Consider the following 72,089-nt stretch of genomic DNA (forward strand, 5'->3'; position numbering starts at 1 on the left):
TACACAATACAACATTATTAACATAGGAATTGCAGTCTTACATTTTTCTTCCATCAAGTATGGCTGAATTTCAAGTGCCGACTCATTCTCAGAGTCTTCATCATCACTAAGAGATAAATCAAGAAAATACAAAGTATTAATAGAAACTAGCGAGATCTCCAACAATCAATGCGATATCACATACCATAGAAATATCATAGAAGTCTGTCATGAATACACAACAGCTGAATAAAGCTTTTGATGACAGTATAGGGATGCAAAACTTGAATTGATAAATGGAATATAAGTAAAGGAAAACAATCAAGGCCAGTTAAATGCATACCTAACAACCATATACTTCACACTAGTTAAAACAGAACATTTCACAAATGACAAATAGGAATAGAATATAGAAATAAGTTGAGACAACTGTAGTTATATAAATATATATAGAGAGAGAGAAAGAGACCTTTTCTGAACTATGAGGCCTTGAAAGTGAGTATCAAAATCTGAAATTCCAGAGCTTAACTGGTCAGAATCCAAAGCTCCTCAAATTGTTTGATGATCTCTGGATGGTCAAACTCTGCTCCAAGTACTGCCAATGGAACCTTAACCTCTGAAAGTATTTGAATCATGGATTAATATTTTTGAGTTGAGAAAGAATGTGTCAAAGTTTAACATAAAATGCAAAAATTGGAGTTTTGGTGAAGTGAAATACACAAGAGTTTGAACTAAAAGTTATCTTATAATTTGTAGTTGTTTCAAAGTATCATATCACTATGTATATCACTATGTAGTACCTTTGATGTCATCCACAGTGACGTAAGATCGATGTAAGAGGGCAGCAGCCTTAATAGAGTCGCACTTTGCGAGTTGAATTGCAGCCTTGGCTGAGAACATAACAAATCTTGATCAACTTAGCGTAAGTAACAACTAGATATATGGTTTGAAGACCAGAGAAAAATCAGTCTTTACAACACAAAAGCTACAGAAATTCAAGATCATAAAAGTATTTGATTAAATTGCAATGTAATAAATCCAATTTGTTAATAATACTCCATAACTTAACTCTTTTATTTAGGAAAGAGAGCTAAGCAAAACATCCATGTTCAGATTTTTTTTATAATCAAAGACCGAAACAGAGTGTAAGTGCCACCAGACAAACAAGACAACATATATACACAGAGCGCACTAGCACAATTTTGACTAATTATATATAAATGTATCTTGCATTATACCCAAAGCCATGTTTGTTGACAAAAAATCTTTTAGAAACATTAGTGTCATTGATCAAAGTTTTATCCACTACTAAATATGAGGTAATATATTTTTTTAACTTAAAATAAAAAAATAAAAATGCATATTGTTCTAACATAGCATATCTCAATATATGGAGCTAATCTAGACAACAAGGAAAATTACGAAAACATTAATGGGGATCCTATCTAGAGATTTGAAGGCCAAGTAGGTAGCACATCAAGCATACAACAAACAAAGCTCGTTTGGCTACAAATATCAATCTATTGCATATCCAAAGCACACCAAAACAGCAAATTCTATAAAAGAAAATATATCCATCCAATACACCATAATACAAAAGCATAAAAAGCTCAATTCAAAAGTCCTTTAAAGCTTTAACCTCAATCTATGGAGCTAATCTATAGTTAATTGACAATAAAATATATACAAATCAATAATCTTAGCTTAGAAAATTACAAACTCTTGAAATAAGAACAAGATTAGAACTTGAATACATAGAAAATAAAAAACAAAAAAGAAAAGTTAGGAACTTGAAAGTACCTGCAAAGAGATTTCATTTCTTCTTTCCTCCCAAATTTTATAAGCCTTTCTCTCTTAGAAGCTACAATAGTCTTTCTTATTCACAACTCCCAATCAACTGCCATAAAAAAACACCACAACTTTAGATAGTCAAGAGCAATTTCTTATTAAAAGAGGGTACTCATTAATTATGAAAATAAAAAACCTTCCTTTGTGTTTAGAAGTTCTTGAAGTGTAGGAGGCACTTTTTCTGTAAAGAACTGCAGCTTCGAGGCTCTATTCTGTAAAGAACTGTAGCTTCAACCTTGCAGAATTCTGCAATCCTTTCTATCAATATCTGCAGCTTTCACAAATAGGCTTTGTTTCTGGTTTCTGTTGAGTCCACTGGTCATAGGGAATGACTTCTGGTGGAAAAGAGCCTGGCTGAATAGTACTGCAAGAAAAGAAGCTCGGCGAAATTAAAGGGAAGACAAACTAAATGTCACAGATGTTACTATCTACAACAACTACAATGTGAAACAAACCTACAAAATCACTGAGATAGGCATGTGCAGTGGTTTAGTGTCTAACTTAAAATGGCCGCATTATAACCCTTTAATTCACTTCGAATACAAAATAATTATGTTTTCATTGTGGCAATGTACTTTCTAAATTATGCTAGTCTTGCTAGATATCATTCTGATTGACCCCATGTAGGGATCCTCAATTCAATAGCCATAACAATAGGTAGAGAAACATAGAGACATTGAGGGTCAAAGAAAATGGAAAATAGGCCAATCTGATAAGTGTTGTTTAATTGAACATATTGATGAGAACATACTAGTACAAAAGAACCATGAGGTATTTGCATGACCTCAACTCTCCCTAAGGCAATAGTTAAATTATTTATCATGATGCTCCCTCATTTTTCTAACTTGCCTATGTATACTACTCAATTACTTTATTCTTGCTCATCCACTACCCTTCACTACAACAACCTATATACTATCAATATCACATTCACTGTTGCAATCTCCTGCTTTGTGCCAGGATAAATAATCAAGTCCGTTTGTACTTTGAGATAAGAGCTCAATTGAACAAATTTAACATTGTTTGAAGGTTGTGTTGTGGGGACTTGGCTTCTGAAGTGAGTGTGGCAATCCTAACAAATCAAATATCTTGGGGCCAGTAGTTCAAAAAGTGTAAAAACTTAGATGGGCGGGAACCAGTGGGTCATCATAGAGGGGGAGACTTACCTTGATACAGTTTGTACTAACTTCTATCCCCATTTATTTCTTCTCTAAAGACCAAGGTTAATTCCTTTCTGTAAAGTTCAATACAAACATAGCATTGATGGGTAAATAGCTTTGGCAAAATTCTCTCTGTTACAGGTAACCAACAGGGCATTAAGCATGGCATCCAAATTAACAAGTAGAATGTGAATATGGCTGTTAGAGGTCCTTTATTAAGCCCATGCTATTCCTCTTATTCTCCCAAAGTTTCTCTTTCTTTCTAAGTTGGAAGTGGGAAATGTGTTTAGAGTTAGGTTATGGGAAGTTTAATGGAGGGGCTTTTCTCCTTTTAAAATCTCTTTCCATGGTATTTTCTTATCTTGGGGTGATAATATTTCTAAACTTTCTATGTAACACTACTGAGTTTTCCTCATTGTTAAATCTTCTTGAAGGGTTTCAGTTGAGAGTTAAATTAGATGGTAAAAGGGTATGGTCATTGACTCGTCACCTATTGTCTGGATTTTTAAGCCTTCTCTGGGAATTTGGAAGTCTGTGGCACTCAGTAAGGTCAAAACATATTGCTCATGTGATAAGTTTTTTTTTTTTTTGCTGGAGACTCGTGTGATAAGGTTTAAACCTGGGATAGGTTGCAAAAGAAATGTCCTCTTCTGGCTTTAAGTTAAAATTTCAGCATCCTATGTGAAAGGTTAATACATAGATCAATCGTTCATGCATTGTTCTATGGCTCTGAGACTTTGGTTCCAGTTAGTCAAAGGAGCTACCAGAGAAGGGTGTTGCAGGGATTCCTGGTTTTGGCCATTTACTAGGAGCTTTGTTGGAGTTGGCAAAAAGATCTTGTGTTTTTGTAGTCAAGGTTTTCTGAGAAAGAGAGAGAGAGAGAGAGAGAGAACATTTACAGTTGTCTCTCTGTTTTTTTTTTAATACCAAATGTAGTGTAATTAAAACAATTTGGTTTAAGTTTTTTTATTTTATTTTCTTGTAGCTAGGTGAAAATCCATAGTCCTCAGCCAAGTTCTTTGCCTCTTTTCTAAAAAAGATTTTTAGCTCCTAATAAACATAGGTACATAAGAACGAACATGTGCACGCATATACATACATAAAAGTAACATTTAAGTTTAAGAAATTTAAACACCATAACAAAAGCTACAGATTTATCTGTGAAATAAAGATACTAAAGGTCAAATCACGAAACATTCAAATCAATCGCATACCAACATTTCGGATTGGGAAGTATAACTTTGCAAGACAAGTATCCTTCAGGCAAAGCAACTCCTCTTTGTTCAAGATATGATTCAAGAATTGAAGCTTGTTTTCTAGTCTCCACCTAAAAATAAACAATATGAAAGAAACAAGTTGCAGACCAAAATCCAGACAAAAATACTTGGAATCTGTAGATTCGGTTATGCATGCATATCCATGACATTACTTGATATGTATACATCATTTATTTCCCCATTTGAATCATTACTTTTGCTTTTGCTGTCAAATACCATGAGTATCACATAAACAACCAAGTAAAGTGAACAGCAAACTAAACTAAACCAAAGACAGCAAACTAAATCATATCTGAATTTCACATAGATTATTTTTAATAGTTACATTATGAAGGTAAACCATGAATTAAAGTTAAAATGACGTTCAGAAAATGTAATAATGAAAGAAAGAAAAGTTCCGCTAGTAGAGAAGATAATTGAGTTTATCTCTCTCTCTCTATATATATATATATACACACACACACACACATATATAAATAAATAATCATGTTTAAAGTAGTGAAGTTATTTGAACATTAATAAAATGCAAATGCAAAGAATTACCAATTGTATATATCTGTCACATCTCCATATTCTGCAGCATTCCATACAAAATGTAAACCAGCAAAAAATTAGTCAATGTTAACACAAAGTGAGATTATTTCACAATTTATTTATACAATGGCAAAATCAATGCACCTTCGATTTGTCATTTAATAAAAGCTGCTCAAAGTTCAACGAACAAAGGATCAGAAGGAGCAAGAAGGTAAGTACAACACCATCGCTTATCGCCATTTACAGTGTTCGTAATGAGAACAAGAGATAAAATTCTTAGCATTGCTTTGCTTTGACACAAAACACATGAAAAAAGAAAAAGGTTCAAATAAGACATATCTAATGCATTGCATGAAGTTACAAGCTAGCATTATGAGAACATATGGAATCAATGACATGATTGCTCAATATTTATGGAAAAGGAACTGTAAAATACCAATCCCCAAGTCTAGTAATGTTAGCTGAAGGACATATCTTCTGTAATGTTGCTGGAACATTTCTAGAGAATGATGGCAGAACTGAAAAAGATGAAGAGATCAAATGAATCAAGCCATGTCATCATAGTGAAAATTTGACTGGAACCTTCTTAATATTATAGAAATATATAAAGTAAAACTTCTATAAACATAGCATAATAGCCATTACAGAACTCAGCATCACCTGGAGTCACGCCTAGCTCTAGAATCCAGGAAAGTATTTGTTTCTGCTGTGGGATAAGGCAGCCAAGTTCTACCTAGAAATTACCAAGGATATAGAGGAACCGGTGTAAGAATTGATTTGGCAGAAATTTTTTGACATAAATTAATAGCCACTTATCATACCATGAAAACTTTTTGCCAAATGGCTTCTTGACCTGTAAATGCTAAAGGCAGATTAATCCCCTGAAGAGCCATCCAATCTATTTCTTTCTCCCATCTTTCCCAATCCCACCAAACAAAGGAATCTGTAAAAGAAATATTACAACTTATAAAAATTATAGAAGAATCAAAAGAAGTGATAATGTGAAGTAATTCATATCAACCAAAGTTGAGAGCAACAACATTTTCATGCCAAGCTTTTGCAAGTGCACAATGAGTGGACTTTTCTCACTTCATAAGAACCTTGTCATCTTATGATAGACACGGAAACAACTTGAATCTACAAACCCCAAATCGTATCTAATTTTGGGATGTAGAATTTGGATTAGACTACTAAAGTATTGTAACAACCTGTAAATAATTAAAAAATAATGTACAAACTTGCAAAACAACCCAAGAATTTTCTTGAGAAACAAAAGGAAATACAGAGATGGAAGATTGAGACCTGATGGAAGATAGACCAATCGAGCCATGTCGTAGACCCACCGCCGCAAGCACCGTCGCACCCACGAGCGAGCCACGCCATAGACCCACGAGTCGAGCCTCCCTGTCATACGACCCAAGTCGCGGCGCCCATCACCTTGTTACACACCTGCAACAAACAGAGAGAAGGAAAGAAGGATTGAACGAGAGAGAAGCTAAGAGAGAAAGATAGAACGAGAGAGAGTTACTGAGTGTGAGAGAGGAGGCGTAAAGGGTTATTAGGATTCAACCTTAGAGATTAGGGTAAGGGATGAGTTGGAGATTAGAGAGAGTTACTGAGTTGGAGATTAGGAAGCTCCACTCTGGAGCGTGACTTTGTGAGGTGGAGAAAGAGCTCCACTTTGGAGCGTGTCTTCGTGAGGCTGAGAGACGAAGACTTCGTGAGAGACGGAGACGGAGACTTCGTGAGAGATGGAGGCTGAGAGAAATTTTTCGGGATTAAAATTTGGGACTCAAAAAAAAAATTTCATTAGGTGCCTGAGTTTTATTCATATGGCGCCAAAATAAATATTTCGTGTGTTTTTAATCACCCCATTATTAATAGCACTTCTAAATATATGCTATTTTTTAATGTAATATATACTAAAAATTGTTGTAGTGGAAATTGGCTTACTGCTTCATACTAGCGTCTCAAAAATTGTAACCCTACTTTCAAGCTCACCCCATAATAGTACTTACCGACCAGCCACTACGGCAAGTCTTGTAGAAACCAGAAGCTGCTAGTTGACTATTAAAATGGGCAGTTGAGCTGCTAGTTTGAAATTTCATCTGCACCTCGAGCAGCCATAAAGGGACAAGCCTTATCGGATTTATTTGCTTAATTCACCAGAATCCCTACCAGTGAGCTGATGATAAAGATAGATAATCAAAACAAAACACCCGCCCGGAGAATGCTCATAGACGAGTCATCTAACGAGCACAATGCGGGAGCAGGGCTGATCTTAATCACCCCCGAGGCTCATCGATTTCACTGTGCGATCAGATTCAACTTTACAACCTCTAACAATGAAGTCGAGTATGAGGCCCTGCTTGCAGGTTTGAGACTAGCCAAGGATATCAACATAAATTTACTAGAAATATACAGTGACTCCCGGCTAGTAGTTAATAAGATTATTGGAGAATATCAGGCTAGGGGTCTTAAGATGGTTGCTTATCTAAACAAGGCGAAGGACTTACTAGAACAGTTCGAGAAGTATACTCTCCAGCAGGTACCTTGCGACCAGAACTTAAATGGCGATGCCTTAGCCAAGTTACCAAGTGCAAAAGATGCCCACGCTTTGAGCATAGTACCAGTCAAACGTTTATCTACACCAAGCATTAAAGTAAAAGAATCCTCCCTAGAAATACAAGTGTCTGACACAGGGATGACTCCCATCATACAATATCTCGAACAAGGAGTGTTACCAATAGATAGGAATAAGGCAAGGACGCTTCAAAGGAAATCGGCTTGATTTATCTTGTTTGATGGAATCTTATATAGACGGGGATACTCAATGCCTTTATTACGATGTATCTCCAAGGAAAAGGCTAAGGAATTGATGCAAGAAAGACATGAAGGATTCTATGTAGATCATGTAGGGGGCAAAGTTTGTCAAAGAAGATTCTCCGAGAGGGGTATTTCTGGGCGACAATGATCAAAGATTCCATGGAATTCGTCAAGAAGTGTGATAAATGCCAACGATTCTCCAAGATAGCTCGAGCAGCCCCAAATGAGCTTAAACAGATGCAAAGCCCATGGCCATTCTAAGTTTGGGGAATTAACCTAATTGAATCTTTGCCCACAGGAAAAGGGAATGTCAAGTATGCAGTAGCTATTGTCGACTACTTTACTAAAGTGGGCTGAAGCTAAGCCACTCGTAACAATCACGACCAAGAATGTATTTCATTTTGTTGTCAAAAATAGTTTATGGAAATATGGTTTGCCGAAAAAAATTGTATCAAATAATGGCACACAATTTTACAGCGGCCATTTCACCAATTTCTGCGAGTGGCATGGTATCACGAAGAGCTTTTCATCAGTCGCCCACCCACAAGCCAACAGACAAGTTGAAGCTGTTAACAAAACTTTGAAGGACAAACTGAAGAAAAGGCTCGAAGAAGAAAAAGGAGCGTGCCCAAAAAAATTCCCAGAAGTTCTTTGGTCATATTAGACATCTCACTGAACAATAACAGGGCATACGACATTTTTCTTAGCCTATGGGTATGAAGCCATGTTACCCGTTGAGTTAGATCCACCATCGCATAGAAGGCTGACAACCAGAGCAAAAATAACAAATTATTAATGGAGTTTTTGGACTTGGTCAATGAAAGGCGCGAGCAGGATCAATTACGAGTTGCAGCTTACCAACAAAAGGTCGCTCGATATTTTAACTCTAAAGTGCACAAGATAAAGTTTTATGTGGGAGATTTGGTACTTAGAAGAGTTTTTCTTAACACTCTCGATCATGCTACTGGAGTACTCATACCAAACTAGGAAGGGCTATATCAGATTGAAGAAATCCTTCAACTAGGCACATACAAACTTGCTCGCTTAAATGGAGATCTCATTCCTCGCTATTGGAATGGAGAACACCTGCGGTAGTATTATCAATGAACAATTCTTTTTAAAGATTTGGCTTGTATTAATTTTACTTTATACAAGTTTTTGAACAAGGGTTGGTCAGTTCGATGGCTGGTCGCTTATAAGTATAGATCAATTTTAGATCACTCATACAGACACGAATCTTGTCCATTTTATTATGAGAAATAAAAGAAATTGTGTGTAGCTAGTTATTCTTGCTAATTATTGTATTTATTACAAGTATTTGCTCATTGGATGTGTTGTTTTGCTATATTATTGTCAATTGTTCATAGATACATGAGCAGTAATGTTCGAACAGGTATTGGTCAATGGCAAGTGATCGAGAACCTTATACTCCTTGATCACTTGGGGGGCATATAAGATACTAAGCAAGAAAAGCATATGCATATTATAAACATATGTAAACACACGAGCAAAATAAGGGAAAGCATACTACGACACTTAGAGTATTTTTCAAAAAAATTAGTAATTTTGTGAAATCATAATAAAGTGTTATGCTAAGTTTGGTCATACGAGCAGATGTTATAATGGCAATAATAATGTGCACTTGTTATAATATCAAAATGAAATGTCTTTACACCACGAGCAATTGCAGCTCCGGTGTAATTAAAAATATTAAAAGATAAATAAAACTACCTTAGGCAGAAAATTGTCTCAACACCACAAACAAGTTGTTCAGGTGTTTTAGTTACATAAATAAACATATTTATTATGCAGCTGAAGGGGAGTCCTGTTGAGGCTATTGGTCGACTGAAGGACCGACTTCTTCTTCAGCACCATCTATGGTCGTCGCCAAGGAGATTTCAAGAGATTCTTGGGCACTTTTCTCCTCTTCCAGGCGAGCAACGAACTTGGCAAGTTCAGCCTATTTTACCTGCTCAGAAAGGTAATCAAAATTCGCATCTTGATTATTCTTCCAAAACATGTAAAATCAGTTGAAGGTGACTCCTCGGAACCTCTCCAAGTTTTGGGAGTTTTTCTCTTCAAGCAAGTTGACTCGCTCCTCTAAACTAGTGGCTTCCTTCATGCTAGCCTCCTGATCTTCTTGCAGCTTGGCTACCTCTTTATAGTTGGTCTCGGAGGATTCCTTTAATTTTTCTTTAGCCGCAATAGCCTTAGCTAGATCTTCTTGGCTTTTCTTCAACTCCTCAGTTAAAACAACAGCTTTGTCTTCAGCTGTCTTAACCTTAGAATCCCATGCATTTATCTCTTCAGCATGCTTTAAATCAACCTCCTCAATGCAGTGCTAGCCGTTGTTCATGGTCAGAATACCCTGCGAACAATGGAAAAATGAAGTTCTCGGAGCAAAACAAATGAAATGTTGTTCAACTAAAATACAATGCAGAAGAAACTTACACTAAGGACTTCATTGAACCCACGAGCAAGGACCTGGCTGGGTTTCAGCGAAGGGAGCTAGGCAAAGGCCTCCTGGATGCGGCGGTGCTTGGCTAGTTTCTACAGTTTGTCATTTGTTGAGCTATAAGCATTGCTCAGCAATTTTGCTACCAAAGATCCCCCCGTTTGGTTGATGGAAGCCCCAGTGCGAGGAGGAAGGGGAGGTTTAGTTGCGGAGTAGGAGCTGGAGGATACTCTAGTGAAGACTTTTTACTTTGAAGGTTCCCTGCTGGCTTCTCTAGAATTTCTTCTACTCAACTTCTTTGTGCTCGCTGGTGTGCCTGCATAAGCGTAAATGTCGAATGCATCATCAGATTGCATGACTACAAAAATAAAAACAAAGAAGCAGATATGTTAAGAAATAGTTTTACCTGATAAAAAAACAAACTAAAAAGAAATTCTAAGTAGTATACCTGAACTACAATTACAGGTCGCTACATTATTTAAAGAACTACTGCTACACTCACTATCTACCTCGAAGAAGTCCAAGCTAAAACTATTGGTCATAAATTTAAAGTTTTTGTCCCTATCAAATAAGGAATGGGCGGTTTATCTAAGAGTGAATAATCTATACTATTCTGGTCAGAGGATTCGAGTATAGGACCAACATTTTCTGGTAGTTTTTGTTTTCCCCTCCCATGTTGGGAAGGGGTGCTGGCTGGTCGAGTATTGGGATTGGGCTCTCAAATGGTCACTCCCATTGATCGGCGCCTTTGGGGATGTGACACATCCTACTGTTGCTCGGGTTTTTCTTGTGCTTTAGTGCCATCGCTAGTGGCACTCCCCGCAGTTGATTCCCTCACTTCCTGGTGAGGTTCTGAAAGGTCGACCAGCCTTAGGTTGCTCTCCGTGACCAGCTCTTTGATGCTCTTTTCTATGTTTGTCATGTTGTCCAGCACTGTGGCTCTTATCTCCATTTCTGGAGTGGTTCTGGTCAATACCATGGACCTAAGTACAATGCAACCTAACTAAGAACAAGGGAAAAATTCAAAGCGACTAGATAAATGTCGAACAAAGATTAAAACATTTACCTCCTCATGTGAAGGTCATGTTTTCTATGACCAAGTCAGTCGTAAGGAAGTACTCTTAGAAGTACTTTCCTACATCGGACTTGCAGGTTATGTCACTCAGGAATGTGCGAGCGGATTCCTGGTGGTAGATATAGAAAAACCCCGTGTTGCTTTGATTGGGGTTGGACATGAGATCGAACAGATAGTTGATCTCATAAGGGGTAGGCACATGCCATATTTTGTTGTTGTGTAGGATATAGTGTTGAGAGTACTCTATATCCATTGGGAGTTATTTAGAAAGGGGCGACCTTGAAATAATTGGCCACCCCCCAGAAAAAGTCGTGCACCTCGACTAAGCACCGAAGGCGCCTCTAGGCACGTTTGCCCTCTGGTTGGGTGTAGGTTTGTATGAAGTAATCCTAGGAAGCTCGTACTTCTTGGGATACTTGGCCACCATCCTGGTCGATATGACGCTTGGAGGGGCGATGAACCGGGCTACCTCTGCTCAAGGGCCCTCACATGGACGAGCTTCGGGCTGGATATCTAGTGGTGAAAAATTTATGGGTTGAGGATCATTTGAGGGACCCTTGGCATTGGCTGTCGGTTGACTGGTAGGAGAGGCTGCAAGCTGGTTGGTAGAAGAGTTTGTGGGTTTTCTTTTTCTATGAGCGATGTGTTTGACACGACCCATATTTGTTTGGTTCTGTGAGGGATTACGAGGAGGAATGGTCGTAGGGTTTGGATGTAAGGCCGGAGGCTCTAAAAATGGCAGAGAAGGCTGTTCTTGATCCTCAAATAGCAAAGTGAGAAGATCGTCGTCTATTGGTCTCTTACCTCTCCATGGATCATGCATGAATATCTTAGAAGAGCAAATGGGAAATGAGAATCTACGACCAATAGATTGAAGAAAAAGAAAAGCAAGGATAATGCTGCTTGTGTATAGAAGTTAAGCTTTTATATGACCAACAGCATCCTGATAAAAACACAATCAACATGCGATCAGGGTGGACAAACGAATCAAAAAGTGAATATGAAAAGTTTTTTTGGAAAATCTTTTCAACTCTGAAAACAGGCAGGAAAAACCCAGTTTTTCTAAAATACATAAAATTGAATTTTCACTTCGATTTTGGACCTGAAATTAGTGTAAGAATGTTTCTTGCAATATGTATCTTTATCTTAATGTTCCTATGTATTTTTGCCTAAACACGATTGCCCAACGATTTCTCAAGAGCAGTATAAACTAGTAGTGAAAACATGTAAATCAAAGGAAAAATACATGAAATCTACTTCAAAAATAGGAGGATGGGATCAATAACTTACTTGGAATGTGGATTGTAGAAGAAATCAAGAAAGTTTTGCTCGGAGTTGCTTGAAGAAGTCTCGGATCGTACTGAAATGTTTAAGGTTCTTGGAAGTTTTTTTTTAGTGTTCTTGAAGAGAGAGAATAATCGTGTAAAAATGGAATAAAGGAAGGAGAGGAGTATTTCTATTGGCCAGAGGTATTTGTTGTGTAATGATGAGATTTGAGGGTTTTTGCATGGGAAATAGCAATAACCATCGAACCATTTCTGGGAAACTGTAAAGGTCATGATTACTTGCCTTTTCGAGAAAGTAAGTAGTTGGATGTGACAGGTCAACTGAAAAGTTGGTCGAATAAGTTTATCAAATGTTGATTGCATTAAAATAAACTTGGGGGCAAATGTTTACCCAAAATATTTGTATGATGATGTGGCATGGTCGAGGCACACGTGGATAGAACATGACTTATTATTGCTAGAGAACTGGTCAACTAATGATCAGGTAGGAAAAGGAAAATTAAGCTACTCGATGGGCACAAGGAATATGTTGAACAGTAAGGAAGAAGATATACGAACATATGCGACCTGATATGATCGTAGGAATGAAGCTAGAATTCAAATACAGTTATGAGTCAGATATTTCCAAGATATTTGATGCTCTTTATATGTAAAAATCATTATTTCTGTTATTATTCAAATATGCTTGTAACAAAACTTGAACATGGCCCATAGGCCTATATGTACATCTTGGAGCCTATAAATAGGATTCATGAGATTCATTGAAAGATACGCAATAATTTTCATTCAGAGAGAACAAGTGTTTTTATACACGACTTTTGTATTCCACTCTAGAGCTTGTAAAACTTAGTGAACCCTAGTTTGCTGATCGCAGGTTTCAGAGGTTTACATCAATAAAATCACTAAGTGGATGTTGGTTATTACCATTATCTGGGGCCAAACCACTATAAAATATTTGTGTTGTTTTAGTTCTTGCATTCAACTTATTAATTCTTATCATTTTTAGTGAGTCCGTGTCGTTAACTAAATCGCTAGTCAACAACAATAATAATAAATATAGTTACACATTAGTTTAAATTTAAATACGATATTTACAAGATATTATTATTTAAATTAGTAATAATATATATAAATATCTCTTTGTCATTTTATATATATTCTGTATTAATCTCATATTTTTTTCTCTTCTTCTCTCTAAACTCTTTCAATTTAAATTCCCATAATGGTATATTCTTTTCTTTGTGACATAAAAAATGATAGAGATGATTGGATGATTGATAGGATAGATTTTAAATACTTTTTTTAGTCTTATTTTTTTTAGTTTTATTATTATTATTTTATATTTTTAGTTCTTTTTATGTGTGGTTGTTGTATTTTTAAGGTTGTCATTTGTTATATGGATATTTGAGAAATATTTCAAAATTTATTTGAAATATTATCTTCAATCAAAATAAAAATGATAGAAGATAATTATTTGAATTGATTTGATAGAATAAAGGAGAATTGAAACTTAGATAGTTGGAAAAAATCTGAGATATTTTGAATCTGAGACAGTTTCAGTCATTGACCCATATCTCCTTATTCACATATTTGCTTTATGTGTTCTTGGTGGCGTTGGAAATCTTATTCAAAGACCTATGAAAACTTGTTTCACAAGAAAAGGCAAATTCAGACGTTTACTAAGTGATATTTAAGCAACAAGATTACACAAGCTAGAGTTATGGGATTTGAAATTCAAATGAATATATTTTAGAGCATTATGAAGTAACAAGTGGAAACATCTAGAAAATTCTTTTCACAACCTTATCACTATAATAAGAATGTTTTAGATTATTTTAGATCTCTCTCTCTTCTTCTCTCACCTCTCACTCTTTCCTCTTTCTTTCTCTCTTTCTTCTCTTTCGATTACTTTCCATGAACTAATTTTCTTTTTAGGGAGTTAATTGTTGTGGTTTTATGCCCTAATTGAAACTAAATTTCTTTGTAATCTCATTTTATTATCAATAAAAGAATAGAAATCATTTTTGACTTGGTCAATCACTTTGTTCACATGTTTTATTTTCATGATTATTTGTTAAATATAAACTTCTATTAAATCCCTAGCATATAGCAAATCATATTTATAGTAATGTAATCACAGTGGAATATAAATATGATTATATGTTCAAAAATAAGTTATACCTACGATTAGTCAGTGCACATGATTGACACTGACTTGCCAATCTTCGATATAATCTGTTTTAGTCATATCATATAGTTGACGACAGGATAATTCAATCTCAATTCTGAGTGGTTAGTATTCTAAATGGTTGTATTATTTGAGTTCTTTGACTTGTTCGTCACCAATATACCCTACGAACTAGCCCATACTTGCATCTTGCTGTAACACCCCGTGTTTAAGGCCCTGGGGGTAAACCTTAGTTTCAGGTAATTTAGTTCCCTATATTATGTATTATTTCAGGGGAACATTTTATGTTACAATAAGTTCGTGATGTTTTAATGCTAGCCATATTGTGATAAGTGCATTTCTTTTAGAAACCGAGACCTTTGGTCGTGGACCGAGTCAAAAACCCTAATCGGGTAAAAATCTTGAATTAATTAAATAGGAATACTATGGCATAAAAATATTAAGTTTTTCTAACAACTGGGACTTTATAGTCGAGCCAATAATTTTAAGAAAAATTGAATGATGTTTGAAATCCAATCAATCGGACTTAAGAATGAGAATTTCTTGCTCGGGCCTCTAAGGGCATTTTGGTCAATTTGATAAAATTACCAAAATTATGTGATATGTGACAAATTTTATTTTTGGGTCACATTTAATTTAATTAATTAAGCTTGGTGATATTTAAAAACTATAGGGTAAAATTTTAGGGAATTTTAGATAAGTATAATTATCAAAGGGCCCTTGAGTGTCTACGGAGAGATGTAAAAATGAGCAAGGGCATAAATATCTTTTCCAAGGGAGGAGAGAGGGTGTAGTGAGCGACAAAACTATGCCTAGGGCTCTCAAGAGCCTAGAACATCTAACCTAGGGAAATGTAAGAGCCTTACCCACTCATTGGCATAGCCCTAATCATTTCTCTCTTACACTTCCAATTATTTTTTATTTAAATTTCCTTTTGCCTCAAGAAAACAAAAACAACCTCTTCCATTTCCTCTCCCCAAAACCGAAGCCCTAGACTCTCTACTCTCCGTTGCTGCAAGTTTTCTCTCCATGAGCCAAGAGTACTCATTTCCCCATTGAAGGAGGGAGAAGCTCAAGATCACACTTGGGTAGAGGTTCAAGAAAGGCTTGTACGGGTAGGATCTCAAGGATTTATCACTTTGGTAATCAAGTGAAAGCAAGGTAAGAAATTTTTGTAGTTGCATGTTTTCTCCCTCATCTAAGTTTTCTACCCTAATCCTATTTTAAAAAATTTCATGTGGAACGTAGGGCTTGGCTTTGAGAGTGCAAAGTGCAAGGGGGAGTTTGAGGAAGCTAAGGAAAACACATCTCCAAGCTAAAACTATCAAAGGTAGAAATTTATGGTTGTTCTTGAGTTTTGTGATTTATGTAGGTAGATCTGGTTCTATACGTTATTTTAATGGTTTTTGAAGTTAATTTTATGCTTAAGGTTGAAGTGGTGTGATTTGATGATTTTAATGCATGCATCTGGCTAGGGTTATGCTAGAAATGCTTATTGTTGTTAGGTTGTGTAAAAATGCATGCTGCCAAAATTTCGTGGTCTGGCTTCCAACGGATCAGATCACACTCTACTACCTCTGATTGTGAAAATTATTTATGTGGTTGCATATTTATTTATGAGTACTTGATGATAGGCTTTGGAAAATCATAAAAAGGTATTTTTAAACCCAAGTTATACATGTTTTGGCATTTTGATGTAAATCTGGAAGATATCTAGGCAGCATGCACTGCCCAGATTGTTTTTACTTTTGGATGGGTTTTACTAATCAAAAAGCTATTAAATTTAGTAGGATATTATTTTAAGCATTTATAAGGGTCACTGTAAAATTTTAGAGGAAAATGTGTTAAGTGATAAGAGATATTAGTTTTCAAAGTTTTCCCTAGAATATGGAAACAAAACTTCTCGGCAGCAAGAACTGTCCAGATTTCTTTGAAAATTTTGATTTATTTTATTATTCCAAAAATTTTGAAATTTTTAAGGAAGATAATCTACGCATATTTAAATATCCTTGTAAATTTTCAGAAAGAAATGGGCTATGGTGTAACAGAAATGAATTTTCAAAGTTACTATAAAATCTGGGAAAAACTTCTAGGCAGCAGGAACTACCCAGATTGTTTTAAAAATTTGAATGGGTTTTGGCATCCCAATTTTTTTTAAGTGAATTAGTTAAGATGTGTACAGGGATTCATGTAAGATATTAGAGAAAAATGTGTCACGGTTTAAAAGAAATAATTTTTCTAAGTTGCCCTAAAAATTGAAAAGTAGTAATTTCGAACCTTAACGAAAAGATGATTTTTTACCATTTTATAAGTTAAGGGTCCAATTTCCCTTCTTTCAAAAATAGCATAAAAAGATATCATAGGTTAAGAGAACGAGATATCATTGTTAGATATTATTTGTAAAGGGTCAAAAAGTGGTATTTTGGTAAATGATAGAAAACAGTAAACTTTCGTAAGAGCACGACAAGTTGGTATTTTCTTTTAAAGATATAAGTTGAGTAGAACATGTTTTTTCTAAAACTAAAATACGAGTTATCCAATAAGAGAGTTCTTTATTTAAATAATATTAAAATGCACAGCACGGAGAGCGTGTTGCGATGAGGCCAATTTTCTTATGATGCCGTGAAGACTGAAACGAAATCTGGTCTTATAGACTATGAAGTGTATAAGAGGCTATAGTATAGAGTCTCTAAGAATTTATTTCATGTAGCTATCGTGGAATATTAGCTATAAGAATATGCCATAGTTTAATCCGAGTCACTGTGTGATTTCACTAAAATGTTATCTAAGTGGGAAGACTCGCTTCGGGATAGTAGATTTCCACAAGCAAGCGCTAAGGAATCCAGGTAAGAAAACTTATGATTTTTTTGGCTACAACATGATCATGACTAATTTTGATAACTAAGATATAAGCTAATAGTTAGAACTAGTCTTATAAGGTTTACTCAAGATCGCGGTCCTAGAGGGTTCGCATACTCATGACTAAGGTAAGTAGTCCAGCTAGCTACCGTGACGACTATGAACTCCAACTAGCCAATGGGAACTAACTAAGAAACTGGTTCACCACCGGTGACTATGTAACTAAGGTCGGTTAGGCACTGCAACATGTTGGAAATTTGGTTTAACACACATGATATAAGAGTCTGGTTAAACTCTATGACGCATAAGTAAGTTGATTCCGGGCCACTGGTGACTATGTAACTAAGGTCGGTTGGCCACTACAACATGTAAGAAGTCTGGTTTAACACCCGTGACATAAGAGTCTGGTTAATCTCTGTGACACATAAGTAAGTTGATGCCGGAATCAAATCTATCAGACTAAGAGAGTATGTCGAATCCTTCTAGGAGTCTGGGTAACTAGTGTAACTAGTTTACAACTGTCGACACTATGGTAAGATATGTGAAGTTATATTTGATTGTTCGTACGGAACCCTAGGAGAGTATGTATGTCAAGATAAATGACTAAGTATGTATGTTAATATGAATGAGTAAGTAAGTATATACGTTACCATTAAGACTGTATGTATGCTCTGGGATCTTCTGCGTGTAGGAGTATTTTCAGGATATGAGTTCCGGTTATGAGGCATGACCATAAGTTTGCCAGAAGGTTGGCACATTCTTAAATTGTATGTTAGGGTTCGGTTTCACCAGAATCTGATTCTTTGTTTGTTATCTGCCTAGTTACAGTTGGTTTAAGTTATTGCTCTGTTTATGAGGATATTGATGGACTCAAAATGGGTATGTTTTAAATATTTATATCGCAAGCACACGAATCATTCATATAGAATAGTGATCGTGTAAGCAAGGATGTCGAACCCAAATGAGTTGTCTAAATAAAAAAGAAAACTATTTTGATGTCATGAACATAAAATAAAATATTTAAAATAAAGCTATTTAAGAGAATAAAAATAAACCAATTATGATTTGAAAATAAATTGTAAATGAAAGATTATTAAGATACTAGAATCCACAAAAATGTAAGTTTAATAATACTTATTAGTATATTGATTCCCAAGTTTAAGTGATAGGTAAAATAAGTCAAACTATAATTTTCCAAATAGATTTATAATTTTAAGCACAAATTATTTATAAAAAGATAGCATTTTTCTTCACTTTTAAAAAAAAAAATATTATTTCAAAGTATTTAATGTGAATCAATTTAATGAAGCAACAAAAAATCAAATAACATTATTTATAAGGCAAAACATAAAAATTTTGTTCTAAGCATTGTATGTGTACAATTTAATGACACATCTTACACAAAGAATATTATGTATTGCAAAATGAAGAACAAAGTGAAATATTATCTAACAATCCAAAATACGAGGTATTAAAGATGAAAGACATATATGAAGAAGAAAAATCCATAAACTTTGTTGCATTACAAGGGAAATCAACATACAACATAAATATTATCTAGTTACAAGTTGCTTCATCATGATCTTAATAATTTTATGAAAAAGATTAGAAGGACATAACTAGAATAGAAATTACAAACAAAAATAGGAAAATTTGGAGGTGGAACCCCCAAATTCTTCCTCTAAAAACACATAGAAAAATTACCAAAACGAAAAAAAGATGAAGAGGATAGAGTGGTCTTGAAAGTATAGAAATTATGTACTGTAACCTCCTCCTCCGAAATAAGCACCCAAATCCCCTATTTATAGCCAAAAAAAGTGTTTAAAAAAATCAATTTAAATTAATTAAATTGATTAAACTAAATTTGAAATGAAGAATAATATGCCATATAGGGGTAAATTTTAGGTGTAATGATGATTTTAGGGTAAAATGTGTAGAAAAGTTTGGGTAAAAATGGGGCATTTTTGAACAAGGGGACAACGAGACAAGGGGACAAATTGGGCTCAAGGAGAAGGGGAAGGTGGCTGGTTGGGTGGCTGTTGGGCTCGGGCCTGGGGTGATTCGTAGGCCCACGTGGGCTGGTGGAGCTTAGCTGAAGGCTGGGCCGAAGGGTGCAAGCAGGCCCAAAGGTGGCTGGAGTGGCTTCGGTTGAGCCTTGTGGTAAGGTGGGCCCAAAGGTGGCTAATGGCTGGGCAGGTGCGTGGTGGGCTGCAGGATGGAGGTCTGGCTAGTGGCGTGGGCCTAGTGCTTAGGCAGGTGAGGCCCAGTGGGCTGTTGAAGGCATCATGTCATTGTCCTTTGCTTTTCTCTCAAAAATGCCATTTTTTTTCTTCATTTTTCTTGTTTTTCAAGAGGAAATAAAATACAACAATTTTCCTATAAAATAAACATAAATTTCATGAAAATATTAATTAAAACTTAATTTACTTAAACATTTAAGCTCAAAAGTTCATATATTTACTTCTAACTTAACAATACTAATTTCAAATAATTAAACTACAACATATTAGAATAAAATATCTATAAAAACATATAAAAAAAAAATTACAATAAGATTAATAAATTCAAAATTCCTTAAAAACTTAATAAATCAATTAAAAACTCAAGAACTTAAGAATTTTACACTAATTAGTTTATAAGTAGTGGTAAAATAACTCTATTTTGTAGAGTTATCCCACCCCAAACATAATATTTTGCTAGTCCTCAAGCAAAAAAAAATTTAAACGCACGATTTTTTTTAACGGTGATATCTTAAGTATTTCCTGAAGAATTGCTCAAAGATAATAGTTCTCAAAAAAATTATGAATATAGATTAAACTTATCAAATAATCTATCTTGATTTCTAAGAAGATTTAAGCAATATTATTTTTCATATAAACTTATAAGAGATAGAAGTGTTATATTATGAAAAATATATTAAAAAAAATCTTAGAGAAATATTCATATTTTTAAGAGAACTATAATTAAAAAAAAATATCACCCATTTTTTATAAAATTTTACAACAAATGAAAAAAAGCATGCATAAACACCAAGAAAAACACATAAACACAAAGAAAAACACATACACACTACCTCCAAACTTAAATTAAACATTGTCCTCAATGTTTAATAAAATAGAAAAAATTAAGAACTACTCTCTTTGTTGTATGCTTCCTTGATTTGACTCCTTTGTTTTCTTCTCTTCTTTTCTTTTTGGGAAAGAAGTTTCTTTCAAGCTTTTTTGAATTTGAAAAACATGAAACATAACACACAACAACAATAAATACAAAATGAAATATGAAATGGAACATGAAAATATGGGTTGCCTCCTACAAAGCGCTTTAGTTTATAGTCTTTAGCTCGCACTACAACAGTTTTTAGTATATATTACATTAAAAAATGACACATATTTAAAAGTTTTATTAATAAGCAATTAAAAAAAACACGGCCCCATATGTGAAATTTCTTTTGGCGCCATATGAAATATAACTAGGCGCCAAATGAAAATAAGAGACACGGAAGCACACTGAAAACTAGTCTCAGCCACCGAACCCCTAAGCCTCATTGAATCCCTAATTTCTGGTTTCGTCTCTTTGCCTCTCTTTCTTTCTTTCGTCTCTTTGCCTCTCTTTGCTTCTCTTTGCTTCTCTTTCTTTCTGGTTTCTTAGTCTCTTTCTTTGCTTCTCAGCTTCTCTTTCTTGCTTCTCTTTCTTTCTCTTTTTTTTTTCGTCTACACAACCACGTTATTCTCCTCCACTCACTCTCATCTACACAACCACGTTATTCTCCTCCACTCACTCTCGTCTACACAACCACTCACTCACTAATTTTTGGTTTCGTCTCGTCATTCTCTGCCTCACGCGAGTCTCTGGAGCACACGACGTCGGTGAGAGCTTCCGAAGGACACAACGGAGGTCATTTTTCTGGTTGTCTCGTCTATCTCTGCCTCACATAATGATTCTCCCCTGCTGGAAGCAAGAACATCTTTGTGAGGTGAGTTTTTTTTATACAAATTTCATATAATCAATATATAAATCTAGGGTGAACTTCTAGGGTGATTTATAATCTGATTTCATTTTTTTATATTATATTCAAAGCTAGAGAAATAACAAAACCTGTGTGCATACAACACATATACATATATATAGTAGCATTTCTTTCTTTTAGATTAATGAGCAGGTAAACTTATATGCCATGAGCCATAGATTTCTTTGTGATGCAGAACAGAAAAAACAAAGAAAATGGCTAAAAATTCCTTAGTCCACTGTAGGATTGGTAATCCAAAGAAAAATTAACACATTTTGTCAATTTCTGTTAAGTTAGTTAGCTCAAATTGTAACTCTATATATTTCTCTAACCTATTCATCATAAAGGTTAAAAAAAAGATAGAGATTAGAGGTAGTGTTTTGGGAGAGTGAAACAGAGAGAGAAAGAGAGAAATTGTAACAGCCATTGTATGGCTTTGTGAGCTCGAGTGTGAGAGTTCTTGGGGATTTCTTTCTGTGTTGTTTCAAGAGGTGTACACTACAACTATTGGAGATTGTAATCAACTTGATTATAGTGGAGAAAACTCCTTGGGGGAGAGCTGGAGTAGGCCTTGAATTGAGGACCGAACCAGGATAAATCTCTTTGTTCTCTTGTTTTTACTTTTCTGTTGTTGCATTATGTTTGATTTCAGCTTGTGTTTTTTCTTTGATTTGTGTTTGATCAACCTTTAAATTGTTGAGTCTTGTGTAGTAGGATTACTACATCCACTTTTTCACATTTGTTGTTAAAATAACAATTACTGATCATTCTTTCCATTCATTTTTTTTATCTCAACACAGATAAGTATGGAATCTTGATAAGAAGAAAAAGACCAACAATAAACAGAAACAGTTTAGTCTCTCGTCAGTCTCTTCCATTGAGCCGCAAAAGCACACTTGACGACGCCTTTGCTGAAGCAAGAACCAAAAGGTAACCCACTGACATACATAAATTTTAAATACCATCCCAAGTATCTTCATGCACATTATTCAACACTTTTACCATCTTTATTGTTTGTACTTTCGGTTGTGCTAGTTCAAGTGAGAAAAATAGTGTTTGTGTGTGTGTGCATGAGCATGTGTTTTTATTCTCTTTCATTAAAGATAGTCCACTTATAATCAGGTGGTTGTGGGTGCATTCATCTCTTTTTTTATAGAAGTAAAATAACATATGAAATCTGTATCAGAAACCATGCAAATAAATCTCAATAGTTGAAGGGAGAATATATCAACAGATAAAAAGGACAAGATCAAAACTTTGATCAAATTATATCAGCCAAAAATCGCAATTTTCTGCATAAAAACATGAACAAAATAGTTAAAAATACATAACAATGAAGAAAAAAAAACCATAACAAGAAATTATACCCTAATATTAGCAGTAGCTGTAAACATTCGTACATATTCACATCAGAATGTCAACAACTTATGAAGCAACTCTGTAATGAAATCGTTTAAATGAAAATTGTTGCTATGAAAATTATGCATTAATTAAGATATTATCAACAATCAAAAACTTGTCTGTAATAAATAAAGCAATGGTTCTACACACATATTTCATCTCAAGAAGCAAAATTTCTGTTTGGTTGCTAAGAAAATATATGACAAAAAACTTGGATCCTACTGTCCTAGTTTCCGATCTCATAATTCTCATTAACCCAGAAATCAAAATTGAAACTTCACAATTCACTACACAAAATATCTTTAGAAAAAACAAAATTAGATACCATTTTGGAATATCTTTCTCAAATGTATAGATTAAGAAGAAGAAAAATATAGATTTTCAAATAAGAGAAGTTTTGGATCAGTTTAGCATTAGGTATTGATTGTTTGATGTTTTTTTTACTCATGGTTGTTGTTTCTATTTAATGGAAAAGGTTAAGGGGTTTGCGTTTGTATTTTTGTGCATGATTTGATCTATTTTTGTTGTTCTTAATCAGGTGGGCCCTTATATGTTTTAGTTGTGACTGTTTGTGTTTTCAGGTCTTTACTTAATCAGGTTGGCCTATGTTTTAGTTGTGGCTATTTTTGTTGTTCTTAATGAGGTTGGCCCTTATATATTTCATCTTTTAGGCCTGCCATTATATATTTCATTAACATATGAATCCAAGTTTTTTATGTACACATTTGTAAATTTAGCATTACTGGTCTTCATTGTTTCTAGTTTGTTTGAACTTGATTTATTAATAGAGCTCACCATGATGTTCATTTATTAATAGAACTTGATTTAATTTATGATATATGAAGTATGATTTATATGTAAACTAAGGTAATTGAGCCTGTCAATTTTGATTTTTTTTTTTTTTTGGTGTTGATTTATGGATTTGAAAGTTTAAAATCCTAAACCTCAAACATTTAATGGTCCGAATTTTCTCAAATTTTTTTTTCTTGCCATTTGCATGTTTAGTAAATTTTTTCTTCTATTTTATTAGTTATCTTTTTTCCTGAAATACTATGTTTTGCACACTACCTTTATGTATTTTTTTTGTAATGATGAAATGGAGATCATTGGCACTTGTCTAATTTAGGATACAACCAAATTGGATTGTGAGATTTTGGCCATTTGATAATTGAAAATTTGCTTCCAAATGCAAGCAATTTATGAAATTATTGAAACCTTCCGTTCTTATTTGATAATGACCAAGTGCTTAGCTCCAATTACTCAACATGGTATGTACTCAACTCAGTTTTTTATTTTGTTTCTTAGTCTTTGAGTTAATATAATATATGGCTTCAGTTTATTCTTTTTTCTTGCCTGACCTTTTATTTTCTTGAGTTCTTTGATTCCTTCCAGCTTTTCCTCTATTCTGAAGTTGTTTTCGAACTAAGAGAGATGAGTAGGTATTTAGCAACTTTATTTTATAATTTAATTTATATTAATAACAAGGAGGGAAAGAATCCATTGAGCGTTTCTGTGGCTGCCTAGTAACTTCCCCACCGCTGCTGGATTAGCTTCCTCTGCTGCTGGTTTAGCTTGTTTTGGTAATATAAAAATTTAAGTCTTTCTTCTTTTCATACAGATGTAGTGTTGTTTTAACCGTTTTTCTTCTAAAGTATAGTTAAAATAACCATAGTTTTGATTGTGTTTTCTAAAGTGCTAAAGTACCATTAACTTAATTTAAAATGTATGTTAAAGTGATCTTTGATTTATTTTTTATCATTATGCAACAAATTTTCATTACATGACTGGTTAAGTTTTATTATTTGACATAATTTTATGTTTTCTTGCATACTGGTTATTTATATTTTCAGCTTTATAATATGTTTGTTTTTTGTTTCTAGAACTTTTATAAATAAACCTTATATTTTCACATTATGGTTGTGTCAAGATCCTTTAAGTGGGCTTTAATTTATTGGTTTTGCTTAGATATTATTTCTTTGGTTTGTGCTATTTCTTTTGTTTTTAATAATTTCTTTTGCTGCAGTTGATGAAGGTAAGCCCTTTCCCCTTTAGTTTAGGTTTATTCTTGTTAATATTTGTATTGGTGTGCGATTTTTCTCCAACTGTTTTGTATGCTAAAAAATTAAATTGAACAGAATGGTTTAGACTTTAATAACTTTCTGGGTTGGTTTATGAGTTCTAGTAGATTTGTTTTTTTTTTTTTTGGCAAAATCAATAGACCTCGTGCTTTCAATATTCCATTTGGACTTTTGATACATCTGGAAACTACTTTTGATACATTTTTTGTGTTATTGTTGGTCTTTAATATTTTTTTTTTCAGTTTGCTAGTTACTTTCCCAACTTCTGGCCTTTGTGTTTTAAACTTTAGTTGTTATTTAACTTTTGTGAGTTGTAGTTTCTAAGAACAGAATTTCATATAAAGATTAACTAGGATAGTTGGAACCTTGGCTCTTGTGTTACAACACCTTAAATTTGAATTCATATTTTCATTGATTGTGATATTGGACACTAAACTTCCTAAACTTATGAACCTTTATGAATTGGAGTAGGGACAGCTTTATCCTTTTATGAGTCGCTTTCGTTAAGTTCACCTGACCTTGGTTATGCTATCTATCAAAGCTAGAATAATTAATTCACAGTTTGATGTTGGGACAGCCTAACACTCTATTTTTTAAATTTATTTTTAATCTTTATTGCAGGTATATATCATAGACTATGGTCTTGCGAAAAAGTATAGGGATCTTTAGACGCACAAGCACATTCCATACAGGTAACAGATATTTGAGAAATATTATGGTCTTAAGTAAAGTGGAAGGTGTTTATATCATGTGTAATGATTATCACTGTGCTGAGTTCTAACTTATAAATGTTAATATTAAATAACAAGCTTTTAGATTGGTTTGGGCAAACATTAGGGTGATACTTATGTGTTTCTCATTATCAATTTTGTGTTCTTTGATCCAAATCCGCTTCAACCTTCAAATTTCTGCTCATTATGTTAATTTATTGCTTTAGGGAAAACAAGAATCTCACAGGAACAGCTTGGTATGCAAGTGTTAACACTCACCTTGGAGTTGGTGAGCCATTTATAATTCATAATTAGAAAATATGTTATTTGATTCTACCTCTAATGCTTGAGACTTTTGGGCTTTATCTAATTGTGAATGTAATTATTATGCAGAGCAAAGCAGAAGAGATGATTTGGAGTCTCTTGGTTATGTGCTTATGTATTTTTTGAGGGGAAGGTTGGATACTTATGTGATATGCTGAAATCCATTTTCCTTTGTTTCATTGCTCTGTTTCACCATATTATTTACTTATTTTATTTTCTTTACTAGTCTTCCCTTGCAGGGATTAAAAGTAGGTACGAAAAAATAGAAATACGACAAAATCAGTGAAAAGAAGATGCTTACTCCCATAGAGGTATGATCTTAAGCTATTGCAAGTAGTGTAGGGTGAAGTTAGCATTTATAACTCTCATATGAGAATATGGTATTATTAGCTCATTACAGATGGTTGGTGGTGAATTTTTCAGCTCATTTAAATTGATACCATGTACTGTTATTTTTTAAAGTAAAGGCATGGGAGATACCGATATGCCTACTACTTTGGCAGGTTCTTTGTAAATCATATCCATCAGAATTTACATCGTACTTCCATTATTGTAGGTCATTACGGTTTGAAGACAAACCAGACTACTCATATCTGAAGAGGCTTTTTCGAGACTTATTTATTCGAGAAGGTTAATCATTAAAAGATTCTTGAGGCTTCAATTTCAAAGCGTTTGTCACCATTATGTTAGTGATGCATTGGACTTTTAAGATGATGGATCTTTTGAGAGTTAATCTTATCTGAGTGAGAATTTATTTTTTTCAGGGTATCAATTCGATTATGTATTTGATTGGACTATACTGAAATATCCACAGATTGGATCCAGTTCAAGAGCTCAGGTGTGTACATTATTTATTACATCTACAATACACTTGCAAAATTATTGATTGGAACTTGCATCCATGCCTTCTGTATACTCTCTCTTATCCATGTTTATTCTGTTTTCCCCCTTTTGTAGCAACCAAGTGGTAAACCGGTTCTAAATCCTGGGCCACTTGCAGAGAGAATAGAGAGACCTTCAGGTTTGTTCTTTTTTTTTTTCTTGGAAACATCCACCCTCGCTGCCCTAGTGGACATTGTTTGCACGTGTTTAGAAGCTCTATTATGTGGTCAGGGAATTTTTGAGCCTTTTTCTCCTTATTCAATGTTGAAGTTAAACTAATTGCTCATTGTTTTATGTTGGAATGTTCCATTAGTGGGACAGGAGATTCGAGGAAGATTCTTTGGTGCAGCTGAGGATTTTGCAAGAAGGAATAGCTCTGGGCATGGTTTGCATGGACACCATTCCAAACACAGAACTTTAGATGATGCACCATCATCAAAAGATGTGGTAAGTGTTTTGCAAGCACTGCAATGAGATTTTACAGATTTGATTTATGCAGATTTTAAGATGTCTTAGGCATGTCTAATATCTGAAGGGACATATTTTCATATCCAAATTAGAGCAGCCATAACCATTTAAAATCATTATCTTCTCTTTCAATCTTATTGATGCATAATAGGACATGTCATTATCTGCTATACCAAGGGTTGCTTACTTATCTCATTATCTGCTAGAATTCTGCTTATTGAAGGCTTTTTTCATTATTTACAAGCTGTTTTTTGTCAACAAAATGTAGAGATATATTTTTCAATACCAATATCATTTGACTTGCCACAAAAGTCACAGCCTCTTTCTACACAAATAAAACTAATAAGTGAGGTTTTCCTATATAAATTCTTATCTACAAAGTGGTTGTACATGTGAAACTAAAGTAACTTTTTTTTTCATGTATATCACAATTAGATTATGAAATATGACTATAGTACTGCCAAGTATTTTGCTAAGGCAACAGAGTTTGTTTTTTAGAAAGAACCTTGAAAAGATATGGTAGTGATCTCAAGTTTATGTGTATTTCTTAGCTAAGAGTAAAGAATCTATGCTTATTTGGATGAGCATCTTGTCAAGTCTCTTTCCTTTTCTATTAAATACCATGTTGTTAAATGCTTTTAATTTGTCTCATTCTTAGAAATACATTTATCTTTTACTTCTATCGTTGTGCTTAGTTTATGCTTTGTACTCTTTTGTTGTATTGTATATAAATATTTATATGTTTGGTTGGTGTATCATTTGCATTTTCATTTCATAATCATAAAGTGTTTGAGCTAACTTTTCTAATGAGTAATTTACCAAGCATAAATCTTCAATCTTTCATGCCTATGTGCTGTAGTTAGTGTAATTGCATGGCCAGCTTAGTTAGTGTAATTATTGTAATTGCATGGCGAACTTAGTTAGTGTAATTATTGTAATTGCATGGCCAGCTTAGTTAGTGTAATTAGTGTAATTGCATTGCCAACTTATAAAGTCGTAATGAGGTTATTAACTTTCTTTCTTTTCATACTCTTTTAGTTTACTATTAACTCTAAGTTTAAGCATTAATTATTTAAACTCTTGTGTAGCTAAGCAAATCAACCTCACAACAAAGACAAGTGCACAATGAAATGGATGAATTGGAGGGTGGAGCAAGCTTCATGGTTTACTTTTTGTGTATCTTGTTATGTTTCTGTTTTTTACTTTTGAAGCAAAATATGTGCAAGACTATAGAATTTTATTATGTATGCTTTCAAACTCAAGTTAGAACTAAGAACTTTTGAAGTGGACAGTGTCATGGTTTGAAGTAGTTCGTCTTCAAATGTAAAAATACTCATGATTTATCATTTATATTGAATATTTTAGATTTTTTGATCTATTTAATATTACACTTGTGATCAATTGTGATTTTTTTAATCAAAATACAATAATAAAAAACTTTTTACAACAATTAAAAATGCATACTACAAAAAAACAAAATGCTATTACTGGGAGAATTAACAATAATTATGGTTGTTTTGTATAATATATTATAATTGGGACAAAATGTTATGATTTATATAATAGAATGAACTAAAAACGTTATAAAATGATCAAATATAACAATTTTCATAACAGTTGGAAAGTGTTATGCATAAAGTATAAGATTAAACTTCAAATTTATAACCAAATACTCTAAATAATGTTATTATTTGAATATTATAGCAACTAAAAATGTGTTATTGAATAGTTTAAGATAACATCGAACATAACATTTGAATACTGTTATAGAAAAGACAGGACTTTTAATAACAGGGGCTATGTTAGCGTTTTCAGAAGCGTTATCAATACTCCCGGTTAACAGTTTTTAAGTGTTATGAATATTGTTTTTTCTTGTAGTGTCGACTATATATATATATTTCACTTTTCTACTACACCCAATTGATGGTGTAGAATTTCATTTGTAGGGTGAGTTATGAATTTGATGCTAATGCCATAAATAATAATTGATAACATCACACCTACAAGAAAATTAGAGATATGCAATTTTAATGGAATATATATAAAATAAGAAAATTGCATATCTATATTAGACTCCTTTTCATTTTGAGTAAATATACAAATTTGTTCAATTATGGGCTCTTTAGATATAATTATATCTTCTTCATTTTCCTCATGAGCCTCGAAAATTATTTCATCCAACTCTTTTGTTTCATTAGGGGGTTGAATGCATACTACAAGTTTTTCAACTGCTTCATTCTCTTTTTCACTTTCAATTTGACTATTTGGATTGGGAATGGGTTGATTGGGATAAACTTGATTATAACGACTCTATAACAGTTGCTAGTTGTCCTACTATTGTCTCAATTTTTGAGATTGACTGAGATTGGTCTTGTAAGATTTGGTAGGTTGATTGCATGAACTGTTGTAGGGTATCCTCTAAAGATTGATTCATTTCTTATTGAATGGGATATGATAATCGGATTGGGCATGACTTTGATAAGGCATGTTGAATTGATGCCCTTGATTTATTGGAGATTGGGTATGACTCCATGAAAATTTTGGATTATAGTCAGGGGTAAAAGGGATATCAATGGATTCATGCATATCATACATATCATTAGTTTCTCCTTAAGTTAAATTTGTGCGCTCATAATAGTAGTACTCAGAATTCCAACTATAATTAAAATGATCAATTTCAAGATATTTTTTTTAAGAAATCAAGAAGAGTACTAAACACAATAATTAAGGAAAAAGAAAAAAAAAGTAAATTTAAGATAACATAAACAATATTATGAAATGAAAACAAGAGTTAGGAGGCACAAGTGCCATCAACTTTCACAAAATAAGAGAGAATAACACAAGAGCTAGGAGGCACAAGTGTCGTCAACTATGAAAATATAACAACAACAAAAATAAAAAGATTATATCAAAAGTTAAGAGGCACAAGTGCCGTCAACTAACAAAAAAAAAAATTGCAACAAAATTTAGGAGGCACACGTGCCATCAACTATAAAAAAAAATTAAAATGATAGATATGAGGCACAAGTATCGTCAACTAAAAAAATGCAATCGATATTAATATATAAATAAGTTCTTTTTTATGGGTGAAAGAACCATCCCAAATTTTCTTTTTATCTTTTTTTATAGTTTTACATATATATACATTTAAGTGCAAAAATTAAATAACTAGTAGAAGAATTCAATAACCTTGAGATAAATTTCATTTAATTTCTTGCAACTCCCTAGCAACGGCGCCAAAAGCTTGATGGACCCAAAATGAGTATGTTTTAAATATTTATATCGCAAGCGCACGAATCATTCATATAGAATAGTGATCATGTAAGCAAGGATGTCGAACCCAAATGAGTTGTCTAAAATAAAAAAGAAAACTATTTTAAACCAAAATTAATAAATTCTAACCTAGCTCCATAGATTGATGAGATTTAATGTCATGAACATAAAATAAAATATTTAAAATAAAGCTATTGAAGAGAATAAAAATAAACCAATTATGATTTGAAAATAAATTGTAAATGAAAGATTATTAAGATACTAGAATCCACAAAAATGTAAGTTTAATAATACTTATTAGTATATTGATTCCCAAGTTTTAGTGATAGTTAAAATAAATCAAACTATCATTTTCCAAATAGATTTATAATTTTAAGCACAAATTATTTATAAAAAGATAGGATTTTTCTTCACTTTTCAAAAAATATAATTTCAAAGTATTTAATGTGAATCAATATAATGAAACAAAAAAAATCAAATAACATTATTTATAAGGCAAAACATAATATTTATGTTCTAAGCATTGTATGTGTACAATTTAATGACACATCTTACACAAAGAATATTATGTTTTGTAAACTGAAGAACATAGTGAAATATTATCTAACAATCCAAAATATGAGGTTTTAAAGATGAAAGACATATATGAAGAAGAAAAATCCATAAACTTTGTTGCATTACAAGGGAAATCAACATACCACATAAATATCATCTAGTTACAAGTTGCTCCATCATGATCTTAATAATTTTATGAAAAAGATTAGAAGCACATAACTAGAATAGAAATTACAAAATAAAAAATTACAAGCATAAATAGGAAAATTTGGAGGAGGAACCCCTAAATTTTTCATCTAAAAACACATAGAAAAATGACAAAAATGAAAAAAAAGATGAAGAGAATAGAGTGGGCTTGAAAGTATAGAAATTGTGTAGTGTAACCTCCTCCTCCAAATTAAGCACCCAAATCCCCTATTTATAGCCAAAAAAAAGTGTTTAAAATAATCAATTTAAATTAATTAAATTGATTAAATTAAATTTGAAATGAAAAATAATATGGCATATAGGGTAAATTTTAGGTGTAATGATAATTTTGGGGTAAATGTGTAGAAAAGTTTAGGTAAAAATATGGCATTTTTGGACACGAGGACAAGGAGACAAGGGAACAAATTGGGCTCAATGAGAAGGGGAAGGTGACTGGTTGGGTGGCTGGTGGTTGTTGGGCTTGGGCCTGGGGTGATTCGTAGGCCCACGTGGGCTGGTGGAGCTTGGCTGAAGGCTGGGCCGATGGGTGCAGGCGGGCCCAAAGGTGGCTGGAGTGGCTTCAGTTGGGCCTTGTGTCAAGCGGACCCAAAGGTGGCTGATGGCTAGGCAGGTGCGTGGTGGGTTGAAGGCTGGAGCTCTGGCTGGTGGCGTTGGCCTAGTGCTGAGGCAGGTGCCGTTTTCCTTTGCTTTTCTCTCAAAAATGTCATTTTTTTCTTCATTTGTCTTGTTTTTCAAGAGCAAATAAAATACAACATATTCCCTATAAAATAAACATAAATTAAATTAAAACTAAATATTTTCAGTAATAAAATATACAACATAAGTTCCATTAAAATGTTAGTTAAAACATAATTTACTTAAACATTTAAGCTCAATAGTTCATCTTTTTACTTTTAACTTAACAATACTAATTTGAAATAATTAAACTGCAACATATTATAATAAAATATCTATAAAAACATATTAAATTCTAAAAAAATAACTGTAAGATTAATAAATTCAAAATTACTTAAAATCTTAATAAATCAATTAAAAACTCAAAAACTTAAGAACTTAACACTAATTAGCTTATAAATAGTGGTAAAATAACTCTATTTTGTAGAGTTATCAGTTATTTTGCTAAGTTGTTCTTACTAAGTGTTTCGCTTACCTAGTTGTTTCATTTTGTAGGTAAGCTCAAAGGCTAAGTGGATCAATGACCGCTGGAGTTTATCTTCGAGGATGTACATGTGAACTGACCTTTTGGGAATTTCTGTTTTGGGCACTAGAACCCATATGATAATCAAAAATTTATTTTGGGCTTGGTGGATGTTTTTAAATTATTACACTTCAATTTGAAAAGTATTGAATGTTTGATAAGTTTGAAAGTATGCGCATACTTCCAAACTATTGCATGTTTGAAATGTTTTTTTTATATGGATTTTTGGTTACCTTATTTTTAGCAAACGATTATGTTTTTCCACAAATTATATTAAAAAATTCTATTGAATATAACACTTTGGAACTCGGTATTATAATTATTTAGGAGTGTTAATCATGGATATAAACATCTATTGCTTCTGATGAATAAGTAAAACGATGGTTTCCTTTTACTTTGGTTCGAGATGTTAAATGATAGATATCTCATTTCATTAATTGATATTAGTTTACTGAAATATCATTTACATGGAACTAAGTGTTTTAAGGATAAAATATAATGAGGGGTAAAACGGTATTTTAGTCACATCTCATTGTAGACCATCTATAGAGGATGTAGTGATAATTATGGCTATAACAATGGATAACTAATAATGTATCTATAGTGCTTATAGAACGTTCTATGAATTTAAGAGTGCAATTCCGAGTCTTTATTGGAGTCACGAGGAATTAATAAGTTAGTAAATTTATTTGTTAACTTTTTTATAACTTATTGGAGATTGATTTCATAGGACCATGGTCCCCATAGTACCTTTGATAAAATCATCTAGATAGTCTCAATTAATTGATTTAATCATCAATTAGAATTATCAAAGTTGACCAAGTCAATCTTTGATAATTTCACAGAGTTGTGAAAAATAGAGAAGAAAAGAGCTTTTAGGGAAAATTTATTAATTAAGACAAATTGGTGTCTAAATTAATAAATAAGTTTAAATCAAGGTTAAAAATATAAACAATCAATTTGATGAAGGATTTAAATAATTATTTAATTAATTAATCAATAAAAAATAATACGGGTCCTGAATTTAAGTCCATCGGGCTTATAATTAGATAGGAAATTTCACGAGCCTATAGCCCATGAGAATTTCAACCTAAGGGTTATAATTGCCAATTGTTTTATTTATTTCTTAATTAAATAAGTGACCTAATTGAGCCTTTAAAATGAATGCTAAGTGAGAGTTGAAAACAGATGTTCAGAAGATCTAGTTTTGATGCTTTAGGGTTTTAGACTCTCTCTATAACAAAAGTCTTTTTCTAAGCATCTATATTATCTTCTCTTCTTCTCTTTGTATTTATCTCATGTGTTGAGAATTGCTCACTCTAGTCCAGGTGATTCTAAGGATACTAAGAAAGGTTGTGAAGAAACTTGAAGATCGGTTCAGTTTTTGGTGATACCCTGCGACATAAAGGATACAAAGGTTAGAGAAACTGAAGAAATGACTTATTCATTCCGTTGCATATAATGTAAGTGTTATGATCATTATCTCTGTTTAAATTCAATTATAGAAACATGTTCTAGGTTTTCTAATATTAATTTCTTTGATATATGATTTACATGAAAATAAATAAGATCATGTATAAGTATTCCTAACAACTGGTATCAGAGCCTTTAGAAATCCTTATTTTCATCCATGAACATGGTAAAATTTAAATTATTTGATGTGTTGAGTAATTGGATGGATTTCATATCTTTTATGAAACATATTGAATTTTATGTGATTATTATCATATTTGGGCTATTTTGTTGTGTTTTCTATGCAATCAATTTTTTTATAAAAACTTTATTCATTGGCTGCAAGGGCCTCCTACACATCTACGCGCGTCACCCCACCAGCGTACGCGTCACCCGGGTGCAGCAACGCGCCTTCGCGTGCATCAGCAAGCCATCCACGACGCGACCCTCGGCTGCTTCGCCTATGCGCACACGTATCTCCCTTGTACGACTGTAACGACCCAAATTCAGTGTTAAGGCTTAAGGGCCTGGAGTAGTGTGCCTGGAGGGCATGATGGGATTTTGTGTGTGACTTTATTAAGTTTAATGCATCATTATGATTTATTGCACGTTATATGACTATTGGATTATTTGAGATGCATGACTATGTGAATCAGTATGCATGTAGAACTGATTGTCTTAAAATGAGCATGATTGTAACTTGGCCATGTTAGGGCATAACTGTGATAATTATACTATGTGAATTGTGCCATGTGAGTGTGATGTTTTACCAGGATGCACGCATCGGGACGGTCCTAGAGAGCCAGTTAGTCTAAAAGTCACAACGGGTTGTTGTACCCGGCTCGGGAGGAGCCCAGGGGTACTTCGGGAATCTTATAAGTTGAGTTTAGAAAGAGTGATTAGTATTGGTAATTTGGTAACCATTTGTAACTTCTGTGAGTAACAAGTTTTAAGATAGGAAGTGGTAGAATTGAAATGAAAGTGTTAAGACTTAAGTACCCTTGAAGGTTTAGCTTAGAAGGATTAGTAAGGAGGGGTAATTTGGTCTTTTGGCAAGGCAAATAGACATTATGCAGCTGGGATTTAGGGGGTACGGTTTGGGCATTTGGGTCACTTGTGGCTTTGATAAATTAGAAGAGAAGGAAAAGGAGAGGAGAGAAAGGCTAGGGCAAAGAAGAAGAAAGAAGAAGAGGTGTAGAAAGGGGCTGAAGTGGGAAGCTTAGAAGGAGATCAAGGGAACTTTTAGGGTGGATTCTACTCTTGAGGTAAGGATCTTATGCTTATTTAAGTTTGTTTTCTGTGTTGGTTGAGGAATTTAATGCTTGAGTTAAGATTTTCATGGGTTTTGATTTGGGTTGTTGAATTTGAAATCAAAGGAGTGGATCTTGTGTGTATTGATGTTTTGGGTTTGATTCTAGTGTTTATGGGGTGTTAGATTGTTCATATGAGGTTTGGATTTGTGTTTTGGGGTTTAGGTTTTGGTTTGGGATGATTTGGGGAGGTTAATGCTCAGGGAAAATTGCAGGAAAAACCCAGAATTCTGGGTCTGCGAAGGCGTGCCGCGGCAGGGTTTTTGTGTGCCGCGGCAAGGGAGCTTCTGTCTGATGGGTGCCGCGGCACAAGGATGTGGTGCCGCGGCACAAGGCAATTTTCAGGGTAGCTCTTTTTGGCAATTTTAGGTCTTAGCTCCGGGGGTTCGTGGGATGCCTCCGGGGTGTTGTTTTAAGGTTTTAGAGGTCCCGAGAGTGCGGGATTGGTCCCGGGAAGTGGTTTTGGGTTTGGTTAGTATTAAAAGTGTTTTATGTGTGTTGTGACTAGGATTTCGGAGAGGCTCGTGCTAAAGGACCGTGCTCGTGACCCTGGTACTTTGGAAAGCACGGGATATAGGTAAGAAAACCGTAACACCCGAGTTTAGGGCATGGCCCCACTGTGTGATTGTAGGGCGTGGCCCCAGATTGTATTACGTGCAAATGCTTAACCTTAAATGAACCATGATGTGTGTGAATGTTTATTTTGAATGTACTATATGTGTTATTATGATGAAACGAGCGGCAGAGGCCGGGTACGGCATAGGCCGGGACGGCCGTGGGCCGAAAGTAACACAGCACATGGGATGCTTATATTCATGGTGGGACCCAAGGGATACATGAGTTATCCTCGCGGTGAGAACCGAAACTCCAGGCTTTGGTAAGGCCTTGGGAGCGGCATGGCCGTACTTGTTTATTATGGTGGTTTTCCTATGTATCAGTGAATTATTGCCAGCTATTTACTTTGCATATGTTATGTGTTATTTGGGTTTTCTTGCTGGGCTTCGGCTCACGGGTGCTCCGTGTGGAAGGTAAAAGCAAGGAGTCAGTCAACCGGCCATGAGTATGGAGAGCGTGGGGGCGGCGCGTACATGTTCGGCCTGCCCGACTGCTTTGGTTGGGGGCATTTTGTATATGGCTGTATTTAACCATTCTTTTGATAGCTGATCAAGTGTAAATCTATTTTGAGTTGTAAATATTTTGTAAACCTTAATTTGGGATCCCAGATGTTTTATAATTAACGTTTTTAATGAAACTAAACATTTTCAAAGAGTACAGCCTTAAACTCTGGTTTATTCACACTTTTGGTTTTAGAAACCACTTGAGTCAATTAAATGCACAATTTCTGTTTTAAACTCACTTAGTAACGGCTCTAAGGTAGTAGGGCGTTACAACTTGATATCAGAGCGAGCCAAGGTTTATTGGTTCTGGAGATCGACCGAACATGTACGCACGCTGCCATTGAAATGCTCGACTCAGGGTAGTTTGGTATGATCGGTTGATATATTCATGAATATGTGTGTAATGCTTTGTGTGCCTGCCTAAATTATTATGAGCATGATCATTGAAATAACATATGCATGATGCCAGGGCAAGGCCCGTTGTATGCTGCATGATATTTGTATGGCACTTTGGTCGATTGATCTTGGTTGTTGTTGAGATTGAGAGGTGGAAATTGGACCTTGTTATCATGCCTAATGAGCGGTGTCATTGATTGCAGGCATTTAGTTGCAATGCCTCGCCAATCATCGAGACTCCGCGGCATTCAGGCCGAGGATGATAACCAGGGGCAGGACCCTCCACCTGCTCCTCAGAACTGGCAACAGATTTTAGCAGAGATGGAGGCTAGGTTGAAGAAAACAGAGGATGAGCTTAGTCAGTACAGGCAACCAGCTCCTCCACCGGCCACTGTGATACCACCACCGCCTAGTGTGGTACCGGCTCCGGTTCAACCTGTGACTGGGAACAGGTTGGAACCTCTTTATGAAAGATTCAGAAAACAACAACCTCCTACCTTTGAGGGGGGAGCAGACCCACTGCAGGCTGAGCAGTGGATGAGTACAATGTCGGTAATCCTGGACTTCATGAGGGTTGAAGGAAGGGATAAGGTTGATTGTGCCAGTTATATGCTTAGACATGATGCACGAATATGGTGGGAGGTGGTGGGGCAGCGAAGGGATACTGCTATTATGACCTGGGAGGAATTCAAGAGCCTTTTCAACGAGAAATACTACAGCGTAGCCGTTCGAGCGGCGAAGGCGGATGAGTTTAACAGCCTGACTCAGGGCAGGTTATCTGTCACTGAGTACGCCTTGGTATTTGATAGATTGGCGAAGTTTGCGCCAGAGCTTGTGCCGACTGATATGGCCAGAAGGGACAGATTTGTACGGGGATTAGGTGCAATGATCGCCCGTGACGTGAGTATTACAATGGCTCCAGAGACTACCTATGCGCAAGTGGTAGACAAGGCCCTCACTGCTGAGAGGGCTGAGGATCAGATCTGGAAGGATAACGCTGCTAGGCGTGATACCAGGAGGGTAATGCCTTCTTCTTCTGGGCCTAGTCGGGGCAGCGGCCCCAGTGAGCAGAAGAGGAGAGTACCAGACTCATTTACTCCCTATGGTTCCGACAGGAGGGTTCGCGGTTCCGTGGGTGGCCGCCAGGGCGGTAATGACAACTGGAGGAGTTATCCATGGTGTCCTCGATGCAGGCGACGGCATCAGGGCGAGTGCCGGTCCGCTTCTGGAGCGGGTGCCGGCATCAGGGCATGTTTTGTTTGTGGAAGCACCAGCCACTTGAAGAAAGATTGCCCGCAGGCTAAGAAGGAGGAGCCTAGGCAGGGTGACAGCCTCGCGCCTGCTAGGGTCTTCACCTTGACTCACACTGAGGCAGAGGCCAGCCCATCAGTGGTCACAGGTCAGATTTTTAGCGCTGGATCCTTGTTTACTGCATTGATTGATTCTGGTGCTACGCACTCATTTGTTTCTGCTAGAGTGATTGATCAGCTGTGTAGACCTAGTATTTTGTATGCTAGGGGTTTTCAGACTGTATTGCCTACAGGAGAGCTGGTAGTCTCTAGGAGGTGGGTTAGAGCCTTACCAGTAGTGGTAGACGGTAGAGAATTGTTTGTTGACCTGATTGAACTAGATATGGACGATTTTGACATAATACTAGGGATGGATTGGTTGACGCGATATGGAGCAACAATTGATTGTAGGAGACGAATGGTGACCTTTGAACCGGAGGGCGAGGCACCCTTTGTGTTCGTGGGAACGGTGGATGGACCGCGGGTACCTGTGATCTCGGCACTAAAGGCTAGAGACCTGATGCAAGAGGGTTGCATAGGATTCCTAGCAATTTTAGTGGATTCCTCTAAGGTGGCGGTAGTGGGACCGAATGAAACCAGAGTCGTCTGTGAGTTTCCAGACTTGTTTCCAGCAGATCTGCCGGGGTTGCCGCCACAGCGGGAGATCGAGTTCGTCATAGAGTTGGCTCCGGGAGCAGAGCCAGTATCCAAAGCACCTTACAGAATGGCTCCAGCAGAATTAAAGGAATTGAAGATTCAACTGCAGGAACTACTTGATTTGGGGTTTGTCAGACCGAGTTTCTCGCCGTGGGGTGCTCCAGTTTTATTTGTTAAGAAAAAGGATGGATCGCTCAGGATGTGCATCGATTACAGGGAGTTGAATAAGCTGACCATCAAGAACAAATATCCATTGCCTAGGATCGACGATTTATTTGATCAGCTTCAAGGGAGTATAGTGTTTTCGAAGATTGATCTCCGATCAGGCTACTATCAATTGAGGATCAGAGATGAGGACATACCAAAGACTGCATTTCGGACTCGGTATGGGCATTATGAATTTCTGGTTATGTCCTTTGGATTAACCAATGCCCCGGCGGCATTTATGGATTTGATGAACAGAATTTTTAAGGATTACTTGGATAAGTTTGTGATTGTGTTTATTGATGATATCCTAGTATACTCCCAGACAGAGACAGAGCATGAGCATCATCTGCGTCTAGTGTTGCAGCGGTTAAGAGGGCATAAGCTATATGCCAAGTTTAGTAAGTGCGAGTTCTGGTTATCGCAAGTTTCATTTTTGGGCCATATTATCAGTAAGGATGGGTTACTGGTTGACCCAAGTAAGACGGAAGCAGTGAGGGATTGGCCTAGACCCAGCAATGTTCCTGAAGTTAGAAGTTTCCTTGGACTAGCAGGTTACTACCGGCGGTTTGTAGAGGGGTTCTCCAGAATTGCTACTCCGTTGACAGAATTGACAAGGAAGAAGACCAAGTTTGTGTGGACAGATCGATGCGAGAATAGCTTCAAAGAGCTGAAGCGGCGGTTGATTACCGCACCAGTGCTGAGCCTGCCAACAGATAATGAGAAGTTTGTGGTCTACTGTGACGCTTCCAGACAAGGTCTGGGATGCGTGTTGATGCAGGCTGGGAAAGTGATAGCGTACGCATCAAGGCAATTAAAGGAGTACGAGCAGAGGTATCCCACGCATGACCTGGAATTAGCTGCAGTGGTATTCGCACTTAAGATTTGGAGACACTATCTGTATGGAGAGAGGTGCGAGATATACACTGATCACAAGAGTCTAAAGTATTTCTTTACCCAGAAGGACTTGAACATGCGCCAGAGACGGTGGCTTGAGCTGGTAAAGGATTACGATTGTGATATCCTATACCATCCTGGGAAGGCTAATGTGGTGGCTGATGCATTGAGCCGAAGGGGCCCAGGACAGTTGTATAGTTCGAGGCAGATATCTGACAGTCTAGCAGGAGAGATGACCAGAGCAGGTATAGAGCTAGTGGTTGGGAGGTTAGCCAACATTACTCTTCAGTCAACACTCCTCGAGAGGATTAAGGAAGCACAGGGAAAGGACCCCCAGTTAGTTGAGCGTAGAGAGAACGTCCTATCGGGAGCGGCTAAGGACTTCTCTATTTCTGAGATGGGTTTGTTGAAGTACAAAGGACGGATTTGTGTTCCGATTGATCCAGACATTCGGCGAGAGATTTTGGACGAGTCTCATACCACTCCCTACTCTTTGCACCCAGGTTCTACGAAGATGTACCATGACCTGAAGGTTTTGTATTGGTGGTCAGGCATGAAGAGGGACGTGGTGGCCTATGTGGCTAGATGCCTAACCTGTCAGCAGATTAAGGCGGAACACCAGAGGCCAGCAGGATTATTACAGCCTCTTGGGATTCCCGAGTGGAAATGGGAAGATATTGCCATGGACTTTGTGGTAGGATTGCCAAAGACCGTGGGTCAGCATGACTCGGTATGGGTGATTGTTGACAGGTATACCAAGTCCGCCCACTTCTTACCTGTGAAGACGACTTATACTGTGGAGCAGTATGCAGAGCTTTATGTTAAGGAGATCGTTCGACTTCATGGGGCTCCGAGGTCAATAGTATCCGACAGAGACCCCACTTTCACTTCCAAGTTTTGGAAGAGCCTGCAGAAGGCAATGGGCACGCAGCTTCGGTTTAGTACCGCTTATCATCCTCAGACGGATGGACAGTCTGAGAGGACAATTCAGATACTGGAGGACATGTTACGAGCTTGTGTCTTGGATTTTGAGGGATCTTGGAGTAAGTATCTCCCTCTGATTGAGTTTTCGTACAATAACAGTTATCAGGCGACTATCGGAGTGGCTCCGTATGAGATGTTGTATGGTAGAAAATGCAGATCACCGATTCACTGGGATGAGACAGGTGAGAGAAGGTATTTAGGTCCTGAGATGGTTCAGAGGACCAATGAGGCACTTGAGAAAATTAGAGCTCGTATGCTCGCCTCCCAGAGTCGCCAGAAGAGTTATTCAGATCAGAAACGCAGGAGCGTAGAATTTCAGGTTGGTGATCATGTATTCCTCAGGGTTTCACCCCTGAGAGGAGTAAAACCATTTGGCGTTCGGGGCAAGCTGAGTCCCAGGTTTGTTGGCCCATTTGAGGTTCTAGAACGAATTGGGGAGGTGGCTTATAGGTTAGCAATGCCTCCAGCTTTATCAGGAGTTCACGACGTGTTTCATGTGTCCATGCTCCGGAAGTATGTTTCGAACTCTACTCATGTGTTGAGCTATGAGAACTTGGAGTTGGATCGGGACTTATCATACGAAGAAAAGCCTGTTCAGATCCTTGATAGGAAGGACAAGGTCTTGAGGAGCAAGACCATCCCCTTGGTTAAAGTATTGTGGAGAAACAGCAAGGTCGAAGAGGCGACATGGGAACTGGAATCAGATATGCGGGAGCGGCATTCCGAGTTGTTCAGGTAAATTTCGAGGACGAAATTCTCATGAGGAGGGGATAGTTGTAACGACCCAAATTCAGTGTTAAGGCTTAAGGGCCTGGAGTAGTGTGCCTGGAGGGCATGATGGGATTTTGTGTGTGACTTTATTAAGTTTAATGCATCATTATGATTTATTGCACGTTATATGACTATTGGATTATTTGAGATGCATGACTATGTGAATCAGTATGCATGTAGAACTGATTGTCTTAAAATGAGCATGATTGTAACTTGGCCATGTTAGGGCATAACTGTGATAATTATACTATGTGAATTGTGCCATGTGAGTGTGATGTTTTACCAGGATGCACGCATCGGGACGGTCCTAGAGAGCCAGTTAGTCTAAAAGTCACAACGGGTTGTTGTACCCGGCTCGGGAGGAGCCCAGGGGTACTTCGGGAATCTTATAAGTTGAGTTTAGAAAGAGTGATTAGTATTGGTAATTTGGTAACCATTTGTAACTGCTGTGAGTAACAAGTTTTAAGATAGGAAGTGGTAGAATTGAAATGAAAGTGTTAAGACTTAAGTACCCTTGAAGGTTTAGCTTAGAAGGATTAGTAAGGAGGGGTAATTTGGTCTTTTGGCAAGGCAAATAGACATTATGCAGCTGGGATTTAGGGGGTACGGTTTGGGCATTTGGGTCACTTGTGGCTTTGATAAATTAGAAGAGAAGGAAAAGGAGAGGAGAGAAAGGCTAGGGCAAAGAAGAAGAAAGAAGAAGAGGTGTAGAAAGGGGCTGAAGTGGGAAGCTTAGAAGGAGATCAAGGGAACTTTTAGGGTGGATTCTACTCTTGAGGTAAGGATCTTATGCTTATTTAAGTTTGTTTTCTGTGTTGGTTGAGGAATTTAATGCTTGAGTTAAGATTTTCATGGGTTTTGATTTGGGTTGTTGAATTTGAAATCAAAGGAGTGGATCTTGTGTGTATTGATGTTTTGGGTTTAATTCTAGTGTTTATGGGGTGTTAGATTGTTCATATGAGGTTTGGATTTGAGTTTTGGGGTTTAGGTTTTGGTTTGGGATGATTTGGGGAGGTTAATGCTCAGGGAAAATTGCAGGAAAAACCCAGAATTCTGGGTCTGCGAAGGCGTGCCGCGGCAGGGTTTTTGTGTGCCGCGGCAAGGGAGCTTCTGTCTGATGGGTGCCGCGGCACAAGGATGTGGTGCCGCGGCACAAGGCAATTTTCAGGGTAGCTCTTTTTGGCAATTTTAGGTCTTAGCTCCGGGGGTTCGTGGGATGCCTCCGGGGTGTTGTTTTAAGGTTTTAGAGGTCCCGAGAGTGCGGGATTGGTCCCGGGAAGTGGTTTTGGGTTTGGTTAGTATTAAAAGTGTTTTATGTGTGTTGTGACTAGGATTTCGGAGAGGCTCGTGCTAAAGGACCGTGCTCGTGACCCTGGTACTTTGGAAAGCACGGGATATAGGTAAGAAAACCGTAACACCCGAGTTTAGGGCATGGCCCCACTGTGTGATTGTAGGGCGTGGCCCCGGATTGTATTACGTGCAAATGCTTAACCTTAAATGAACCATGATGTGTGTGAATGTTTATTTTGAATGTACTATATGTGTTATTATGATGAAACGAGCGGCAGAGGCCGGGTACGGCATAGGCCGGGACGGCCGTGGGCCGAAAGTAACACAGCACATGGGATGCTTATATTCATGGTGGGACCCAAGGGATACATGAGTTATCCTCGCGGTGAGAACCGAAACTCCAGGCTTTGGTAAGGCCTTGGGAGCGGCATGGCCGTACTTGTTTATTATGGTGGTTTTCCTATGTATCAGTGAATTATTGCCAGCTATTTACTTTGCATATGTTATGTGTTATTTGGGTTTTCTTGCTGGGCTTCGGCTCACGGGTGCTCCGTGTGGCAGGTAAAAGCGAGGAGTCAGTCAACCGGCCATGAGTATGGAGAGCGTGGGGGCGGCGCGTACATGTTCGGCCTGCCCGACTGCTTTGGTTGGGGGCATTTTGTATATGGCTGTATTTAACCATTCTTTTGATAGCTGATCAAGTGTAAATCTATTTTGAGTTGTAAATATTTTGTAAACCTTAATTTGGGATCCCAGATGTTTTATAATTAACGTTTTTAATGAAACTAAACATTTTCAAAGAGTACAGCCTTAAACTCTGGTTTATTCACACTTTTGGTTTTAGAAACCACTTGAGTCAATTAAATGCACAATTTCTGTTTTAAACTCACTTAGTAACGGCTCTAAGGTAGTAGGGCGTTACAACGACCACAGTGAATAGTACCCGTTACGGGTACTGTTTGTCCATATTTTTTTAATTTTTTATTTATAAAATTAAAAATATTAAAATATGATATTGATTTTTTATAACAAACCCAAAAATATCACATTTATTTATCTTTTAAAAATATTTTTTAAAATAAGATATTTTGTTGTTTAATATTTAAAAATTAGATATTTTCTACAAAAATTCAAATTCAAATTTAAAAATAGGTTAACTAATTAATTTTAAATTTTAAAATATCAAAATATTAAAATTAAGTTATCAGTAATTAAAGATTTTTTTAAAAAGACTTGTTATTTTTTATATCTTTTATTTGAAAATATTACTATCTGATTATTCTATAGATTTTAATATTTTAATTATTTGAAATTTTAAAATTTGTTGAGTATATATTTTTATGGATATTTGAATTTGTTTAACTATTTTAAGATTGTTGTACCCTAATTTTAGCCCGAGTTCATTCACTCAGCTCGGTTACAGCCTGCAAAAAAATATTTGCTTATTATCCACGTGGACAACTCGAGTTGCATGTGGTCACGCGTGGTGTTAGGCGACCTGGGTTTAACCCGAACTAAGGATGCAATGGCTGTGAAGCGCCAGCTCATAATCTTAAATAGCTGTCAAAGCACAAGCTTGTAGGGGATATTAAGCTCACGGTAATTCTAGCATACTGCATACCCGCAGATCCCTAGAGACTCGGGATCTCCTTATCGTATATTCATGACCAAGTTTTCATATTTAATATCTGGGATAGCAGGAACCTGTTATCCTATTATCAAATCATATCCCAATATAAATGGAGATTATTTGTATTAAATGTAATAATTATGTAAATGCAAGATTGACTCACGCAGTTACCCAAACCTCTCAATGAAATTCCCTTATAAATACTGGGAATACAGGCCATTATTCTGTAATACCAAAATATAGAGAGAGAAACAACAATAATATAGACTCGTGGACTAGGTGGATTTTAACCACAGAACCACATAAAAGTTCAGTGTTCTTGAGTGAATTCATTTATTTTTCATAACGGTTTATTAGGCACTAATCTACTTCATTTTTTCTTAATACATTGTTGGAAAAAAATTGCGTCAATAGTTTGGTGCTTTCATTGAGAGAAAAATTAGTGCTTCATCAAGATCCCAGTCAATTCTCATCATGGTGCTCACTCACTCAATGCACGACAATGAGATAGAACAGCCTGGTGGACAAGAGGCCCATCATACTGCTGCTTCAAATTAACATGGCCCTGAGATCTAGCAGCGTCCGTGAAAACAACCGGCGGTTCATGGCGACACTGGGAGTTCGACATCATTGCCACCGAATCTAAAGCCCAACTACATAAATGTCGTCGAATTGGAAAACATGCAATTGAGAAGCCATCTTGCTAAGGAAAATAGGCAGATTGGGAAGTTTTGGCTCGGTTACCCCCTCTTGCAACCGACGTTAATGTCAGAAAGAGGCAAAGTGGGTCTCACAAGTCCCACATGAATAATCGATCCAAACCAAGTCGATCAGTCAGAACTGCCACCCCAAGTTTTGTACCTACAAGGTGTGATCACCAGAATGCTCAACCCAGTGGCTCTCATAGGGGTCATCAGCATGTTAGTCAGTCAGTTAGAACCATAACCCCAAGTTCAGTACCTCATTCACAGGTCCCTAGAAATGCCCCTGGAAATCCACGAGAAGGGACTAGGACAGGATCACAAAGACAAAATGTTCCAACAAACCCTCCTACGTCATGATCAAACCGTCAGGCGCAGAGAGCTAGAGACAATGGAGTAGAACATAGGCGGGCTAATTTAGTTCGCCCTGATGGAACAAGGATTGCCTCACCAATAAGGCATCCCCCGTCACCTATAAGACATCCGACACCACCTCGTCCTACACGAGACATTCTAGCTTATGGATATAGTAGGAGAAATCCTCCCCCATCTGCCAATACTCACAGCCCACAGACACGTGATGAAAATCCAGATCCTCGGCCCCAACCGCGAGTTGTAAGCTTCGCAAATGGGAGTTATTGGACAGAAAGTCATCGTAGTGGTACTTCCAAGGGTGACCTAAGAAATCAGTTGAGTTCAATACAAAGCCCTCGATACGAGTCACAACCTGATTTGCTTGATTTCCTAAATTCGCAGAGAAGGAATCCAGCTCGGAATGAAGATGTTAGTTATACTCGACAAGAGGGAAGTCCATCCATAGTGCATGATAATGGGAATGCCCCACCAAACCAAGCTCGAGCTTGGAGGGACAATAACCCATCAAACGCATACAATAGGGTGGGAGCTGTCGAACAGTCCCCAGGTAACCTAGGCACCAGAGACCAAACCCTCGAGAGGCTAGCTCTGATGGAAGATTAGATGAAGAGGCTTTTATATGGAAAAGACAAAGACAATTGCGACTCAGAGGATGAGCTCGAGCCTTTCGCTCCAAATATTGCGACAGCCACATATTCGGTAGGCTTCAGAATGCCATACTTGTCAAAATTTGATGGAGATGGAGATCCGTCAGACCACCTCGGAATGTTTAACATTATGATGATGGTGAACAATGTCGGACTTGATCTAAGGTGTATTTTATTCCTTGCAACTTAGGTCAGGGCAGCCAGGCAGTGGTTTAAGCAATACAAAAGACATTCCATACACTCGTGGAAGAAGTTTTCCTCCGAGATCAGAAAAGCATTCTGAGCTTCACAAGCTGCTCGGGTTGATATTGATTCATTGGCCAATGTAAAGAAACAACCTGGTGAGACATTGAAGGCATATCTAAGTCGGTTTGCCAATGTTGCTACACGAGCTAGGGATTCTGATGATAGCTCCAAGCTTATGGCATTGAGGACAGGCTTCCTCGTCGGGGGTGACCTGTGGGAAGAAAACCAAAGGAAAGAAGTTAAGAGTGTGGATGAATTCTTGGCCCAAGCTCAAGAATGGATTAACCTAGAAGAGGCCCAAGCTTTTGTCATGGAAACCAGCCAGACCCCTGTCCAGCTTGTTGGAGCGGTAATGAACGCTGCAACTACGGCTCAAACCGTTACCTAGAATAACCAAGGGGGAAATAACAAAAGGAAGGGAAATGGCGAGGGCGACCAAAGCGGGACGAAGAAAAACAAGTCTGGGGAGAAATTGATTTCTTTTTATGCCACTTACATTGACCTAACAGATACAAGGGAACGCATCTTCCAGGAAAATTCTACTCACCTTCCATGGGAGAAGCCATAGTCATTGAAGAACTAGGGTGAAGAGAGATTCTTCGAAGTTCTGCCGATTCCATAATGATATTGGTCATAACACTGACAACTATCGACAGCTGAAGGATGAGATCAAACTCTCATTAGAGCGAGACATTTGGCCTAGTACGCCCAAAATCAGGTGGTCCCTAATCAGCCTGCTGGACAAAACCCTCCGTCAGTCCCCGAAGGTCCCGTAAGTCAAACCGGAGCTCAAGCGAATCAGGAAGACCCTCCTCTGATAGTAGGGGGAGATATAGCCACCATTTCAGGAGGACCTCATCTGGCAGGCACGAGTAGCGGGGCCCAGAAGAGGTACATTAACGAACTGAAATCCCATAACAGAGTGGAGTTCGTCCTGGAACAGCGATTATCGAAACAACAACGATTGGAAAAATAACCAATCATTTTTATAGAGGAGGATGCTAGCCACGTCCAATTCCCACATAATGATCCCTTGGCCATAACTGTTCTGATCACCAACTAGAGGATACTAATAGATAATGGGAGCTCTGTGAATCTACTTTTTAGGTCCACCTTGGAAAAAATGGGGTTGTTTGTAAATGACTTGAAGGAAACTTCAATGACTCTGTACGGGTTATCTCGTGAAGGGTTAGTAGCCATCGGGATGATCGACTTAGTGGTAACATTGGGAGATGCCCCACGAATTGTTTCCAAGTTACTTAAGTTCGTGGTAATCGATTGTCCAGCTGCAATGCGATTTTGGGTCGACTTGCGATGATGGCATTTGATGTCATAATCTCTGTCCGCCACCTAGTAATAAAATTCCCCTCAGCTACAGGAATATGCACCATTAGAGGTGATCAGCTCATTTCCAGAGAATGCTATAACATTTCTATGAAGGGAAAATCACAACCCGAGCAACAAGCTATGGTCATAAATGACGGAGGTGAGGATTCCCGGGAAGTAGAAGTTACTTGCGGGACAGAAGAACCTCAGCAAAATGAGGACAGTAACGATGCCCAACGCGATGACATTGACCCACATATAGGCAAAGACAGATCAGAACTCCAAGCTATAGAGGAGCTCGAGGAGGTAAACATTGACCCCAATGAAGCTTTAAGAGTCGTAAGGATTGGGAAAAATCTTAATGATAAAAGGAAGAAGAAGCTAGTCAATTTCTTACAAGGGAATCTAGACGTTTTCGCCTAGTCACAAGAAGATATGGTGGGAATAAGCCCGAGTGTAATCATGCTCACTTTAAATTTGGATAGGAACATGCCTGCAAAATCTCAAAAATGGATACGCTTGGGAACAGTCTAAACTGAGGCTCTTGAGGAAGAAGTAGCTCGACTACTAAAGTGCGAGTTTATTCATGAAGCAAAATACTCGATCTGGGTTGCCAATCCCGTGCTGGTCCCAAAGCCAAATGGGAAATGGAGGACTTGCATCGACTTCTCCGACTTGAATAAAGCTTTTCCTAAGGATTGTTTTCCATTACCAAGGATTGATCAGTTGGTAGATGCCACGGCAGGTCACAAGCTCATGTCCTTCATGGATGCGTATTCTGGATATAACCAGATTGCGATGAATCCCGCGGATCTGGAACATACTAGCTTCATGACCCCAAATAACGTATATTATTATAAAGTCATGCCTTTCAGGCTGAAGAATGCTAGAGCTACATATCAACGCTTAGTCAAAAAAATGTCCGCTAATCAGATCGGGAGAAGTATGGAAGTGTATGTCGATGGTATGCTTGTCAAATCAAAGGCTGCCGATAATCATGTATCTGATCTTGAAGAATGTTTTGGAATCTTAAGGAGGTATGACATGAAGCTGAATCCTTAGAAGTGCACATTCGGAGTGGCATCTGGAAAATTTCTAGGTTTCATAGTCAACACGAGGGGAATAGAGGCAAATCCCGAGAAAATTAGATCGTTGTTGGAAATGCCCTCGCCCAAGACGCGTAAAGAAGTTCAAAGCCTGATAGGAAAGGTGGCAGCTTTGAATCATTTTATTTCAAAATCCCCTAACAAGTGCCTGCCATTCTACAACTTGCTCAGTGGAAACAAAAATTTTGAGTAGACTGAGGAGTGCGAACAGGAATTACTCGACCTAAAAACGTACCTAGCCGAGCCCCTTGTGTTATCTAAGCCTATGTCTGGTGAACCTCTGTTCCTTTATTTGGCCATGACAAAAAATGCAGTCAGTGACGTATTAGTTCGAAAAGAAGAACGTTCTCAAAAACCAGTATATATTATATAAGCAAGAGAGTTCTCGAAGTTGAATCACGATATCCATTGATAGAGAAACTACCATTCTGTCTGATATTGGCTTCCAAGAAGCTCTGACCATATTTCCAGTCTCATTCAATCAACATCATGACTGACCAACCTTTAAGGAAGGTTTTGCTGAAACTTGAAACGTTGGGACATCTTTTAAAAAAGGTTATCAAACTTAGCTAGTTTGAGATATTATACGTGCCACAGACCTCAATCAAAATTCAGGCCCTTGCTGATTCTATTGCTGAATGCGCCGGATTTCAAGAGGAGCTCTCGAAGGAGCCGGTGCAGGAGTTATGGAAAATCTTCGTGGATGGATCATCAAATGAGAATGGATCAAGAGCTGGAATCATGTTAATCTCACCAGAAGGGCATCGATTTCATATAGCTCTAAGATTCAGATTCGAGGCATCCAACAACGAAGCCGAATATGAGGCTTTACTAGCTGGGCTGAGAGTGGCAAGGGAGCTCATGGAAAAAGTCGTCCAATGCTATAGTGATTCTCAGCTCGTGATCAATCAGGTATTGGGAGAATATCAAGCTCGAGGTACCAGGATGGTTGCCTACCTAGCTAAGGTGAAGGGAGAACTATCTAAATTTGAGTACAGTGTTGTTGAACAGATACCTCACGAGCAAAATTCAAAAGCTGACCCTTGGCATGACTTTCCACCACAAGAGAAGCTGAGACATTGAATGTAGTGCCAATGGAGTTCTTGGAGAATCCGAGTGTGATAGAAATGATGGAAGTCGAAATGATCAACACAAGACTGACCGGGATGACTCCCTTAATGAAATACCTCACAACAAGAAGGCTACTTGACGATAGAAAGGACGAAGAAAAATACTTTATCAAGCTCCGCAGTATGTGATAGTGGATGGGACCTTATACCGACGTGGTCATTCATTGCCTCTCCTACGATGTGTTCTGCCTGAGGTAGCTAAAACCATTTTTTAAGAAGTGCACGAAGGCTTTTGTGGAGATCATGCTGGGAGGAAAAACCTAGCTCTGAAAATATTGACGCAAGGCTATTTTTGGCCCACTCTAACAAAAGTCTCAATCTCATATGTTCAGAATTGCGATAAATGCCAGCGCTTCGCCATAGTTTTCCGAGATGCTCCAGTTGAGCTAACGATAATCTCATCCCTATGGCCATTCGCAGTATGGGGAATCGACCTAATAGGGTCTCTACCTGTGGGAAAAAGAGGAGTTCGTTACGCGGTGGTGGTGATCGACTATTTCACGAAGTGGGTAGAAGTCGAACCTCTGGCAACCATCACTTCAAAAAGAGTCCTAGACTTCGTGGTGAAGAGTATTATATGTCAATTTAGGCATCCTAAAAAGACCGAGTTAGACAATGGGACACAATTCAACAACGATCTCTTTACTGATTTCTGTGAAAAATATGGAATTATGAAGAGTTTCTCCTCAGTAGCATATCTGTAGGCCAATGGACAGGTTGAGGCTATGAACAAAACCTTAAAGGCAAGCCTAGAGAAGAGGTTAGACGAAGCCAAAGGACTGTGGCCCGAATAGCTCCCGCAAGTACGGTGGGCCTACAGAACTTCTCACAGAACCTCCATGGGGCATACTACTTTTTCCTTAACTTTTGGAAGCGAGGTTGTGCTTCCAATCGAAGCAATGGTAGCCACTCACAGGAAAAGGACATTCGACCAAGAGCAAAATGATGTACCACTTAATGCATCTCTTGATCCGATTGAAGAAAAATGAGAAGAAACACAGTTACAGCTCGCCCATTATCAACAAAAAAATCACTTGCTATTTTAATTCTAAAGCTAAGTCGCGTAGATTTGGATTGGGTGATCTGGTTCTCTGAAGGGTATTTCTAGCAAATATGGATCCTAAGGTCGGTGTTTTAGGGCCGAATTGGGAGGCACCATATCAAGTCATTGAGGTTTTGTGTGAAGGAACTTTCAAGATAGCTCGGCTGAATGGGGAAATAGTCCCTCGGACCTGGAATGCCCTACATTTGAAAAAATATTATCAGTAGTGCCACCATGAATGTAAGGCTTATTTATAAAAGCCATTTGATTAAATAATAGATGGATTATTAAATAATTTCCTCTTTAGATTGTATTAGTTCGTGTTCTAATGTTTGTAAGAGCAACCAAGAAAGTTTCTACATTCTGGTTACTTGGGGGGCACATAACCCAAGGTTGGAAAAATTAAGCCTGCTCGGTAAGATTAACAAACTTAGAGCTTGGAAAAATTGATTATTCGATGGCATTTGAAGAGCTCAAGTTTTTATTAAACCTAGTGCGAACTAAGTTTAAATCATTTAAAATCCTGGACGTAACCGAGCTTGAAATTTAAAATCCTAGACGTAACTAGGTCTGAAACTTAGAAGTTTGGAAAAATTCATTATTCTTAAAGCTCGAGTATTCAATAAACCTAGCATAAACTAAGTTCAAATCATTTAAAATCCTAGACGTAACCAGGTCCGAAACATAGAAGTTTAGAAAATTGATTATTCAACATCTTCTTAAAGCTCGAGTATTCGATAAACTTAGCATAAACTAAGTTTAAATCATTTAAAACCTTGGCCTTAACTAGGTAAAAAACTTAGAAATTTGGGAAAATTGATTATTCAAGGGTTTTTTAAAGCTCGAGTTTTCAATAAACCTAAACCAAACTAAGTTTAAATCACTAAAAAATCCTGGATCTAACCAGGTTCAAGGCCTGATTCTTAACACGTATGATGCAAATAATAAAAAAAAACTTGGGTATAACCAAGTTCAATAAAATCTATCCCGATCTAAAAAATCGATTCCTAAAATCTCAAGTGTACAAGTCTAAGGATTCATGAGCATAAGAGATAGTAAAGGAAAGATAAATGGATCAAAAGATAGATGTATATTGAAATAAAGCAAGCAAATTATCCTGAGGAGAAAAAACCTTGAGCTGAGATCGAAGGCAATTGTTTAATATAAAAAACTATTAAAAATTATAAAGAAAAACAAATACAAAGGAGATCATTGGGCTCTTTCAGCTCGCCCCAAAGAGGTGACCTCCGCGCCGTCTCCCTCCGCTACTCCAGAGGCATCACTTGTCTCCGAGGGCTCTTGCAGAATCCGAACATTGAATTTGGCAAGGTACGGTCCCACAACTCGGGCTCCATAAAAGAGAAGTTCCCATCCTGGTTGAAAGCCCAACACTGGTACAGCATCTCTTCCATGGATGACGATGATTTTTCTCTTTCCTCCTTGGTTTTGATCTCGACCTCGAGTAGTCTTGCTTTAAGCTGACCAATCTCGACTAGAGCTTCAGCAGCCTGAGCTTATGAATAAGATAATGCAATTTTTACTGCCTGCTCATTTTCTTGGGAGTTGGTGAAAGCAGCCTTGGTAGCTTGCTCATTCTTTTGAGTAGCTGTCAGGGCAGCTTTGGCGGCCTCCTCAGTCTCCTTGGCAGCATTAAAGGATGTCCTGGCAGCTTCCAGCTCGGCCTGGAGCACCTCATTTCTGGCCTTAGCATGAGCTATGCTGCAGTACTGAGCCAGGGAGGACTTGAAAATAACAAAATAAGTCAGAACTCAGCAAAAATATTAAAAAAAAATCACCAAGGAAAGAGAACTCGCGGTGAGATTCATCCCCAGAGCAGAATCAAGAATGTTCTCGGGGCTATGCTCCTCAATGGTCCTCAGATCCTTCGAGTTGGCCTTATAAGCGTGCCCCACCATATGGCTCGCAATCCCATAAACGATACCCCGAAAGGCTTCAGGGATCTTCTCCAGGCCCTGAGGATCTACTGATATTTTGATGGTGGGGGCTAGGGTCTCGATTTGTATCACCTGATCCTGAGGAGGCATGAATTGAGGTTGAAGAGTTAGAGGGGGAACCTTAGCGGCAACAGAATTCACCAAAACTAGTTCTCGAGCTGAGCTTGTGTCTTTCCCTTTAGCAGGGGCTTTTGAGGTGTTCCCCGTTGCGGGGGTGGCTTTCTTCAAAAACTTGGGCCTCTTTACGACGGGGCCCGAGCTTGCTTTCTTAGCCTGGAAAGAAGTTCGGAGATCGGGGGAGCTTCTGGTTTTTCTATCTCTTCGCCTGAAAATAACAAAAGGAATTAGTTCACAAATAAAGTTGTCAAAAGAATTTACAAAGAATGAAAATAAAGATCCTACCCTCCGGGCTGGGGGAGGAGTCTATTATCACCAGCTCGGGTGTTTTGACTGGGGTAGACACGACCTCCGGCATTGGAACTAATGGAGGAGAAGGGGAGTCTATAATTAATATTTCTAGGATCCTAAGGGGTTTAGGTTCAGGACCATCCTCGTGGTTGGATTCCTCTACATATTGTCTAAATCCAAGGGCAAATGCACCCTGGAGCAGAGAAGGCCAGGTCCTACAGTTGGTCCCATATTCCTCAAAAATGGAGGATCTAAAGTTTAAGGTGTTATCAACTATGACTGTGCCCTTAGGATAACTACTCTCATTGCATACCACTTGGTGATCTACGCACTAGAGCAGGGTTATATTTCGATCTGGGTTATAAGGATGACGGTGGACGAGCTGGTTTGGATTAAAACTAACTAACCTAAAATCGGCAACAACCCTATCTAATTCCATAAAGGGGTATGGGTTACCTTGGCCGGAGGGCCTAGCTTCTACCCCTTACGCGACACTTTCTAGATTTGGTTCTCAGTCAATCTCGGGAGCCCGCCTTTTCGCACTAGAGGTGCCTCGTCCTCTTCATCCTCCTTGTCCTCAATGGCTGGCAAGGCCTCTTGAGAGGAAGGGTGCTCAGGGATCGCTGGAAGGGTAGCCCAGGTCCTCAAGGCCAATGTTTGACTATAACACCCTACTACCCAGGGACCATTACGGTTTGCATTTCAAAACAGTGCTAAACTGGCTAATCGAGTCATTTGGCCATAATTGTGTAACTAAGTATGATTAACAGTTTAGGGTTAAGTTTTTTGGTTAAGATACAACATTTCACTAAAATGTTTACTGTATACATTGGGATCCCAAAATTTAATTTAAAGGTTAATTACAATAAAATATTTTCAACTAGCCGACCTAAGCGGCAAAATAGGGTTTAACCGTAGTTCCTCTTTAAACCCTCAGTCGTGGCAGTCGAGCAACCGCATTTGTACACATCGTCACCTAAGCTCTCCAACTCAAAGATGGTCTATCTTTCTTTTGCCTTTACCTACACCACATAGCCGAAGCTCAGCAGGAAAACTCAATATGCCCATGAACAGTAATAACATGTTACTAAATCATAATAGGCATGCCTAACAATAATAGCCCTATTCATGCATGCAAATAAGTCCAAATAATGAATGTGGGCCCTACCCTTTGTATAGATGATTTATGGGCCCTGCCCTTGGTTTTGATGACTATCAAGTCATAAAGAAAATAGATGGACAATGTACCCATCTAAACTAAGTGACTCAAATAAGTGACAATTATGTCACGCACTTGGGGTCCGTAGCCTAATCAGATGAGTGAATATCACTTTATGATTTTGGTAATCATGTTGGAGCTTGTAGCCCAAATCAGATGAGTGATTAACACTTTGAGATTTTGGTAATCATGCTAGGGATTATAGCCCTAATCAGATGGGTGAGTCACACTTTGGGCTCCACACCCTAATCAGATAGGTGACTAAAGAGTCACATTTTGGGATCTACACCCTAATCAGATAAGTGACTGATGAGTGACTCACGAACTTGGGCTCAGCTCCTATGGCCATGTAACGTTGCAGTCATCTGAGCCTTTTTTACCCTGGCTCTAAGTAACTAGCCTTTGGACTAGACAAGCGCTTTTAGTTTTCATCGAACTTGAGGTCCATCAAGCATTAATGCTCATGATGAGTCATTCAATGCTTATGTTGTTTATATCTAATCATTTCGGACTATGTTGAATACATCAATGCCGTTCTTGACTCCTAAGCCAATATCATACAGCTTGTGTCGATTTCTGACTCATGGGTGAGGCCATACACAAGTAAGCAATGCAACCAGGCATATATCATATGTCAAATATCCAAATGTAGGGCATTCATCATGCTTACTAAACAATCACTAGCATAATTATGATCATGCATATTTACAGAGACTCAAGCTCTAATCAATCTCATATTCAATATTCATATCATGCCCTAATCACATGTATCTCATGCATCACATGCATTACATATTGGGTGTAGTATTCTTACCTATTGTTCGAGCGAGAAATAATAAATTAACGACCCTTGAGAATGATCAATCATTTGATCCCTTAGCTGTCACCTAGTCATAACAAAATATGGAATCCAATTAATGAAATCAACCAAAAGTTCTTAATGTAAACCTCACTCCCGGGACCTCGAATCGTACTCAAATGGTTAGTAGATTCGATCCCGAGCCTTAGGAATTGAAATTCCGAGCCAAAAACGCTCATAAGTGCCCAAAATAGGACCCTGGAAAAACAGGACAGTGCTACAACCAGAGCTGACTGGCCCTGGACAGCACTGTAGCGCCCTCCCTTGGGCACTACAACGCTAGGACCAAGCTGAATCAACCCTGGTTCTTCCTCCTAGTTTTCCAATTCCAAGCTTCACAAACTGACCCCAACTTCATTCAAACTCCCAAATGAACCCAAATATCAACTCTACAAGTCCTAAGCATCAAAACCTAATCAACCTTTGCCAACAACTCCATTGATTTATCACCATCCAACTCAAAATCGCAACTGAACATCAAAAGGAAAACAGAGCATAAATTAAACTTTCAATGGTTAGAATCTTACCTCAAGCTCAGAATAACACCCTCTTCAATGGTAGGACATAACCCTAGACCATCAAGGCTCAACTCCCTAGCTTGGTTCCTCAAATGGAGCTTCAAAATTGAAAGAGAAAAGAAGGGAAAATGATGTTCGGGAGAGGAAGAAACTATGCTCTGTTTTCTTAAGCTTCGTAAAGCTTCAAAACTGATGTATATCCTCTAGGTCAAAAGTAAAAAATGCCCCTAGGTTATTTAAAGTCCTCTTAAGGCTACCAAGGGTAAAACAATCCTTTCTCCTCTAATCCTGCTAATCATAATTAACGTCCTCCAATTCTTATTATTCCCAATATTCTCAAATGCTAATAAACCATATCCCATTACCCTTTAATTCTTGGTAATGTACTAATCCTCAAATTACCCCGAGACTCACCCCGAGCCCCAAAATTAACCCCGCTATGACCAAACTGATAACTTGCATTCAAAGATCATCTCATATCGAATGGCTCGAAAAAATCCACTTTATGATGTGGTCTTACTCATAATTCACCAACATGCATGAAAATATACAAATATGTCCTCAACGGGCCAAATTACCAAAATGATCTTATAATGAAAAGTGGACCCATATGCATGCATTTATCATCATATAATAATATAATTCACATAAACATGCATATAATCATTTAATGGAATAATAAATCAATCATGGCCCTCCCAACCTCCTAATTAAGGCCCTAAGCCTTATTAGGAAATTTGGGTCATTACATTGACCTTCGCCAATCAATTGGAAAGCCAGCATTGTGACGTCATTCACGACCTAGCGGTAGTCCTTCCCACTGGGGGGAAGCCCAGATAACTTCTCATACTGACCCCTGAGGATCGTAGACTTTGCCATCCTCGCAAATATGGCTGCACGAGAAACAAATTCAGTTAAGGCATGTAATATATATATATATATCTTAAGGAATAAAAATTCACAAGCTCTTTCCTGTTTGTTGTCAGGTTAATGAGTCTCACTCCCATCTTTTCTTTGAATGTATTTTCTCTAAGATGGTCATGCAGACAATGTATAGCTGGCTGGGCGAGGCGATTTGGCCTGGTAAATTTGATGATTAGAGTGTGTGGTTGGCTGGTAGCAGAAGAGATTGGTTGTTCCAGGTGGTGTCCATGACCCTTGCTGCTTCCATCTATTTTATTTTGTTAAATAGGAACAAATGCTGCTTTGATAATAGCTGCTATTTAGTTACTAAAATTGATAGTTTAATACGGTTTACTGTAAAAGCCAGACTGCTTAATTTTAATTCTAGGAAGTTGTCTTCTAGAGAGAGACAAATGTTAGAGTTTGTCCTTAGAATGTAATTTGTTGGGGGAGTTCTTTGCTCCTGCCTTTGGCTGTTTTTGTTAGTTTGATCAATAAATTTTCCCTTCTTGATCAAAAAATAAATAAATAAATTCGCGAGCTGAATTCATAAGGATGGAGGAATTACGAGGATAACTTACCGTAATCAAAGTACAACTTTGTTCCTCAAAACCTTGTTCTTTCTGTCAAAATCTGAACTGGCTATTCCTTACAGGATAACTTAGCCTCTAATTCCAGATCGTCAGAACTCAACACATGAGTCTCATCTAACACATGTTTCCTCAACATGTAAATATGAAATACACTTTATACAGCTATCAGTGCAAAAGATAAGGGCTATCCATAGGCAACCATATCGATCCTATCCAGGATTCAAATGGTCATACTAATCTAGGGCTCAACTTGCCCTTATTTCCTCACCCCCTTTCCATGGTGATACATTAAGGAAGATACAATCTTCTACTTGGAACTCCATGTTCCTGCTTTTCAATTCAACAAAACTTTTCCATTTACTCTAAGAAGTGAGCATCCAAGCTCTAATCTTCTAATAATCTCATTGATCCCCTGAACTACCTCAGGATCCAAAATCAACATCACACCCATCTCATTCCAATGAATGGGTGATATACATTCCTTACTATACAACGTTTCATAAGGTGCCTCTCCAATACTTGATAACTCTCTCTCTCTAATTTACCATCAGTCTGAGGATAATCAACTGTACTAAGTTCCAACTATATATTCATCGCCATCCTTAACCCTCCCAAGACCTGGAAGTAATAATAGAGTCTTCATCTGATAAGATAGACCTTGAATTCCATGAAGGCGTACTTTCTCTCTCACATAGAGATCTGTATACTAATCAGTTGTGTTACTTGTCCTTACTGATAGAAGTGAACTCACTTTAAATACTAGTCCATAATGACCCAATTCCAATCACACTGACCCACTATCCTGGGCAGTCCCATCGTGAAACCCATCGCGATGTTTCCTTATTTCAATTATAGAATACTCAAAGGCTGCAATGGCCTTACTAATTTATAATACTCTATCTTGACCTACTAACAGGTTGAGAACTTTGCCACATATTCTGTTACGTCCCTCTCCATCCCAGACAACCAATATAAAGCCTCTAGATTCTATTGCATCTCCCATTTAATCTCAGTGTCCATTGGATCCAAATCCGATCCTTATACCACAATAAACCCATACCTGACACTGCATAGTCCTTCGCTAAGACATTGCCCTCAATTCTCCCATCTATGGGTTACTTAACTATTCTCCTGTAATCCTTTCTAAAAGAGTAAACTCAAGTATACAGCTAGCCACTTCCTCCAGAAACTCTAATCTAGTTCTGGTCAGATCCTTTAACCAACATGATGCATAGGCAATCACTTTTCCATGTCACTGAGGTGTCATAACAGCCTACAAACTGATTCTAATCTGCAAGAAGACTTAGAACTCTTTCCCAAAGCACATATAATATCCTGCCCGTCTAAGGAAACTCCTGCCCCTAAAGCGTTCCTTGACCTTGGCAAATTTCCAACATGAATATATGACAATACTGTTGATCAAGACGATCACGAATCCAATTCAGATAATCTCTGAATTCTCTATTCATGTACTTCATAAAAACAACTTGGCATTAACCAAATTCTCAGAACATCACCCATCACTCCCAGTGCTCTTATCTAATAAAAAAGCAGTCTTCTGCATATCCTTTTCCCTAATCTTCAGCTGGTACTAACCAGATCAAAGATCCACCTTGGAGAATACCACTTTATCCAATAACTGAGCCTTTAGGTCTTACAAATTTGTTGAAGCCGTTCAATACAGTGCCCTAGACCTGATTCTGTTCCTAGCACCAATCCAATCACCATTTATCTTTTTATGTAAATTTAATCCTAACAAATCCCCTGGAAATTCATCCAGAAACTCACAAACTACTCCAGTCTGTCCTAATCTCACTGCACAACCTATGTGGTATCCACCACACTAGCGAAGAGTTTTATGCATCCTCCTGCAATAGATCTCTAGCTCTAAATACAGATGTCATAAGCATACAAAATCCATGCACAATGCCAACTACCACAAGGGTTTCCCACTCTCAAACCCAAGATTTTCTATCATTTCCTTGCAATTTAGCATTGCCCCACACTTGTTTAACCAATCCAAATCCAGGATCATATTGAAGTCAGTCATAACCAACCCTATCAAAACTACTGACGAGTCCTTTCCATCATAATCTACCTCATCTCTTAAAATCACCAATACAATATCACATTCCCATCACAACATAACCATGCAATCTGTATAAAAAGTCTATGCTTCTCTAGAGGCAACAAACAAAGAACAACATGGCACCAAACTAGTCACCCCAATACAAGAATCAGAACTAGAAAGCTAACTTGCCACCCCTGAGGAACTAGCCTCAGTCCCAGTCTTCGAATCTGACTCCATCGGAGCGAACACTCGAGTTGGAGTCGAGTTGTCCACCCCCTTTTTCTTATCCTTCCTTCGCCTTGGGAAATCTTTCTTGAAATGCCCAACCATTTCACATAAGAAACATGCCTTTGCTCAGCATTCTCCCAGATGACGCCTCTTACACCGAGTGCATTCTGGGTAGACTTTCCACTCCTTGTTCTTGCTTGATCCAATAAATGGAGGTATCACTATCTGAGCTCCATGCTCTCCAGCACTCTCCTTCTCAATCTGATTTCCTGTGCTCTCAACAGCAAGAGCCTTCCCAACCACCTGAGCATAGGTAGATATTTCATGCACTGGGGAAACTCTAATGCCCTAAGCTATTCTTGGATTCAATCCCTGAATAAATCTTTCCTTCCGAGCTACATCCGTGGGTACCATGTCAAAAGCAAACTTGGACAACCCATCAAATCTGTTAACATACTTGATTACTATTACATTTCCCTGAACGAGGTTCAGAAAATCATTCATCTTAGCAATCTTAGCTACATCACAACAATACCTTTCATTGAACAGCTACCTAAATTATTTCTTGTCCATCACAGTTGTATCTCGTGTCTAGTATACTACTTCCCACCATGTTCGGGCATCATCCTGTAATACATATATAGCATAGGTCACCCTATCGTGACCTACCAACCCCATACTGTCGAGGATGGAACTGATCATGCCCATCCATTGCTCAGCTCTGAATGGATCTAGGCCTCCCTCAAAGACTGCAGGGTAATACTCCTAGACTCTTCCACAAAGGAATTCCCTTCTGTTCTCAACCCTAGGCTGAGTCAATACTGGTGCCACTCCTTGCATAGCAAAGGAAGAGGTGTTCCCCGACAGGTTCCGCTGTTGCTTCGAACGCCTAATTTCTTCCTCTTTCCTATGCAATCTTAATTGCACATCTGTAAACATTTGCTGAAGATTCGGAGGGGCAGATGAAGAACTCAAACCCTCGCTGAAACTCCTAGCCTTTGTATAATCATCACCAGATCTCATTATCTGCCTTGGATACATACCTGCTAATTGAATCTGCAGTCAATAACTTGACCCATTAAATATGATTAACATATCAAGAGCTTTCCCCATGGGAACAATCTTACCAAACTACATTCACAAACCACTGCAGTGCTAAAAACAAGCCCATGGCATTTTTTCATCAATTCATAACCCCTGCTCTTCCAACATTCATACCAAGCCTCAGACTCCAACATTCAAAAAATCATATTCATATAGCATGTAATAATATAATCATATTAATAGTCAAGAGTCAGGCTCTATCAGAATCTCATGCTCCCTAATATAATGTGCAGTTAAAGCATTTACATTCTATTTAAGCAGTAAAGTACATAACTACAGAAATAGTTACCATACTCTAAGTGAAGCTATTGTTGATGACGAGTGTACATGCCCAGCTTGTCTTCAGATACAACGTTTCACTGAAATATTTACTATATACATTGGGATCCCAAAATATAATTTAAATGTTAATTACAATAAAATATTTACAATCTGCCGACCTAAGCGGAAAAATAGGCTTTAACCCTAGTTCCTCTTTAAACCCTCAGTCGTGGCAGTCGAGCAACCGCATATGTACACATCATCACCTAAGCTTTCCAGCTCAAAGATGGTCCATCTTTCTTTTGCCTTTAACTGCACCACATAGCACCCATGAGCCGAAGCTCAGCAAGAAAACTCAATATGCTCATGAACAGTAATAACATGTTACTAAATCATAGTAGGCATGCCTAGCAATAATAGCCATATTCATGCATGAAAATAAGTCCAAATAATGATTATGGGCCCTGCCCTTTGTATAGATGATTTATGGGCCCTGCCCTTGGTATTGATGACTATCAAGTCATAAAGAAAATAGATGGCCAATGTGTCCATCTAAATTAAGTGACTCAAATAAGTGACAATTAAGTCATGCACTGGGGGTCCGTACCCTAATCAGATGAGTGAATATCACTTTATGATTTTGGTAATCATACTGGAGATTGTAGCCCAAATAAAATGAGTGATTAACACTTTGAGATTCTGGTAATCATGCTAGGGCTTATAGCCCTAATCAGATGGGTGAGCCACACTTTGGGCTCTGCACCCTAATCAGATGGGTGACTAAAGAGTCACATTTTGGGATCTACACCCTAATCAGATAAGTGACTAATGAGTGACTCACAAACTTGGGCTCAGTACCCATAGCCATGTGATGCTACAGTCACCTAAGCCTTTTTGACCCTGGCTCTAAGTAACTAGTCTTTGGACAAGACAAGCGCATTTAGTTTTCATCGAACTTGAGGTCAGTCAAGCATTAATGCTCATGATGAGTCATTCAATGCTTATGTTTATTAGATCTAATCATTTTGGCTTGTGTTGAACACATCAATGTCGTTCTTGAATCTTAAGCCAATACCATACGGCTCGTGCCAATTTCTGACTCATAAGTCAGTGCCATACACAAGTAAGCAATGCAACCAGGCATATATCATATGTCAAATATCCAAATGTAGGGAATTCATAATGCTTACTTAACAATAACTAGCATAATTATGATCATGTACATTTACAAGACTGAAGTTCTGATCAATCTAATATTCAATATTCATGTCATGCCCTAATCACATGTATCTCATGCGTCACATGTATCACATACTGGGTGCCGTTTTCTTACCTCCGGTTCGAGCGAGAAATAACAAATGAACCCTTGAGAACGATCAATCCTTTGATCCCTTAGCGGTCACCTAGTCATAACCGAATATGGAATCCAATTCATGAAATCAACAATAAAAGGTTCTTAACCTAAACCTCACTCTCGAGACCTTGAATCGTACACAAACGGTTAGTAGATTCGATCCCGAGCCTTAGGAACTGAAACCACAAGCCAAAAACCCTCAAAAGTGCCCAATATAAAATCCTAGAAAAATAGGGTAGCACTACATTGCTGCCACCCTAGTGCCCTAGCACTACACTAGAGCTGATTGGCTCTGGTTAGTGTTGTAGCGCCCTCCCTTGGGCACTATACGCTAGGACCAGGCTGAATCAGCCCTTGTTCTTCCTTCTTCGAGTTTTCCAATTCCAAGCTTCACAAACTTATCCCAAAATTCATACAAACTCCCAAATGAACCCAAATATCCACTCTACAGGGCCTAGACATCAAAACCTAATCAACCTTTGCCAAAAACTCCATTGAATTCACACAATCCAACTCAAAATCCCAACTGAACATCAACAGGAAAACAGAGCATAAACTAAAGTTTCAATGGTTAGAATCTTACCTCAAGCTTAGAATCATACCCTCTTCAATGGTAAGAAATAACCCTAGACCATCAAGGCTCAACTCGCTAGCTTGGTTCCTCAAATGGAGCTTCAAAATTCAAAGAGAAAAGAAGGGAAAAATGATGATCGGGAGGGGAAGAAACTATGCTCTATTTTCTTAAGCTTCCTATAGCTTCTTAACTAATATATATCCTTTACGTCAACAGGCCAAAATTTCCTTAGGTCATTTAAATTCCTCTTAAGGCTACCAAGGGTAAAATCGTCCTTTCTCCTCTAATCCTGCTAATCATAATTAACGTCCTCCAATTCTCGTTATTCCCAATATTCTCAAATTCCAATAAATCATATCCCATTACCCTTTAATTCCCGACAATGTACTAATCCTCAAATTACCCCGAGACTCACCACGAGCCCCGAAATTAACCCCGTTATGACCAAACCGATAACTTGCATTCAAAGATCGTCTCTTGCCGAATGGCTCGAACAAATCCACATTATGATGTTGTCTTACTCATAATTCACCGACATGCATGAAAATATACAAATATGCCCTCAACTGGCCAAATTAACAAAATGCCCTTATAATGAAAAGTGGACCCATATGCATGCATTTATCATCATATGATAATATAATTCACATAAATTAACATGCATATAATCATTTAATGGCATAATAAATCAATCATGGTCCTCCGAGCCTCCTAATCAAGACCCTAAGCCTTATTAGGAAATTTTTGTCAATACATTGACCTTTGCCAATCAACTAGCAAGCCAGCATCATGACATCATTCACGACCTAGCGGTAGTCCTTCCCATTGGGGGGAAGCCCAGATAACTTCTCATACTGACCCCTGAGGATCGTAAACTTTGCCATCCTCAGAAATATGGTTGCCCAAGAAACAAATTTAGTTAAGGCATGTAAAAAATTTATATATCTTAAGGAATAAAAATTCATGAGTTGAATTCATAAGGATGGAAGACTTACGAGGTCAGTTGAAGTATCGATGTTTGAACACTACAACAATTATACCCATATATTACATTAAAATATAGCATATTTTAATAAGTGTTATTGTCGCATGGGAATAGAAAAAGACACGGAAAATGGGCGGTAAATGAAATACACAGGCGCCAAATGAGACACAAAAGCAATAATCCCTAATTACTCTACACGCCTCCTCTATTTCTCTCTCACACTCAGTAACTCTCTCTCTCTCTCACTCGTTCAATCTTTCTTTCTTTCTCTCTGTTTGTTGCAAGTGTGTAACAAGGTGATGGGGCCTGTGACTTCGGTCGTGTGACAGGGAGGCTCGACTCTTGGGTCTACGGCGTGGCTGGCTCGTGGGTGTGACGGTGCTTGCGGTGGTGGGTCTACGGCGTGGCTTGACTCGTGGGTCTACCACGGAGATTGACTTGCAGAGCAATGGTCCGGCAGGCTGTACAGGGAGGAGCTCTAGCTGCTTAGGCCCAAGAAATGGAGAGGCTAACCGCTAAAGAATCCCTTCTTCTTTCTGTGAGTCTCAAGTTTTAAGAATTTGTGTATTGTAGTTGATAAGACCTAGCATTTGAGCTTTGAATTTGGGATTATTTATTTATTCAGTTTAAGGATTTAGGGGTTTTTCCAAGCTTCAATTTTTATGGGATTTTTACTTGTTCAAGCTAATCAGGTCGCCATTCTTGGAGGGTCGGTGGGATTTTTTTCAGGGCTGATGTCTTCCACGCAGTAGTTGAGGTGAGTCTTTCTTTGATTTTTGTGATCTGGGTTTGTTTTGTTTTTGTGTTTTGTGTGTCTGGGTTCTTCATGTTTTTGTGATTTTTTTGATCTGGGTTTTCAGCTATTATGGAATTCGTTTCCAATTTCTCGTCGAATCGTTGTGTTATTGATTTGCATTGCACGACCTGTTTGTTAATTTCAATTCCGTATGTGTAATTATTCTTCTTTGCGTTTTGAGTTGCTCCTTTTCTGTTTTGGTGTGTGATTACTCTAATATGGAAATTTTAACGAGGTGAATGTAGATATTAGTTTTTTTTTTGGATATTTGAGAACTACGATTGTGTAGTTTGTGCTACCTTTTGAGCTCAATCTCTTGGCAATGAGTTCATAGATTTTTGGAATAAATTACAAGAAGGCAATGAGTTCTTCGAAGTTTCAGAATCCATTCGACATAAAGAACAAGTCTTTGTAGTCATTTGGATGACTGGGAAGCTCGATGACGGAGGCCGAGTCAGGGAATCGCATGAGGTAGTAGAATCCGTCACCACGTCCCCTTTGGTCGGGGCTCGCATTGAGGTAGAAGAAATACAGAATGTCTGCTGGAGTAGGGACCTCCCACTCGTGATTCAAGAACAAATACTTCAGTCTCGCCAAAAGTCTATACGAATTTGGGGGGAGCTGAAATGGAGCTAACTTCACGTAATTTAAAAATCCAAGAAGTACTTTTCTAGAGGGAGGAAGGCCCCAGCCTTCAGATGCTCCTCACTCCAAGATGCAAAGTCATCTTGGAGAGGGGAGCAGCTCTATTCCCCTTCGAACGGAGGTCGGACGAGGAGAGTTCTCGTTCCGACCTCTTTATTGTGGATCAACATGATCATGTTTACTCTCCCCTGAGTTATGATCTTTGAAATGATACGCTCAGCCTTGAAGTATGTGTTGGGATCTACCACGATCTCCTTCTCCACCACCGGGCAAAAGTGAGGGATGGGAGAATCTGGGGCGATCTGCTTCCCTTTTTTCTTCTTTGAGAGGATGAGCTCGAGGCATTCTTCTTTGGGGCGTTCTTCTTTTGAGGAGCCATCAAATCGCCAAAGGACAAAACAACCTAGTTAGTAGGCGACCTAAGAGGATCTAAAGTTATGACGTGATAGTACAAAGGAAACATTTTGCTTTGGTTATACAAGCTAAGGTTAGCCTCTGCCCCATCGCGTGATGCCACGTGAATTCCTAAGCTATGCACCTCTATATCCTAACAGACCCCTGATATTTAGGGATCCGTGTGTTAGAGTGTCAGACTCCTACTTTCCTTGGGAGGTGGTTTAGTGGAAAACCACCCAAGAAAACGTAACCCTAAGCTATCTGGTTCTAAACCTGAAAACCCTTCATTTCCTATACCCCGAATGGGTATTCTTTAAATTAATTCACCATTATAGTTACCGAGATTTACCCAAAAATTTCCTAGTTTTATGAACGTCTTATTTCTAAAACGTTTTTGGACTTACCCATTGAACCTAAGTCAAATCCCAATCCCTAAGAACCTTTAGAAATAGCCTAACAATAAATACAATGAATGTTGCGGATGAGCATGGTGAAGAACAGAAATTCCATTGGATAAAAAAAAACTTTCAAAACCAAAGGATGAGATACTTACAGGAAAGTACGATTTGCAGATGGGAAGGAATAGACTTGGCAACATGAAGCTCCTCGAAAGCTTCTGATATCTAAGCATGATGAATGATTTGTTGGATTTCTTGGAGAGAAGAGATACTTGGAAGTGCAGAAAAGGAAAAATTTTAAATGAAAGGAGGTGCAATTTGAAGTTTGGCCATCCTACTTATACATAAATTGTGTAAATTAATCTATGCCATCCAATTGGGTTAGTTCAAGATCCAAGGGCTAAGATTAAATAGACCAAACAGCAGCAAAAAGGTGACAAGACAATTATTGCAGTCCTTGAAACCCGAACAGACACCAATTGTGGTACACCACGTGTCTAGTACTCAAGTAGTGGGCAGGCGTGGTTTTATGTAACAGAACTCTAAAAGCCCCTACTGTGTAGGTCAGAAAGTGACGACGTCATACACGAGCAGGAGCTTGGGGGGAAAATGTTGTACCCTAATTTTCGCCTGAGTTCATTCACTGAGCTCGGGTACAGTTGGCAAATAAATATACATAGAAATGACCAAGGGAATGATATCTGCTTATTATTCACGTGGATAACTCGAGTTGCATGTGGTCACGCATGGTGTTAGGCGTCCTGGGTTTAACCCGACCTAAGGATGCAATGGTTGTGAAGCGCAAGCTCATAATCTTAAATAGCTGTCGAAGCACGAGCTTGGAGGAGATATTCAGGTCATGGTAATTCTAGCATACTGCATACCTGCGGATCCCCAGAGACTCGGGATCCCCTAATACGTATATTCATGACCAAGCTATCATATTTATTATCCGAGATAGCAGGAACATGTGATCCTATTCTCAAATCATATCCCAATATAAATGGGGATTATTTGTATTAAATGTAATAATTATGTAAATGCGTGATTGACTCACGCGAGTACCCAAACGTGTCCATGAAATTTCCTTATAAATACTGGGAATATTGGACAGGAAAGGGGACCATTATTCTATAATACCAATAATATAGACTTGTGGACTAGGTGGATTTTAACCACTCAACCACATAAAAATTATGTGTTCTTGAGTGAATTCATTTATTTTTCATTACGGTTTATTAGGAACTAATCTACCTCATTATTTCTTAATACACTGTTGGCGAAAAACCGCGTCAACATAGATATTTTAGGTTTGTTATAACTATTAATATTTTTTATTTTTGAATAAATTGTTAAAATATTTTCTCATAGTTGTAACAACACAAGATATTTTTTAAAAACAGTTAAAAATATTTATTTTACCTCTTGCAAACCAATTGATCAAATATTTTTTTTAATAAATGAGATATAAATTAAATTTAGGTTAATTGTTGATAAATCCTATTTAAATTACATTAATATATTTAAAAATGATCTAAACTAAGTCAATTGTAGATAAATTAAATTTTGTTAATTGTTGATAAATTTCATTTAAATTGACTTATTTATTTATTGCAAAAATTTAATTAATTTGAATTTTGTATAAATTCTAGAAAATTAATTGTGGTATTTTTACAAATAAAATAATTTTTTGTATTTTTGCATAAATTGATAGACTTGCTAATATAGTAACATGAGTAGGGTCATCCAATTATAACATGTTTGTTTACACTATATGTGGTATTTTTTTAAATTGGGCTTAGATGCATATACTGGCCCATATGTTTGCATAATATATGGTATTTTTCTAAATAAAACATTCATAAAATGATAGGTTTTATTTGGGCCCATTAGAAAATGTAAAGTTTAAATTCCTCTCTTGTGGAAGATTCCACTTGTGAAGGCCTATTTGCTTTGCATGACTATAGTGGGCCAAATCAATTAATAACAATTAATAAAATGAAGGTTTAAACTCTTGTCTTTTGGACCTTGTATGGAAGTGTGGAGGCCCTAGTAGTGGGAACAACATATTGGACCCAACCCTTCTCCATACAATCCCAATTTTTAAGGCCTATTTGCGTGAGTTGTACTTAATTTTATAGGTTCATTATAATAGTTAAACCTAAATATTGATTAGCAACACATTAGTTGTAATTTAATTGAATTTTTTTCAATGTGACACTTTAGAATTAATAGAAAATTATAGGACTTTGGTTTTAAAAATTTAATTTTACAATTTTTTGGAGAACCATAGTCATTAATTTTTTAAAATTAATAATAAAATTACTATTTTTAATTAAATAATGAGCTTATTTTTAGAATTATATTCGATCTCCGCCGTGGGTTTAACAAGGTCCATAGCTTAATGGGGCCTCGAGACACTTTGATTTGTTTCCCTTCGAAATGTGTTAATTAGTTATTTTGACAAGGTTAGATTTCAAAAGATAGATAATTATATGTCAAATTCTACTAGATTCACCCCTACGGTGACTACTAGGACTAAATATATGATTACTGAAATCGTGGGTCTAGCTCATAAAATAAGAAATTTTGTTTTCTTATTTTGATCGAATAGTATGTTGTTAATAATGGTGTCCATTATTAAATGAGTTTACAACTCCATTTAACTAATGATATTTTTTTACTCTCGCCAACCAAGACAACAATATCATAGATTAGTTAAACACCAAAACAAATAGAGATATGATTATTTTGGTATTTTTTTTCTTCCATATCTTACATATTTTGTGGTATATGTTGTAATATTTCTTGAAATTCGAGTGGATAGAAGTTTTATTGAGGAAATGTGATTGATTTCTGTTTTATTGATAATATGTAGTATTATTATGGTTGTGCCTACTCCCATCCTTTCTCAAATTTCTATGGAGAAACTCACTGGAGAAAACTTCCTTAAGTGGAAGCAGAACATCAACATAGTGTTGATTTGTGACAACTCCCAAGTTCATCATGATTGAAGAATCCCCAAAAGTTCCAGCTAAAGGAGATATCATGTATGTAAGAGACAAATATAAGCATTGGCAGGCGGCAAATAACAAGACACGGTACTACATGTTGACTAGTATGGTCAATACTCTCAAGACAAAGATGGAGAATGTCAAGACAGCCTACGAAATCATGGATCAACTCCAAGACATGTTCGAGGCAAAGTCTGTACATACTCATTTTGAGGCCACCAAGAAATATGTCAATGCTCGGATGACACTGTCTCAACACGTTCGTGATCACCTGATCAAGATGACCAACTACTTTCAGGAACTAAACTGCTCTGAGCAATAATAGATGAGGAGACTCAAGTTGGCTTAACCCTCAACAGTCTCTCTCCAGCTCTCCTGGTGTTCACCACCAACTATGGTCTAACGGAGCTCATGAACGATCTTCAGACTTTTGAGTCAATCATGGGTGCACCATGTAAGGGAGGAGAAAAGAAGACTACTGTTGCTGCTGCTGATCCAGCTAAGGCTGAAGCTAACCTAGCTTCATCTTCGAAAGTTGGAAACAAGAAGAAAGATGGACAAAACACCAACCCCAAGCCTGTAAAGGCTGCAAGGAAGAGTGCACAACCAAGTGCACAGATGCCTAAGCGGAAGAAAAACAAAAACAAAAAAGATAAAGGTAAGTGTGTTCACTGCAGTGAGAAGGGGCATTTGAAATAGGATTGCCACAAGTTTCTAGCAGCGAAAAATAAAGGTAAAGATTATAATTCATTCATTTGAGAAACATGTGCTTTAGAGAATGATAAATCTGTTTGGATTATTGATTCTGGATATACTAACCATGTTTGTAACTCTTTATAGCTTCTTGAATCATGGGAGGAAGTTGACAAAGGCGGCTTAAAGCTTAGAAATGGGAATGGAGAGTTTGTTGCGGTCCAAGTTAGAGGAAGAGCTCGCCTAAAGTTCGGAAATAAATATTTAATTTTGAAATATGTATTTTTTATTCCGGATTTTATTAGAAATTTAATTTCAGTTTCCATGTTGCAATTAGAACGTTTGTAATGACTTTTACAAGTTCTAATATATCTATTTCTTTTAATAGATCATAATTGTGTATTGCATGTTTGGAAAACGGGCTTTATATTCTGCGACCTAACGAACCCCTCACGCTTAATAATGATTTATTCAAAGTAGTTAAACCTAGGACCAATAAACGTCAAAAGACGAATAAAGATAACATGACCTATTTATGGCATTTTAGACTAGGTCACATTGGCTATGATAGGATTCAAAGACTTACAAAGGACGGGCCCTTGAGGGAACTCACCTTAGGTGAATTACCTGCCTGTGAATCTTGTCTAAGGCAAATTGACCAAGCATCCATTCTCTGACAAGAGTGATAGAGCCAAACAACCATTTGGACTTGTTCATTCAGATGTTTGTGGACCTTTGAATGTACAAGCCAGGGGTGGTTTTGAGTATTTTGTCACTTTCATTGACGGTTACTCAAGATAATCATGTCTTTACCTAATGCATAGGAAATCAGAAATATTTTCATATTTTAAGGAATTGCTAGCTATGGCTATAAACTAATTAGGTAAAACGTTAAAGATCGTGAGATCTGATAGGAGTAGAGAATATTTGGATATGCAGTTCCAAGATCATTTAATTGAACTTAGGATTTTATCACAAATTACTGCCTCAGATACTCCGCAACAAAATGGTGTAGCGGAAATCCAGAACAGAACTTTATTGGAAATGGTTAGATGCATGCTTAGTTACTCAACTCTGCCAACTTCATTATGGGGCATGCAATTGAAACTGCGAACGACATTCTAAATGTTGTACTGTCCAAATCAATCTCCAAAATACTTTAAAACACTGGAATGTTCGTGAACCTAGTTTACGTCATTATAAAGTCTAGGGGTGTCTCGCCCACGTCCTAAGGATAAAGGAAGGAAAGATAGAATTGGGAATCGAAGTTTGCATGTTTGTTTGCTATCCTAAGGACACTCAAGGTGGACTTTTCTATAGTCATTCAGAAAAAGAAAGCTTTTAGTTCTACAAATGCTACTTTTTTGCAAAATGACTATATCCAAAACTTCGAATCGCACAGCAAAGTAGTTTTAGAGGAGATGGTTGAAGGATTCTTCTTCACACCTTATCATTATCTAATGCAGTTTTTATGAATTTCCTATCAATATTGTGTCTTGTTTGACTTATGTTTAATGCTTGTGAATGCTTGATCACCATTTGCAAGATCTATATGATTTTAACCTAAGATATGGTAAGTGAAGGATAAATATGTTATTGTCAAATAATCATACATTTATATTGGATTATAGTACCTATATGATTTTTGTAGCTTAGGGATTACATGTTTCATGTCAGCGATATGTTAATTTGCTAAAGAGATGTAGGAGGTTTGCTTATTGTAGATAGTTATAAGTCCTAGCAGGAAAATAATTTACAGTTGTAATTTGTTGTCATGATAGAGATAGAAATTCTTAAATTCAAAATAGATAAGCATAGGTGGATAGTTGATGAAATTAATAACCCGATATTTTTATCAATTGAATTAGAATATCTATTATTGAGTCTTTTATTGCTCTTGTTATTTGTTTTATTTCTTTTAGTTTTAGTAAATTCTATTTTCATTAATCGTCAAA

The 72,089-nt window shown here is 37.3% G+C and overlaps 1 pseudogene; it reads left to right on the forward strand.

Annotated features, from left to right (window-relative positions):
- Positions 1-17,606: 17,606 nt before the first annotated feature.
- On the forward strand, positions 17,607-27,125 carry LOC133799860 (casein kinase 1-like protein 10; annotated as a pseudogene).
- Positions 27,126-72,089: the final 44,964 nt, after the last annotated feature.

This window comes from Humulus lupulus, chromosome 9 (assembly GCF_963169125.1).
Source record: "Humulus lupulus chromosome 9, drHumLupu1.1, whole genome shotgun sequence".
Classification (NCBI taxonomy): domain Eukaryota; kingdom Viridiplantae; phylum Streptophyta; class Magnoliopsida; order Rosales; family Cannabaceae; genus Humulus; species Humulus lupulus.